Genomic DNA, 71,822 nt, shown 5'->3' with positions numbered 1-71,822 from the left:
TTCTCTCATGTTATCAAATACGCAGTTTGACACATTTTCTTTGCAAATCTCAAAGATTCATATAAAATACCCTAAACATTTGCCCCACTGCTCTCTAGTTGTCTATTTCTAATTGAATATGCCCTGAGATTTCCCCCTGTCTCTCTAATTATAAAATACCAAGAAAATCTCAGATTTACACCTTTTCTCAGATTCTTGAACCTGGATATAAAATGTTTGCAAATATTGCCCATTTCCTCTTTACTCATTTATCAAATATTGATGTGAAACACTCAGATTTTACCTCCTATCAACAACTGATATAAAATCCCTCTGATTTTCCACTTTCCTCTCTATAATTTGCAAAATGGATCCAAAATTTCTCAGATTGGGAACTCTTTCATTTCTGAACGTTGCTCTCAAAGCTCAGGTTTTGCCTCTTTCTATGTCATTATCAAATGTAAGTTAAAAATCCTCTCAGGTTTGGGGCTGTTCCCCGTGTTTCTAAATCCCAGCAACTTCTTCCTTCAAGGGAACCTGTTGCCCTGAGTCCTTCTCCATCCTGGATGTTGTAGGGGGTTAAATTGCCCAGAGATCATCTTTCCCGACTCCTTTGCGAATCATTTGTTCCCTCCTTTACCTCTGTTAAAATGTTTGCCGAAGAAAGAGACCAGGCAGATATTTAATACCCATCAACGCCAGAGGCCTCCCCCTGTTTGGGGATCAGTGGTTCCCAACCGGTAACAGAAGAGTTGGCTGGACCCTTTTCTTTTCTCCAGCTGGCACGGGATGAGGAGGTCACTCTGAGTGCAGTGTGAGTTGAGAAGTATCCCAAGCCCCATGGCAAAAGGCCTCTGTGAGGGGTTGCTTCCCGCAGTGCTAAGATGCAGCCACCTCTGGGGTGGATCCATGGTGGCCATTATTTGCTAGTGACAGGCATGGACATTTCTTACCTATTTTGTCCCTCCATGCCTTCCATACTCCAGTTCCAGAGACATCCCCCAGGTCTCCCTCTGCCTGTGTGACTGGCCAGCAGGGGGCAGTGGTCACTTTCTATCCACTTCTCAGGCACTGTGAGGTAACAGTGTTGCTGGGTGGGGGTGGGGCTGGGGAGATAGCAGCTGAAGGGGATTGTGGTGGGGAGGCCTCGGGGGGGCGGGGCAGGGGGGACCCTAGTGAGGTTGGTGGGTTCTGGAGATTTGGGGTTTCAGGGGGTGGTTGTGATGTGCCCAGCCCTGAGGCTGTGGGTCCTGGAGGTGGGTATCGCTGGGGGCCTGGTGGCTGCAGAACAGCCGGGGTGGGCGTCTCTTGGGGAGGCGGGACAGGGGTTAGAGGGAGCCTGGTGCTGTGCCAGGGCTCTGTCTGGGCTTCCCGCAGACTCCTGGGATCGCTGCCGTGCCCAGTGCACAGAGTGTGTGGGGAGAATCCCGGCGCTAGGCCAGGGGTGCCCTGTAAAGCATCAGGATCCCGCAGGAGGGGAGGAGGGGGTGCCAGGCAAAGGGCAGGGCAGATCCTGCTGGAGGGTGGGGGGGATCCTAGGCAGGCAGTGAGGGACTGAGTTCCCAGTGGGGGTCCCTTTTGGGGGGTCTCTGGCTGTTGTGGTCTCTTGGTGGGGGGAACCCTTTGGGATTCCCAACCTGTCAGTGACGGTCTGGTGGGGGTTGTCTGGCCGGTGGGGCTCTGAGGGGTATCTGAGGTCCCTGGCCAGGGACTCTGGGGGCTGCGTCCCAGGGAGTATCTGGGGGGGTTGCCTAGGGCTCTGGGGGCTGCTCCTGACCTTCCTGCTTCTCCCTGATTAGCTTATGCCAGAATCCTGGCTCCAAGCACTGCCCGACATTCCCCAGCCAGGCCCAGTCACCGTGGTAACTTTCTTGCCACTTATCAAACACTGTGAAGTGAAATCACAGATTTTTGCTTTTCTCCCCTCTTGAAAACTGCAGGAACTTCCAATTCCGTTCTCCTAGATTGTCCAGTCCTTGTCCTGGATCTGGGGAGAGATGGAGGTGGGAGGGGGGTCAGCACTGCCGCACAATGGTCTCTTCCCCAGCGTTCTGGACTCATTCTTTCTGAACTCTGGTTTCACTGAGACCATTGTTAATCCAGAGTCACTGTATGGAAAGACAAGGAGTGACTCCGGATGGACAGTGGTGCAAATGAGATCAGCAATTCTCCCTGTGAGGAGGGGTTCTCATTAGCTGCTCTCCCCAGAGAGCTAAAGGAGGGAAGCTGCTCAAACGCTCTGTCCCTCTCTGCTCAGGATACTGGGGTTCAGCTTCCTGGGTCAGACGCTGCAGCCTCCATTGTGATCTGGGAGACCAGGCTTAGCAGCTTCTGCTCCCCCAGTGGGGTTCTGTGCTGGGAAGTGACCTGAATTAAAGCTGCTTCTCTGCCCGGCCCAGGGGATGACTTTCTCCAGCTGGTCCTAGCACCCTAGGGCAGCCCTAGGCCCTTTTAATACTAAATTCTGAGCCAGAGTCTCTAGGTAACTGACAGACCTCAGGGAAAGTGCTGGGGACTGGCAAGAAAGTGACTCTGCACAAACAGCCCCTCCTCATTTCTCCTCCCAGTACCAATTGCCAGGAGAAAATCCAGCCATGGGAGAGCAAAGCCCCCAGGAATGGGACTGTCCCAGCCAGAGGGGCAGAGAGAGAGGACAGGGGAAGGAGAGACTGAAAGGGGCAGTGTGAGAAATGAGTTGGGGGAGAGATTTCCAGCTCTCTAGTCCACCCAGACACATGTATTGCTGCATCCCTGGGCAGAACCACTTTCCAGTGGACAAAACAAGGATCAGACAGAGGAAAAGCCAGTTCCTGACTCCATATTCCCCCTGCTGGGGTGTGGCTGCCGTGGGGTCAGTGTCCGAGGGAATCCCCCACAGTGACTCCTTTGGTTTCTAGCCTTGTGTTCAGAGACTTTGTTAGGGGGTGAGGGGAGGGAGAAGGGAGGTTAAAAATGTGTCTGGGCCTAGCCTGGCAGGAGGGGCCAGGTCTACATTGTAATAAACAGATTGAGCATTTCCCAGCATGGCAGGATCTAGGGTGTCTGTCTGCAGGGAAAGGGCCTGGAGGAATTCTGATGTGAAGTTAACTAAAACTGGTTCTGAAACGCCCACAACTGCCCTTCTCCCCCAGACAGGCTGCAGAATGACGTCCATGTTTTGCTCCAGCTCATCCCAGCCTGGCGTGGGACAGGGAAGAGAAATGGCTGCAGTGGAGCCAACTCAGGTAGAGATTATCGGGGGGTTGCTGGTGTGTTCCTGCTGGAGGAGAGGGAGAGCAAATACACCGGAGATGGGAAGGTTTGCACAGTCTGGTTTGGAGGTTGGAGCGGGGCAGGAAATACACAGGGTGGGGAAAGGAGGAGGCCAGGGTGTAGCAAACCTGCTGGGAGTTATTTAATAAGTGCCCTAGATTCTAGGAACAGACCCAGGAGGTTGGGAGGTGGAAATGCCCTGATTTGTGAAGAAAGAAAATAGCTCACCTACATGGAGCTAGTCAAACTGACCAGACTCCCAGTGCTGGAGCCTGAGCTCACTAACCAGCGGCTGCTGTGAGATATGAAGGGGGCACCCATGAGTCAGGCTTATTGGAGCTGCCTCTCCCTTCATATCCCGCTTCTCACAATGAGGAGGTTATTGGGCTTCCTACCAGGGAGCTCTCCCTGGACCCTGCTAGGGGCTCCATCTCCTGTATCAGTCGGTGGCCAGTAGGTGTGTGATGGATCTGCTGGGAGAGACAAGGGGCTCTCTTCGTCCCCTCACCCTGGTATTTGCTGGATACGCTGAGGGGGGTGGGGGTTGGACTCTGTTGAGTGGGATCCACCCAGAGCTTCCATTTGATTCGCTCCTCTCTGCCACAAATAGTGGGGCTGTGAGAGGGGAAAGAGGTCCTGAGTGTTGGACTCTTGCTCTTTCAGGGGCCGGTGACCTTCGAGGAGGTGGCTGTGCATTTCACCAGGGGAGAGGGGGCTCTGCTGGACCCCGCTCAGAGAGCCCTCTACTGGGATGTCATGCAGCAGAACTATGAGACTGTGACCTCGCTGGGTAAGGGTTCCTGTCCCCTCGGTTCTTCGAAGGGGAAATGAAGAGTTAAGGTTCACGCCAGCCCCCCAATGCCACCTCTACTCTGTCCTGTTTCTGCATCACCCCAATATGCCAGTGACACACACACACTACCAGAGACCCTCCCATGCTGCAGAACACTTTGGGAACAGAGCACAGGAGCCGTATCGCACAGTGTCAAATAGCTCCTCTTTACTCAAGTAAAACTGGGGCTTAGGTCCAGCATAACCAACAGAAGCTTCCTACCCCCGGCCTTCTCTCAAACCCTGAGCCTTCTCTACCCAAACCAGAATGTGCTTGGGGTGTAACAAGCAGGCGGCTGGAGTCAGAGCTGCCAGTCCAGGGTTACTTATCACACAGACACTCGGCGCGTCCTTGAATGCTGGCTGGGAGTATCCAGACAGGGGATCTCCAGCAGCAGAACACTGAATCTCACCCAGGATTACAGATGACACAACTCCTCACTGCTCTGGATTGCACCCAGCATGTGAAAATGGCCTAGGTTGGTAGTGACATTTCTTGAGACATGCAGAGTCTTGCTCCCATATCACCAGGTGTAATAACAATAACAGGAAAGGCCGAATATGGAAAACTGATTGTTCAGCTCGCTTTTGACCTGCATCATATTTTGCAATATATTCCAAATAAGGAAATTAACGTGCAACGTATGTGTCGTTGTTTGGGGTTTTAAGCTTTAAAAGGCTTCTGTGATTTTTAGCTCAGGGGGACAGTATTCCAATAGCTGTCGCCCCCTGCGCACTTTTAACCAAGAAAAGAACCTCAGGCTGAGCTGATTCAAAATCAATCGTGTGGTCTTTTTCCACAACAACTTTAAGTGGTCCCTGTGATGGAATGTAAATGTCTTCTTCACACCTTCCCCCTGCAGGAGAATGGCTGTTTGACCAGCTGTTTTCCTTGCTGTCTCTGAGGAACTGCTCTGTGGGTGTTCCCCAGAATTGTAACTTTTTCAGTAATATCATACTCTAAAATCTCATAACTTTACATACAGTGTTACTACACATTTTAACAGAAGGGTAATATTCAGTAGATTATGCATTTTCAAATGATACCTCACAAGCCATACTGCGTACAAAATTGATTATAATTTTCTAGAAGAGTGAGCACAGGGGTATAGACTGACACAGTGTCTGTGTGTGTGTTCCCAGCAGATATGTGGGTATTTCAATCCCTCATAAGCACAGTGTTCGGCATCTTCAAGGACCTGGGGAACTGGTCCTGGGAATTCTCTGGTTTACCAAGTGTGACGCTGTATGGAATTGAGACACTTTGGTATTAATAATAAAAATAATAATATAATCTGATAAATTTGCAATGAATCGTGCTAGATATGCCATGCCAGGTGTCAGTGAAAATGTTATGATTTGCCAAGTATGATAATTTTGTTTCTACGTTTGTATCACCTTTGTATTGTGAGTTATAGATCTGTGGGGTATATCTGTATTTCCAGACTTGTGCAGTATTTCTGGGTGACACCCCCCAGACATATTGGCATCAACACTGCTTAGCCTGTTTGATGGCCCATTCAGGGTCATCAGCTGTACAATGAGCCCATGGAAAGGACCAAGGGGATACACCTATTGAGTCAGCAAGACATGCCGGGGTATGCCTGTCTACTGAGAACTTCAAGGCTTTTCCATGCCACGTCCTGTGAATCTTGTGTTTGGGACACAGGAAGTACAGGCCACATGGCAAAAGGAATATAAAGGGCAGCTGCATCATCTCCATTTTGTCTTCAATCCCCCTTCCTACCTCTGGAGCAACTTCTCTACAAACTGAACCCTGGAACAAAGGACTGAATGACCCATCCAAGCTATGGATGTGTTCCAGACGGACTTTCAAGCCAGCAACTCACCAATACTGCTAAGAACCTGATATATCCATTTTGGAATGTGTCTGACTGCGTTCCCATTTAACTTCTTTCTGTCTTTCTTTCCTTTAAACCTTTAGTTTAGATGCTAAAGGATTGTCTGGAAGGATGGAATTTCGGGTAATATCCAAACCTATACTGACCTGGTGATGTGGCTGAGCCTTTGGGGTCAGAGGAACACTTTGTTTATGTGAGCAGAGTTTCTAAAAAACCTCTCACTGTACTGGACCTAGTTGCTGATTGGGAGCCAGAGAACTGGGATGCAATAATGGGGGCCGTGTGATTTCTTTTTTCAGCTTCTCGATAACCCTAGTGGGGGATCAGAAGCACAGTTTGTGACTGGTCGGTGAGTTTAACTTCAGTGTTAACCATCAGTTTTGGGAGCATCTGGTCTCCCTTTTTCAGCCTGCCCTGATCTTGGCATTTTCAGTGAGAACTGCCCCTGGCCCACCAGGTCACACTAAACACTGAAGTTAAATGAATAGAATGTTTTTTTTATGACCAAGTCTTATGAAATCAACTGAACTCCTTTGTTTTCTTTCATCTGAGCAGGGTTTCTAGTTTTCCAGCGTGATGTGATCTCCCAGCTGGAACAAGGGGAAGAGCCATGGGTCCCAGACCTCCAGGGTTCAGAGGAAAGAGAGATCCTGAGATCTCCCTGCACAGGTGAGGAAACATTAAACCACCTCAGAATCTGTAAGTGCCTGAAGGAAACATCTGGGATGCCCAACAAAGCCCTTGGGGAGGTCTCTCAGTTCATTATTGTCCCTTGCAGGGGTCATATCCTCAGGGTAAATATAGTTCATGGCTTCCTATAGATCCTAGCAGACACCAGGCAGTAGCTTCCTCCCTTCCCCCTGCGTATTTGGATGGGATGTGAAGGCTGAATTCATCCCCCTCCTCTCTCCTATTTGGGGGAAGAATTTGGGGGAGTTCAGCTCCTGATTTTTATTTGACCTGTCTTCAGCAATTGTTTTTGTTTGGTCTTCCCCTTTCCATCCCTGTTTGAGGTTTCTGTCTCTGTCACAGCAGGTGATGCAATGGCATGTGAGAAAGAGGAGCAGAATTCTCAGCCTGAAAATGTTGAGCCAGTGGGTAAAAACAGAGCATTATCGCAAAGATCGAAAAGGAATGTGTCCAGGAGTCATGAGCAGGGAAAATCCTGGGAGATTAGAACAGACCAAAAACAGATCAAGAAAACCAGCCAGGGAAGAAAGTGGATAAATTTATTTCTTCCTGGGGAACTCAGAAGATCCTCATGGAAACCACAACACAGCAGGAAATCCTCAGGCGAAAGAGAAAAAATACATGCAGTGAGCGTGGAAAAACCTTCTCTCACAGCGCAGCCCTTTCTGTACATCAGAGAATCCACACAGGGGACAGGCCCTATGAATGCACTGAGTGTGGGAAAACCTTCAATCGCAGTTCGCACCTTATTAGGCATCAAACAATCCACGGAGGAGAGAGCCCCTAGGAATGCCGTGAGTGTGGAAAATGCTTCACTAGCAGCTCAAACCTTAGATTTAATTTACCCTGGTTCCTCAACTGTTGCTACAGCTCTACTACCCACCACTCCAAAGACTGAGAGAAATGGAGAGTTCCAACCATTGTCCTTTTAGTATCTTATTGTTCCTCTCTCTGTTTTTTGTGCTGGCCTTTCTATTCTATCACTTTCTGCCTTTGTTTAGTTGGTAACAGTTGGTTTCCATCACTCACGTTTGTGTGTTTAAATCTCTCTCCGTTGTGAAATAAATTTTTTGCTTGTTCGATAACTGTACTCAGGTGCTGTGTGAGATACAGTAGCAATGGTCCACAGTAAAACTAGTAACCTGGGATACTTGGGGAAGAGAGGATCTGGGATTTCACCAGGTATCTGGAGATCCGGGCTGGACCCCAGAGGGGGACACATTGAAGGAACTCAAGGGTTAATGTGGCTGCTGTAGCTCAGAGGAGGGTCCTTGAGTTCCAGCAGGCTGGTGAGTTTGGTCACTAACATCCAGCTGCCAAATGCAAAACTCCCTCTTCCTTGTGGCAGGTGGCAACAAGGCGACTTACAGTCCTCAGCACCCTGAGAAGGGTCACAATGTGTCTCTATGTTGATCCACCTGTCAAATCCACACAGGGAAAGCTCCCGATAGCACAAAACTCTGCCCTATGAAATCATGGAACATGTGCTCTTTGCTCTGTGAAAGCATGTAAAGAATCCAAGCGCTGGAGGACAGGGTTTGGGTCCAGAGCGACCTAGACATATTGGAGGATTGGGCCAAAAGAAATCTGAGGAGGTTCAACAAGGAGAAGTGCAGAGTCCTGCACTTAGGACGGAAGAATCCTATGCACTGCCACAGACTGGGGACTGACTGAGTGAGGGGGGTTTGATAGCAGCCTTCAACTACCTGAAAGAGCAGCAGTGTGGGCTTTCTCCTTGCCACTTTTGCTGGGCTGGGCAGGCAGCCTGGAGGCCTTTCTAGAAGAGAATTGGGAACTGAGTTAGAAAATCCAATGTGAAAACCAGAACCTCAGGTTTAGACTCATTTATTTATAATATTAAATCTTCAATTCTAGTGTCACAGTCAATACAATTGCTTCAGCCTGATAGTTGCCCAAAGGGAAACTTAACGTCTCTCCAAGGGGAGTGGAGAGAAAGCACTTTTCAGAGTCCAAGAGAGACAAGGCGGGTGAGGGTAAGAGCTTGCAGAGGACCAACCTCTGTTGGTGAAAGAGACAAGCTGTGGAGCTAACCCCGCACACTTCTTCAGTTCTGTGTAGCCTGGAAGTTCGTCTCTTCCATAACCAGCAGTTAGAACATAAGTTGTTCAGGTCGCTGTTGTAGCTCAGCTCCAGCAGGTGGGGTGAGGTCTGGTCACAACATCCAGCTGCCAAATGCAAATCTCCTCCTCTTCCAGTGGCTGGTGGCAAAACTCAGTCCTCAGCACCTGAGGAAGGGTCACAGGGTGGTCTCAACGTGTCTCACCCTGTTGTGTTCTTCCAGCTGGGAAAGCATGGAATCCAAACTCGATAGCACAAAACTTGGAACATGTGCTCTTTGCTCTGTCTGCTCTGTAGTCATGAAAGCATGTAAAGAATCCGCTGGGACACAGGAGTTTGGGCCCCTAGACAAATTGGAGGTTGGGGTGAGGCCCAAAAGGAGTTCTGAGGAACTGCAGAAGTGCAGAGTCCTGCACTTGGATGGAAGAATCCCAGGCACTGCCACAGCCTGGGGACTGAGTGAGGTTGATAGCAGCCTTCAGCAGTACCTGAAAGCAGCAGTGTGGGCTTTCTCCTGGCCACTTTTGCTGGGCTGGGAAGGCATCCTGGAGGCCTTTCTAGAAGAGAATTGGGAACAGGGTTAGAAAATCCAGTGTGAAAACCAGAGACCTCAGGTTTAGACTCATTTATTTATAATATAAAATCTTCAATTGTAGTGTCACAGTCAATACAATTGCTTCAGCCTGATAGTTGCCCAAAGGGAAACTTCTCTCCAAAGGGAGTGGAGAGAAAGCACTTTTCAGAGTCCAAGAGAGACAAGGTGGTGAGGGTAAGAGCTTGCAAAGGACCAACCTCTGTTGGTGAAAGAGACAAGATGAGAGCTAAGACCCACACACTTCTTCAGTTCTGTGTAGCCTGAAGGGACGTCTCTTCCATAACCGGCAGTTAGAACATAAGAACAGCCACACTGAGTCAGACCAGTTCATCTAGCCCCTCTCCCAAAAGTGGCCAATGCCCGGCGCCCCAGAGGACCCCTGGGACCAACATGGATACAACACCACCACAAACAAGGTTAAAAGTCAATGCACATGGGAGAAGGATCTTGTGTTTCATTCCTTATGTCCTAGTCCCATCATGTGGCCATTTCCTTTTCTTCCTTTCTGTTAAAAACTTTGGTGTTTTGCACAGAAATGTTATTTCCCCAGGAGCGACCCAGGAGTGGGGGCTGCATTCCTGTGCCAAACAGTCACTGGAAGGGGGCAGACAAAGACCTTTAGGACGAGGCGTCCGTCACTGTCAAAAGATCATCTCCCTCCTGCAGGTCACTGGCAGCCTGAATTTGTTCCTTATCCTCCCAGAGTCTGGGGGCTGGAATCAGCACTACCCAGCCCCTCCGTATGTAGCAGGAACAAACACAAACCTGGTCTTTAAAACAAGCTGTCCCCTTCCTTCTCAGGGAAGATTTTTCTGTGATTGAAGTTGAGCTTCAGTTCCCCTCTCCTAGGGGTGGGGCAGGTGTGGGGCCAGCTCCCAATGAGATCTGTTTTCACCTTTGCCCCCTTTCAGTCACTCTGGGATGGTAACTCTGCTCCCAGCTGTCAGGCAGCTTCCAGCCCAACCACCCTGCTCACTACCTCCATGGTCATATGTCACCCCATTGCAGAGCCTGCAGGAAAGCTACTCCTGCCAGGTGCATTGGTGGTATAGTGGTGTGCATAGATGCCTTCCAAGCAATTCATCTGGGTTTGATTCCCAGCCAATGCAATAATGGCTTTTCTCTTTTGTTGTTTCCTCATCTGGAAGTGGTTTAATTTAAGTCACATTGTGTTACAATCACATTATCTATAGAATGTGACAATAAATGTGTCGAAGTCCAGCAGGTCATACAGGATGGAGGCACACAAGGGGCTGGAATGTGTCATCTGAGAAAGACAGAACACTTGGAAACCTGCATCTCCCATCCCCTGGCCTTGCGTGTTATGATTCCAGCTTTGTGAGCTGTTTGTAGGATGTTCCGGCATGATGGGGAAATGAAGTTTTGAGTCAGTTTTTGCTCCTGCAGCTTCCTTTGCTGTTATAATTATGACATGAACAACAGGGAGGCAAAATAAACATAACCCCCAAATTGCAATACAGGTGGGGAAAGAGACGATCATGGTTAAGCCAAACACGTCAAAATAAAAATTAATACAAAAAAGGTGAGGAGGGAAGAGATCAGGTATGTGGAGATCCCCTTGATATTTCAACGCAAATTGTTAGAATCTAAGTTCAGACTTGACACTGGAAAACCTGCAACTTCCTGTCTCTCTGAACACCTGTGATGAGCAAGATGGAGTTGGGACACCTGTTCTGCTTCAATCATTTACTGTCTCTCTGTTCTCTCCTTCTTCTCCCCCCAATTCCTCGTCTCCAATGTCTCTGCCTTTCTCCTCCTGCTCCCTCTCCCCTGCCCTTTCCAGGAACTCACACTCTACAGCATTTAGGACAAGCCAGAGCTCCCATGTTCTGCACATGAGCCTGTGTCAGAGAACGTGGGACCCCGGTCAGAACCAGTCACCAGATCAATATGACCCTTTATGGGCGACTTCTCTGCCTACTCTGCAATTTACATCTCCCCTCTTCCCCCCCCTCCCCCCGCAAGCAGGGTGGGGTACAGCTCTGACTGAGAGGCCTAACAGGAGAAATTTCAGCCCAAAGACAAATTTGTGTGAAATGTTGAGAAATGAAGAGCCCCCCAAATCCCCAGAACTCTAGTGTCACCCCCATGGCACCAGCACAGGGAACCCAGTGAGATGGGGTTACAGAATACAAGGGGGGAGGCAGCAGGGAGAGAGGTGACAGGGAGTCTCTCTTTTTCTTTCTCTCGTCACTTTCTGTTCTTCTCTTTCCTTCCAGGAACTGCAGTCACAGCAGGGAGGGGTTTGTCTCCGTGTCTGTCACGGAGGTGGTGGAAGTGATGGATTCTGTGACTTCCTGCCACCTCTGTGACTTCTGCAGTGGCCACAGTGGCTGACTCCAGGGCCACTCAATCAACTGGCTCCAGGGACCGCCCAAGCAGTGGCCAATGCGGCTGGCCCTGGGGACCACTTGACCAGTGGTCCCGAGGGCAGCAGGAGCAGCCACAGCTTGGTGGCCTCTGGCAGCACTTCTGGGGTGGCCAGAGCAGCAGCTGCCCCCCTGGGGCTCCCCCCTGCCCTAGCAGCAGCTGGAGTGGCAGCGACTCTCAGGGCTTCTCCCCTGGTAGCTGGTGCTCATTATCCATCAAATAAATCAACACGCTTCCCCCTGCAAGTGGATTTAGCCCGGGACCCTCAGAGTCAGCAGCTGTTACGCCCCCACTGAGCTCTCTGGCCAGGTGTCCTAGTGCCGGGAGCCTCCGATGTAGATCCTAAAATAGCGTTTTTGCACCAGGGGCGGCTGAAATTTTGGACCAGACATTGTAGCTCCTCTGTTATTTTACTGAATTGCTTCAAAACAGCAAGTGTAGAAAGTCTCCTAAGTGCCAGGCTCTCTGCCATGGAAACAGCTGCCCCTGCTCTGCAGGAGTCTGTGCGTTCCACCCAGCAACGCACACACCTGCTCCGCACTGAAGGGGGGTCAGACAGTGACGGTAACGCAAATCTTCAGACTAGTAACCCAGGTCCCTTTCTTTAACCCAGGACATGCCAGTCACCTGTTAGCCATGGCGTTATCTTCACCTTCAAATACCTCTCAGGACATTTAACAGAGGGAGTGAAACCCCCTCCCCCAAATGGCTCCCTGTTGAGGCATTGTACCGTACCTGCCCCTGGAGACTGTCTGGTTTTATACTCTTAGAGCTTTTTCTCTTCAAACCCCTTATCCCAATCTCTGGGCCAACCTCCGCATTTCAGAGTTTAGAATTTACTCTCATCACCCTCCTATGGCACTTTCCATGTGAATTGAGCAAAGCAAGTGGGGGAAGCTCCGTGGCTAATGAAAACCAACGGTCTGGGTGAGGCCTGAACTCACACCCACAGCTGTATTTCCCCCTGCATGAGCCACTATAGGTGCTTCTTAGACAAACTTGGGCTGTAGGTGGTTATGTGTGTCTGTGCTTCACCACTTTGGCTGCTCTGTGAAAAGCTGATGGTTCAAACAGAAGCTGGTGGGTTTTTGTTTTGTTTTAAGCAATTAGAGTATAGTACATTTTAACAGGCAGAAAATGTCCTATTCTGGTCTAGCCCTATTTAACTCCTTCTGCCCATCTTCTTCCTTCCCCCTCAGTGTCTTTCTTTCCCCATTGGGAACATGCAGAGATGAACTCCAGTCAGTCTGTATCTCCTAAGGAATGTGGGTGAAGGATTCCAGCTGAATTAACGCCGCTCACCTGGGTTAGAAACATTTGTTTCTTTCGAGCAGATAGTGGGAAATGGGACATTAATTCAGAGCCAGGAGGCAAGGCAGAGGCTTCATGATCTTGATCTCCATGAAGGGAGAGAGGATCCCCAGGAAGGAACAGAGCTTCCTTTAGACTCAAGCTGGGGTCTCCTGGAAGTTGGAAAAGACCCTTGGTCACTGAGGATCTCATGGGATCGTGCTGCTCCAGAGGCTCCAGAGTCCTGGGTGCGGGGAGGGTGTCACTGCACAGTCTGAAATGGAAGGGAGGACCCTGGAAGGGAAGGGGAGGAACAGAAAATGGAGAGGAATGAAACAGAATAAACGCCTCTTGTCTCTCCCATCCCCAACCCAGCAAGAACTGTTATCAGTGGGGAAACTCCCCACCATGAATGGCAGAGACCACAGAGACATTTGCCTCATGCTGAGAAGTAAGGTGACCAGACACCAAGTGTGAAAAATCAGAGATTTTCACCAGATGCATTGGTGGTATAGTGGTGAGCATAGCTGCCTTCCACGCAGTTGACTTGGGTTCAATTCCCAGCCACTGCAATGATATGATTATTCCTTCCCTGGGAATTGGTTTAGTTTCAGTCACGTTGTATCAGTTTATCAATGGAATGAGAGAATCAGTGTCCCCAATCCCAATAGGTCATTAAACACCCAGTGGAGGAAGAAAGGGGTGGGACTATATAATGAGCAGTTGGAGTCATCCTGGTATTACAATGCTTGGTTTACTTTTTAAAAAAAATTTCCTTTACTTCCCTCTCCCTTTTAGACTCAGAGCCTTTAAGGTCAGAAGGAACCAGTGTGATCATCTAGTCTGACCTGCTGCACCTTGCAGGCCAAAAGACCCCACCCACCCACTCCTGTAATAGACCCGGGAGGGGAGGCAGCTCCATGCTCTGCCCCTACCCCAGGCAGCACAAGGAGGCCCTCTGCTCCCCTCCCCCCACAACGGGTGTGCACCCACATGACACTGATTGCATCTAGACCGCATTTCCCTGGTTTGCTTGTGAGAATGTCCTGCAGGACTGTGTCAAAAGCCTTAGTATTCCCAAGATAGATCCCATCTACTGTTTACCCACCTCCACTAGGCCCGGAACCCTGCCAAAGAAGGAAAGGGGCTGGGGCTGGGATGATTTGTTCTTGACAAATCCATGCTCACTTGTCCTAAGAACCAAATTCTCCTGTAGGTGCTGCTGACAAACTGTTTAAGAATGTATTGCAGTATCTCTCCAGCTATGGAAGTGAGGCTGGCTAGTCTGCACGTCCCAGGGGTCTCTTTGTTCCCCTTTGAAAGATAGGTCCTGTCTTGTTCATGGATGGGAAGATGTTCTTTTTCAGGGATCTCAGATGAGAAGTGGGGCACAACACCTGGTTTGTTAAGGCCACAAAAATGGAGGCAGGAACCTCTTCTCTCCTGCTGGCAAAGAACCCCAGGTACCTAAAAGACAGGGACTCACACCCCTGAATGGGCTTTAGAAAAGGCAGTGGTTAAAAAGTTTGGCCCGACCATTTCTTGTTTCCGCAGACTAGACATTTTAGCAAACTTTAGAATTCCTTGGTGTTAAACACCGTGAAACTCCCCTTTCTCCTTCACAGAGGGCTTTATCGCCCCTTATCTCACTCAGGCTCACGACTGCCCAGAGCTCGAGAACTGTCCCTGTTCCCATTGGGCAGATGGGGAGGAGCCTGAGGTATAGAGAAGGGAAGTGACCTGTCACCAGATGGATCAGACTGAACAGGTTTCACATCTCGAGGAGGCTCTTACCTTCTAAATAGGGACAGCTGTTTTCTAGTAAAATCACTAAAAGGGAAGGAGAAAACTCGAAAGAGGTTCCTCCTGGCGCTCACGTCCGTGAACCCGAATACTCTCTCAGTCCTCAAAAAAAGACCTGGAGAAGGAGACTTGCTGCAGCAAAGCCACAGGGGTCTCTGAGGTTTCCCTGGCCCCTCGCCCCTGTCCTGCCTGGCTGATGTCAGCATCTCTCTGTGAGGTCACCACCTCCCCACCACCTTGGACCAATAGGCTGAGGTCCTGCAAAAGGCCTTTGTGATGTCACTGCCACACCCCTCCCTTGCTGTGCCAATGTCCTGCCCCTGGCCAGGCACTTTGCAGGTTTGAGCTACTCCCTGAGGATCACCCCACTCAAGAAGCATTCATTCTAGGCAGCAAGCTGGCTAGACACGGAAACATCAGATGCTGCTCCCAATGCTACACTCAGTTTTTCAGAAATGAGTCGACTTTATGGCCAGAAGAGACCATTAGAGCATCTAATCTGACCCCCTGCATATCACAGGCCTCCTGTATGACACAAGAGCTATTTTGGGGGCAAACACATTCCAGAAAGGCATCTAGTCTTCATGAAATGACATCAAGAGATGGAGAATCCATCACTTTCCTTGGTAGCTTGTTCCTGTGGTGAATCATCCTGACTGTTGAATTTTTGTGCCTTAGTTGTAATATGAATTTGTCTCTTTTCACCTTCCAGCCATTGGGTCTTGTTATGCCTTTCTCTGCTATTTTAAAGAGTCCTTTAATACCCAATATTTTCTCTCCATTAAGGCACTTCAACACTTCAATGAAGTCACCTTTCAATCTTCTTTTGATCAGCTAAACAGGTTGAGCTCTTTCAATAGCTCACTAGAAGGCATTTTTCTCCAGCCCTCAGAACATTTGGTGGCTCTTTGTTGCCCCAGCTCCAATTTCACAACATCTTTTTCAAATGAGGACACCAAAACTGGAGGCAGTATTCCAGTATCAGTCTCACTGATGCCGTGTCACCTCCTGTGACGTTATTGACATAATCTGTAACCGTATAGATCACCATTGTGACCACTGTTGTATATTTGCATCCAATATTGTAGAAAGGTTGTCATGTAAGGGGTCTATGGAGAGGTTCTGATTGGCTGATTATAATTATGCTATCTCTAGATGTGTGTCATTTTTGTAGTTGAGGTTATGAATTCCTGCCCATTCCCCCACTGGCTGGAGCATGGCTAGAGTGTGTCTGTGGTTAATGATGTTGCTGTAGATTGTTCATTTCCTGCCTTGGCAATTCAGATAGTGCCTTTTCCCAACATATCTCCAGCACATCATTAGTTCCAATAACAGGGGCAGCTTTTCTCTGGGGCACTGAGATTTTTTTGGGAGATGGTGGCTCCTTTCTTTCCTCACCTTGGAGTAAACTCAGCTTTTTATTCCATGGTTCATGTTTTATGGAATAACAACAGCAGCATGAAGAAAGAGGAGAGGGAATATCTCACTGCCAGGGCTGAAGGTGGCCACGTCTCCTCTGTTTGACTGTTACCATTGCAGGAGAGAAGGTGTCACTGGAATCGAATGCCCTGGCTCAGACAAGAGACACAGGGAGGTTTTGCTGTTCATGGATCCATGCAAAGGACATTGTGTCTCTGTGTGAAAATAGGGAGGGAAATGAAACACCCACCTGGTGGTGCCCAAGGCGGAAGGGACCCGTATCGGATTAGAACAGGACACGTTCTCAAGCAGCATGTTTCTTTCTCTGCCCATCTGTCAGATTTGATGATTATCGATGGAAATATTTTGCCATTGGGTCCTGTGTTTACACAGACATTGACATTTACCAACAAACACGTAATTCTCCCAGTCCTGCCTAGCCTGCCGGGGGGGGAGTGTAGAAGGACAGAGTCACTCTGCCCAGAGCCCATGCCAGGCCTGGGCTCTCCATGCTGCCCACTTCCCACAACGCTGGGATCCTTCCCTGACCTCCCCCAGACCTCTGCCCCCCACCCCCACTGCTGGGCTCCCCTCCCCACACTGTCCAACTCCCCTGCTTCCAGGATCCCTCCCCACTGCCCTCCTCCCCTCTGAGCAAAAACTCGACATTATTCCAGGGCCGCCCACAGGATTCAGGGGGCCTGGGGCAAAGCAATTTTGGGGGCCCTTCCAGACAAAAAAGTTGCAATACTGTAGAATACTGGATTCCCGTGGGCAGCGGCGTAGCCAGGGTCTGACATGAGGGGAAGCGAACTCATAAAAAAAGGCACCACCCAACATATCAAATTACTAATTACACCCGCTCCCTCCCACTTCCTGCCCCCTTCAGAACCCCCAACACCCCCCCACTCCTTGTCCCCTGACTGCCCCCTCCTGGGACCCCGGTCCCTGACTGCCCCCCTAGAACCCTACCTGTCCCCTGACTGCCCCGACCCTTATCCACAGTTCCTGGCCAATGGGAGCTGCAGAGTTGGTGCTCGGGGCAGGGGCAGCACGTGGAGACACTCCCCCACCCCAGGGGATGCTGGGACATGCCAGCCACTTCTGGGAGCGGCACGGAGGGGCGGAGGCAGAGTGGGCAGGGAGCCACCTTAGAGCTGCTGGCACATCTCTGCACACCCGTTGTGGGGGGAGGGGAGCAGAGGGCCTCCATGTGCTGCCTGGGGTAGGGGCAGAGCACGGAGCTGCCTCCCCTCCCGGGTCTATTACAGGAGTGGGTGGGTGGGTCTTTTGGCCTGCAAGGTGCAGCAGGTCAGACTAGATGATCACACTGGTCCCTTCTGACCTTAAAGGCTCTGAGTCTAAAAGGGAGAGGGAAGTAAAGGAAATAAAGCGGCGGCTGGGATTTAAAGGGCTCTGGGCTCCCGGCGGCTGCCAGCAGCTCAGAGCCCTTTGAATCCCAGCCCCTGGCCGCTGATTGCCCCCTCCCCAGACCTCTGCCCCAACTGCCCCCCAGGACCCCCACCCCCTATCTAAGCACCACTGGTCCTTGTCCCCGTTACCCACTCCCGAGACAACTGCCCCTAACTGCCCCTTGGGACCCCAGCCCCTATCTAAGCCTCCCTTCTCCTTGTCCCCAACTGCCCCCTCCTGAGACCCCCACCAACTTCCCCCCAGGACCCCACCCCCTACCTGTCCCCTGATAAACCTCCTAGACTCCCATGCCTATCCTACTGCTGCCTGTCCCCTGACTGCCCCTCCGAACCTCTGCCCCATCCAACCCCCCCTGCTCCTTGTCCCTTGACTGGCCCCTGGAACCCCCTACCCCTTCTCCAACCTTGTAATCTTGTGGCACTGACGCGTTGTAGCTTCATTTTATATCGGCTTACAGGGCGGGAGCGGGGGGGGGCACCACCATTTTGGGCCCCACCAAAAATTATACAAACCTGCCACCTATGCATACAAACAGCTCACGCAGCTGGAATCATAACATACAAGGCCAGGGGAGGGGAGATGCAGGTTTCCAAGGGTTCTGTCTTTCTCAAATGATACATTCCAGCCCCTTGTGTGCCTCCATCCTGTATGACCTGCTGGACTTTGCCCCATTTATTGTCTCATTCTATAGATAATGTGATTGTAACACAATGTGACTGAAATTAAACCACTTCCAGATGAGGAAACAACAGAAGAGAAAAGCCATTATTGCATTGGCTGGGAATCAAACCCAGATGAATTGTTTGGAAGACACCTACACACACCACTATACCAATGCATCTGGCTGGAGTAGCTTTCCTGCAGGCTCTGTGTGCTGGCAAGGGGGGTGACACATGACCATGGAGGTAGTGAGCAGGGTGGTTGGGCTGGAAGCTGCCTGACAGCTGGGAGCAGAGTTACCATCCCAGAGTGACTGAAAGGGGGCAATGGTGAAAACAGATCTCACTGGGAGCTGGCCCCACACCTGCCCTGCCCCTAGGAGAGGGGAACTGAAGCTCAACTTCAATCACAGAAAAATCTTCCCTGAGAAGGAAGGGGACAGCTTGTTTTAAAGACCAGGTTTGTGTTTGTTCCTGCTACATACGGAGGGGCTGGGTAGTGCTGATTCCAGCCCCCAGACTCTGGGAGGATAAGGAACAAATTCAGGCTGCCAGTGACCTGCAGGAGGGAGATGATCTTTTGACAGTGACGGACGCCTCGTCCTAAAGGCCTTTGTCTGCCCCCTTCCAGTGACTGTTTGGCACAGGAATGCAGCCCCCACTCCTGGGTCTCTCCTGGGGAAATAATGTTTCTGTGCAAAACACCAAAGCTTTTAACAGAAAGGAAGAAAAGGAAATGGCCACATGATGGGACTAGGACCGAAGGAATGACACACACATGGGCGAATTATATACCCACGTGGTGCCGGGCACCAGCAATATTCAGAGCCCTGGGGCCCAGCTCCACCAAAGTTTGGGGCCGGGTCTCCCCTCCGGCCCCACCTGCCAACCCCCGGGCTTCCCCCGCGTGTACCCCGGGGCCCCTTGCTGGCCCCCTGCATGTCCCTGGGCCCCGGAGGGAGCAGAGCATCCCTGCCTCTTCCATGCAGCTCCATGCTGCCTCCCTGCAGCAACTACTGCCACAGGGTCCTAGTGCCCCCCCTTCCCAACTCACTGCCAGGGCAGACTGACTCTGAGCCTGCCCTTCCACCTCAGACCCTTCCCTTTTCCAGCGGGACCCTCCACCATCACAGCCCCCCCACCCCTGCAGTCACCACTCCTGCCCCATGCTGGGCAAGGAGACAGCCCCATCCCCCACCCCCAGTGAGGCTATAGTCAGGGGCAACAGCAGGGGAGGAGGTGCATGCAGCACCCCCCGGCACCCATAATGGGGGAGGCGAGGGAGATTCCTGGACCTGAGAAGGGCCCTAGGAGCACCTGCAGTGACAGTGGTGGGAGTGAGTGTGCTGCTGGGGGGGGGGAATGAGGGGTTCCTCCCCCAGAGCTTGCTGCTGCCAGCAGGGAAAGGGCTGGGGGGAGTCCTCCTTTCTGGCCCTTGTCCCGGAGCAGCCTGCTCCTCATCTCTGCTGCAACCTGCGCCATCTTTCCTGACTCGTACATGGTTCTCACGTTCCATGTGCCGATGGTAACTTTCACCACCCAGCATCTTCGAGTTGAAGACCCTCAGGGTCCCCACGCCCAACCCTCCTCCTTTACCCTGACTTGGGACAGGCAGATGGCCCCAAAGGACCTCTCTGGTGGAGTTAGGAGCAGCCTGCCTGCACCCCAAACTCATCCTCAGCCCTGTCCCACCCCAGAGCCCACACCCCCAGTCAGAGCTTTCACCCCCCACCACATCCTCAACCCTCTGCCCAAGCCCTGAGCCCCTCCCACACCCCAAACCTCCCATCCCGTCCCAGCCAGAGCCTTCATTCCCCCCCACACCCCAACCATCTGCCCCAGCCCTGAGCTCCTCCCACACCCCTAACCGCCCATCCCCAGTCCCAGCCAGAGTCCTCCACCCCCCGCCCACCCCCACCGTCGGCCCCCGCCCGGAGGCCCCCCCAACACCCCAAACCCCTCATCTCCAGCCCCAGATAGAGCCCTCACACACCCCTGCACCCCAACCCTCTGCCCTAGTCCTGAGCCCTCCCACACCCCAAACACCTTATCCCCATCCCAGACACAGCCCTCATCCCCCTGCACCCTAACCGTCTGCCCCAACCCTGAGCCCCCTCCTTCATCATGAACCCCTCATCCCCAGCCCCAGATAGAGCCCTCACACACCTCTGCCCTAGTCCTGAGCCCTCCCACACCCCAAACACCTTATCCTCATCCCAGACACAGCCCTCATCCCCCTGCACCCTAACCCTCTGCCCCAGCCCTGAGCCCCTCCCACACCCCAAACCTCCCATCCCGTCCCAGCCAGAGCCTTCATTCCCCCCCCACACCCCAACCCTCTGCCCCAGCCCTGAGCTCCTCCCACACCCCAAACCTCCCATCCCCAGTTCGAGCCAGAGTCCTCATCCCCCCACACACCCCAACCTTCTGCCCCAGCCCTGAGCCCCCTCCAACACCACAAACCCCTCATCTCCAGCCCCAGATAGAGCCCTCACACACCTCTGCCCTAGTCCTGAGCCCTCCCACACCCCAAACACCTTATCCTCATCCCAGACACAGCCCTCATCCCCCTGCACCCTAACCCTCTGCCCCAGCCCTGAGCCTCTCCAACACCCCAACCCCCCCAGCCTCAGACAGAGCCCGCACCCCCCACACCCCAACCCGCTGCTCTAGCACTGAGCCTCTCCCACCCCCCCAACCCAACATTCCCACCCCCCGCCAGCTCATTCCCAGCCACACCCCAAACTCCCTCCCAGAACCTTGGGCAGGTGGGGGGGGGGGCGGAGTTTGGGCAGGTTCTGGGCACCACCAAAATTTCTACAAACCTACCACCCATGGAAACACAAGATGCTTCTCCCATGTGCATTGACTTTTCACCTTGTTTGTGGTGGTGCTGTATCCATGTTGGGCCCAGGGGTCCTCTGGGGCGCCGGGCATTAGCCACTTTCGGGAGAGTGGGCTAGATGAACTGGTCTGACTCAGTGTGGCTGTTCTTATGTTCTAACTGCTGGTTATGGAAGAGACGACCTTCCAGGCTACACAGAACTGAAGAAGGGTGCTGGGTTATCTCCACAGCTTGTCTCTTTCACCAACAGAGGTTGGTCCTCTGCAAGCTCTTACCCTCACCCGCCTTGTCTCTCTTGGACTCTGAAAAGTGCTTTCTCTCCACTCCCTTTGGAGAGAAGTTAAGTTTCCCTTTGGGCAACTATCAGGCTGAAGCAATTGTATTGACTGTGACACTAGAATTGAAGATTTAATATTATAAATAAATGAGTCTAAACCTGAGGTTCTGGTTTTCACATTGGTTTTTCTAACTCAGTTCCCAATTCTCTTCTAGAAATGCCTCCAGGCTGCCTTCCCAGCCCAGCAAAAGTGGCAAGGAGAAAGCCCACACTGCTGCTCTTTCAGGTAGTTGAAGGCTGCTATCAAACCCCCCTCACTCACTCAGTCCCCAGGCTGTGGCAGTGCCTGGGATTCTTCCATCCTAAGTGCAGGACTCTGCACTTCTCCTTGTTGAACCTCCTCAGATTTCTTTGGGCCCAATCCTCCAATTTGTCTAGGTCACTCTGGACCCAAACCCTGTCCTCCAGCGCTTGGATTCTTTACATGCTTTCACAGAGCAAAGAGCACATGTTCCATGATTTCATAGGGCAGAGTTTTGTGCTATCGGGAGCTTTCCCTGTGTGGATTTGACAGGTGGATCAACACAGAGACACATTGTGACCCTTCTCAGGGTGCTGAGGACTGTGAGTCTCCTTGTTGCCACCTGCCACAAGGAAGAGGGAGTTTTGCATTTGGCAGCTGGATGTTAGTGACCAAACTCACCAGCCTGCTGGAACTCAAGGAGCCTCCTCTGAGCTACAGCAGCCACCTTAACCTTTGAGTTCCTTCAATGTGTCCCCCCCCCCCCTGGGGTCCAGCCTGGATCACCAGATACCTGGTGAAATCCCAGATCCTCTCTTCCCCAAGTATCCCAGCTTACTAGTTTTACTGTGGACCATTGCTACTGTATCTCACACAGCACCTGAGTACAGTTATTGAACAAGCAAAAAATTTATTTCACAACGGATAGAGATTTAAACAAACAAATGTGAGTGATGGAAACCAACTGTTACCAACTAAACAAAGGCAGAAAGTGATAGAATAGAAAGGCCAGCACAAAAAACAGAGAGAGGAACAATAAGATACTAAAAGGACAATGGTTGGAACTCTCCATTTCTCTCAGTCTTTGGATTGATGGGTACTAGAGCTGTAGCAACAGTTGAGGAACCAGGGTAAATTAAATCTAAGGTTTGAGCTGCTAGTGAAGCATTTCCCACACTCACGGCATTCCTAGGGGCTCTCTCCTCCGTGGACTGTTTGATGCCTAATAAGGTGCGAACTGCGATTGAAGGTTTTCCCGCACTCAGTGCATTCATAGGGCCTGTCCCCTGTGTGGATTCTCTGATGTACAGAAAGGGCTGAGCTGTGAGAGAAGGTTTTTCCACACTCACTGCATGTATTTTTTCTCTTTTGCCTGAGGATATCCTGCTGTGTTGTGGTTTCTATGAGGATCTTCTGAGTTCCCCAAGAAGAAATAAATTTATCCACTTTCTTCCCTGGCTGGTTTCCTTGATCTGTTTTTGGTCTGTACTGAATCTCCCAGGATTTTCCCTGCTCATGACTCCTGGATACATTCCTTTTCGATCTTTGCGATAATGCTCTGTTTTTACCCACTGGCTCAAGATTTTCAGGCTGAGAATTCTGCTCCTCTTTCTCACATGCTATTGCATCACCTGCTGTGATAGAGACAGAAACCTCAAACAGGGATGGAAAGGGGAAGACCAAACAAAAACAAGTGCTGAGGACAGGTCAAATAAAAATCAGGTGCTGAACTCCCCCAAACTCTTCCCCCAAATAGGAGAGAGGAGGGGGATGAATTCAGCCTTCACCTCCCATCCAAATATGCAGCGGGAAGGGAGGAAGCTACTGCCTGGTGTCTGCTAGGATTTATAGGAAGCCATGAACTATATTTACCCTGAGGATATGACCCCTGCTAGGGACAATAATGAACTGAGAGACCTCCCAAGGGCTTTGTTGGGCATCCCAGATGTTTCCTTCAGGCACTTACAGATTCTGAGGTGGTTTAATGTTTCCTCACCTGTGCAGGGAGCTCTCAGGATCTCTCTTTCCTCTGAACCCTGGAGGTCTGGGACCCATGGCTCTTCCCCTTGTTCCAGCTGGGAGATCACATCAGGCTGGAAAACTAGAAAGCCTGCTCAGATGAAAGAAAACAAAGGAGTTCAGTTGATTTCATAAGACTTGGTCATAAAAAAAAACATTCTATTCATTTAACTTCAGTGCTTAGTGTGACCTGGTGGGCCAGGGGCAGTTCTCACTGCAAATGCCAAGATTAGGGCAGGCTGAAAAAGGGAGAGCAGATGCTCCCAAAACTGCTGGTTAACACTGAAGTTAAACTCACCGACCAGTCACACACTGTGCTTCTGATCACCCACGCGGGTAATTGAGAAGCTGAAAAAAGAAATCACACGGCCCCCTTTATTGCATCCCTGTTCTCTGACTCCCAATCAGCAGCTAGGTCCAGTACAGTGAGAGGTTATTTAAAAACTCTGCTCACATAAACAAAGTGTTCCTCTGACCCCAAAGGGTCAGCCACATCACCAGGTCACTATAGGTTTGGATATTACCCAAAATTCCATCCTTCCAGCCAATCCTTTAACATCTAAACTAAAGGTTTAATTGAAAGAAAGACAGAAAGAAGTTAAATGGGAAAGCAGTCAGATACATTCCAAAATGGATATATCAGGTTCTTAGCAGTATTGGTGAGTTGCTGGCTTGAAAGTCCGTCTGGAACACATCCACAGTTTGGATGGGTCATTCAGTCCTTTGTTCAAGGCTTCAGTTTGTAGAGAAGTTGCTCCAGAGGTAGGAAGGGGGATTGAAGACAATATGGAGATGATGCAGCTGCCCTTTATATTCCTTTTGCCATGTGGCCTGTACTTCCTGTGTTCCAAACACAAGATTCACAGCACATGGCATGGAAAAGCCTTGGAGTTCTCAGTAGACAGGCATACCCCGGCATGTCTTGCTGACTCAATAGGTGTATCCCCTTGGCCCTTTCCATGGGCTCATTGTACAGCTGATGATCGTCAATGGGCCATCAAACAGGCTAGGCAGTGTTGATGCCAATATGTCTGGGGGTGTCACCCAGAAACACTGCACAAGTCTGGAAATACAGATATACCCTACATATCTATAACTCACAATACAAAGGTGATACAAACATAGAAATAATATTATCATACTTGGCAAATCATAACATTTTTACTGACACCTTACATGGCATATCTAGCACGATTCATTATTATTTTATTATTAATACCAAAGTGTCTCACAATTCCATACAGCGTCACACTTGGTAAACCAGTGAATTCCCAGGACCAGTTCCCCAGGTCCTTGAAGATGCCGAACACTGTGCTTATGAGGGATTGAAATACCCACATATCTGCTGGGAACACACACACAGACACTGTGTCTGTCTATACCCCTGTGTTCACTCTTCTAGAAAATTATGATCAATTTTGTACACAGTATGGCTTGTGAGGTATCATTTGAAAACGCATAATCTACTGAATATTATCCTCCTGTTAAAATGTGTAGTAACACTGTATGTAAAGTTATGAGATTTTACAGTATGAGATTACTGAAAATGTTACAATTCTGGGGAACACCCACAGACCAGTTCCTCAGAGACATCAAGGCAAACAGCTGGTCAAACAGCCATTCTCCTGTAGGGGGAAGGTGTGAAGAAGACATTTACATTCCATCATAGGGACCTCTTGAAGCTGTTGTGGAAAACAACCACACGTTTGATTTTGAATCAGCTCAGCCTGAGGCTCTTTTCTTGGTTAAAAGTGCGCAGGGGGCGACAGCTATTGGAATACTGTCCCCTGAGCTAAAAATCACACAAGCCTTTTAAAGCTTAAAACCCCAAACAATGACACATATGTTGCACGTTAATTACCGTATTTGGAATATATTGCAAAATATGATGCAAGCAATGTTGGAAATAATTAAGAAAAGGATAGATACGACAGAATATATCATATATCATATTTGTAAAAACAGCAAATAAATCCATGATACACCCACATCTTGAATACTGCATGCAGATGTTGTCGCCCCATCTCAAAAAAAGATATATTGGAATTGGAAAAGGTTCAGAAAAGGGCAACAAAAATGATTAGGGGTATGGAACAGTTATGCCAGACCTAACCCCCAGTTTCACTTGAGCAAACAGGAGCTATTTGACACTGTGCGATACGGCTCCTGTGCTCTGTTCCCAAAGTGTTCTGCAGCAGGGGAGGGTCTGTGGTAGTGTGTGTGTGTCACTGGCATATTGGGGTGATGCTGAAACAGGACAGAGTAGAGGTGGCATTGTGGGGCTGGCATGAACCTTTTCTCTTCATTTCCCCTTCCAAGATCCGAGGGGACAGGAACCCTTACCCAGCGAGGTCACAGTCTCATAGTTCTGCTGCATGACATCCCAGTAGAGGGCTCTCTGAGCGGGGTCCAGCAGAGCCCACTCTTCCCTGGTGAAATGCACAGCCACCTCCTCGAAGGTCACCGGCCCCTGAAAGAGCAAGAGTCCCACACTCAGGACCTCTTTCCCCACTCACAGCCCCACTATTTGTGGCAGAGAGGAGCCAATCAAATGGAAGCTCTGGGTGGATCCCACTCAACAGAGTCCCACCCTGACCCCGCTCAGCGTATCCAGCAAATACCAGGGTGACGGGACGAAGCGAGAGCCCCTTGTCTCTCCCAGCAGATCCATCACACCCCTACTGGCCACCGACCGATACAGGAGATGGAGCCCCTAGCAGGGTCCAGGGAGAGCTCCCTGGTAGGAAGCCCAATAGCCTCCTCATTGTGAAAAGCGGGATATGAAGGGAGAGGCAGCTCCAATAAGCCTGACTCATGGGTGCCCCCTTCATATCTCACAGCAGCCGCTGGTTAGTGAGGTCAGGCTCCAGCACTGGGAGTCTGGGAGTCTGGTCAGTTTGACTAGCTCCATGTAGGTGGGCTATTTTCTTTCTTCACAAATTAGGACATTTCCACCTCCGAACTTCCTGGGTCTGTACCTAGAATCTAGGCCACTTATTAAATAACTCCCAGCAGGTTTGCCACACCCTGGCCTCCTCCTTTCTCCACCCTGTGCATCTCCTGCCCCGCTCCAACCTCCAAACCAGACTGTGCAAACCTTTCCATCTCCGGTGTATTTGCTCTCCCTCTCCTCCAGCACGAACCCACCAGCAACCCCTGATAATCTCTACCTGAGTTGGCTCCACTGCTGCCATTTCTCTTCCCTGTCCCACGGCAGGCTGGGATGCGCTGGAGCAAAACATGGACGCCATTCTGCAGCCTGTCTGGGGGAGAAGGGCAGTTGTGGGTGTTTCAGAACCGGTTTTAGTTAATTTCACATCAGAATTCCCCCAGGCCCTTTCCCTGCAGACAGACACCCTAGGTTCTGCCATGCTGGGAAATGCTCAATCTGTTTATTACAATGTAGACCTGGCCCCTCCTGCCATGCTAAGCCCAGACACATTTTTAACCTCCCTTCTCCCTCCCCTCACCCCACCGGCCAGAGAACCCCACCAGATCTTCATTGCCAGGTTGGGAATCCCAAAGTGTTTTCCCCCTCCCCCCAAGAGACCCCAACAGCCAGAGACCCCCCCAAAGGGATCCCCACTGGGAACTCAGTCCCTCACTGCCTGCCTAGGACCCCTCCCCCGCCCTCCAGCAGGATCTGCCCTGCCCTTTGCCTGACACCCCCTCCTCCCCCCTGCGGGATCCCCTGGTGCTTTACAGGGGCACCCCCTGGCCTAGCGCCGGGGATTCTCCCACACACACTCTGTGCAATGGGCACGGCAGCGATCCCAGGAGTCTGTGGGGGAAGCCCAGACAGAGCCCCTGGCACAGCACCAGGCTCCCTCTAACCCCCTGTCCCGCCTCCCCAAGAGACGCCCACCCCGGCTGTTCTGCAGCCACCAGGCCCCCAGCGATACCCACCTCCAGGACCCACAGCCTCAGGGCTGGGCACATCACAACCACCCTCTGAAACCCCAAATCTCCAGAACCCACCAACCTCACTAGGGTACCCCCTGCCCAGCCACCCAGAGGCCTCTCCCCACCACAATCCCCCTTCAGCTGCTATCTCCCCACACAGCCCCACCCCCACCCAGCAACACTGTTACCTCACAGAGCCTGAGAAGTGGATAGAAAGTGACCACCGCCCCCTGCTGGCCAGTCACAGGCAGAGGGAGCCCTGGGGGATGTCTCTTGAACTGGAGTATGGAAGGCCTGGAGGGACAAAATAGATAAGAAATGTCCATGGCCTGTCACTAGCAAATAATGGCCACCATGGATCCACCCCAGAGGTGGCTGCATCTTAGCACTGCGGGAAGCAACCCCTCACCAAGGCCATTTGCCATGGGGTTTGGGATACTTCTCAACTCACACTGCACTCAGAGTGACCTCATCATCCCGTGCCAGCTGGAGAAAAGGGTCCAGCCAACTCTTCTGTAACTGGCTGGGAACCACTGACCCCCCAAACAGGGGGAGGCCTCTGGCTTTGATGTGTATTAAATATCTGGCTGGTCTCTTTCTTTGGCAAACATTTTAACAGAGGTAAAGGAGGGACCAAATGATTCACAAAGGAGTCGGGAAAGATGATCTCTGGGCAATTTCACCCCCTGCAACCTCCAGGATGGAGAAGAACTCAGGGCAACAGGTTCCCTCGAAGGAAGAAGTTGCTGGGATTTAGAAACACGGGGAACAGCCCCAAACCCGATAGGATTTTTAACTGACATTTGATAATGACACAGAAAGAGGCAAAACCTGAGCTTTGAGAGCAACGTTCAGAAATGAAAGAGTTCCCAATCTGAGAGATTTTGGATCCATTTTGCAAATTAGAGAGACGAAAGTGGAAAATCAGAGGGATTTTATATCAGTTGTTGATAGGAGGTAAAATATGAGTGTTTCACATCAATATTTGATAAATGAATAAAGAGGAAATGGGCAACATTTGCAAACATTTTATATCCAGGTTCAAGAATCTGAGAAAAGGTGTAAATCTGAGATTTTCTTGGTATTTTATAATTAGAGAGACAGGGGGAAATCTCAGGGCATATTCAATTAGAAATAGACAACTAGAGAGAAGTGGGGCAAACGTTTAGGTTATTTTATATGAACCTTTGAGATTTGCAAAGCAAATGTGTCACAAACTGCGTATTTGATAACATGAGAGAAAAACACCAAGATCTGAGGGGATTTTATATTGCTGTTAACGAACTAGTGGAAAAGGGGGACTGTTGGACTGGATTTTATACGACTGTCCAATACATAAACACAAAGTAATGGTTCCCCCCACCCCCACCATTGCCATGGGCAGCAGGGAGCCCTTTGAGGAGCTGATTAAAAGGGCAAGGGAGGGGGAGCTGGAAGGTCCCTGGATAAAGGAAGGGGGCAGCAGTGGGGGATGGACAGGTGACTGGCAACTGATGGTTGGGGGCAACTGTGCTGGTAGTTAGGGGGCAACAACTGGGATTGGGAAACTGGGGTCTGGGCAGTCCCCATGGGACACGTGCACCTCCCTTCCCTGCCCTGGCAGAGACCCGGCATCTCATAGAAGATCAGGGCTGGAAGGGACCTCAGGAGGTATCTAGTCCAACCCCCTGCTCAAAGCAGGACCAATCCCCAACTAAATCCCCAAATGGCCCCCGCAAGGAGTCAGCTCCCAGCCCTGGGTTTAGCAGGCCAGTGCTCCAACCACTGAGCCATCCCACCCCCACTCCAGGGGCAGCCATGTGCTGGGGAATGACTCAGGGCAACAATTTCCCACCTACACAAGGACAAATCGCTGCAGATCAAATGGGTGGGAAAATGCCCCTCACTAGAGAAGATTTTAAACTGACGTTTGAGACTCATGGGGAGAAGGGGGGAAATCGGGGGAGATGGGAGAGCTGATCATTGGAGGGGATGGGGGGGAAATCGCCCCAGATTTTATAGCCCGTGTGAGACACTGAGCGAGAAAAGGGGCAGAACTAGAGAGAATTTGTATCGGGGTGAGAGGCAAGTGGCACAAACAGGGACAGGATCCAATTAACCCCCCTCACCCCTTCACCCGCCCGCCACTCCCCCCCCCGGGAATTTCCTGGCTGCACAGAGAGAGTTCAACACCCCCCCCCGCGTCCCACTGACCTTCCCCCCCCCTACAACTCCAGCTTCTCCTCCTGCCTGACACCCCCCATCTCCCCCCACACCACAGGGGATCCCCCCCGCCAGGCCCCAGTCTCTGCCCCCCAAATCCCACTGGGGCTGAGGCAGCTCTGAGGCTTCTCCCAGGTTCCCCGGGGCAGAGTCACTTTCCTGCCCAGCCCCAGTGCCCCCCCCCCGGGGTCTCTCACTCCCTGGGGGCTCCGGCCCAGGGGACTGGTCGGGGCAGAGCCCGGGGCTGCCCAGGGGGCCGGTCCCAGCTAGAGAAAGCCCTCCCCCCCCCCGGCCGGGGTAGGAATGTGCTGCTGGCGGGAAAAGTGCTGAGGAGATGGAACGCTGAGGGCTGGTTTTGGTGGGAAAAACCGGTTTGGACTGGTTTGAGCCTGTCCCCTGATGGTAAACAAGTCCCCTCTCAGAGATGGAGACCAGGGGTCAATAGTTCATATGCTCCAGATTGGATCTTATTTTAAAGCCAGTGATTTACTTCATAAACATCTTATTAACCAACTAATTGAACCTATTGAACAGTTCATACTACTCACACCTAACAATGAGATCAAAAAAAGAACACAGACAAACCTTGTCAGTAGCGGCTAATGTCCTAACTGGGAAGCACGTGAGCTTGTTGCAGAGCTGCTGCTCAGGGACAGGAACCTCCTGGCACCCAGCCTCCAAAATCACTCAGGCTGCACTTTCTGCACGACTAGGTGCTGGCTGAGGGGGGCGTGGGAATTGGTGGCCTCTGCTGCAGGTGATGGGAATCTCAGGTATTTAAAGCCATGGCCTAGAGGAGGGAAGTGCCTAACTCCAGAGTCTGCAGCTGCCTAGGGCCAGGGCTGAGGATTTAGAGTCCCTAGTGCTGCCGTTGCAAGGTTCAAGCAGGCTCAGCCCTGGCATTGCCACCCCTCCTGCGGCTAGTAGCTGCAGCTGGCTAAGGCTGGCCTCTGGGAACTGGCCCCATGGCTGTAGCCAGAGAAGCTGCAGGTGGCTCTGTGACTCCTGGGGCCATTAAGCTAGAGCAGCTAAAGACACTGGAGTTCACCTCAAGGAACAGAGGTCACCAGTAGGACAGGAATGTCAGGGGGAGCAGGGAAAGAGGGAGCAGGTCAGGCTGGCAGAGGGAGCTTCCAGCTGGGTGGGAGCATGTCCAAAGTAGAAAGGAAACAAGCATGGGGAGAGGTGGTGGTGACCAGGTAGCAGACTAGCATGTAGATGGGAGCAGAGGGAGAGAGGCTGGTGGCTTCAGATTCCCAAGGGCTAAGTCCTGACTTTGGGGAGATGGTGTTTGCAGCTGGCTGGCTCACATGGCAGGATGGGGGCTGAGGGGGGGATCTGTCAGAACTGATCAGGTGTCTGCTGGCTTTAGAACTCTGACCTGAGACTAGGACCACATGCCGTGACTGGTGACATGGGGGTACTGGAGGCATGGCTAGAGAAGGTCTGAATGAGGAAGGAGGTAAATCTGTGAGGAGTTTCCTTGATCACTATGAAAGTTCTGCTCACTGTGGACACTGGTAAATCCACATGGGTGTACAGCTCAATGAGAAAACCCGGGGGCTGAGGGAGATGTGTACGGCAATGCATATAGTCATGTAGGGGTGTGTAATCAAAATGAAAAATGTCTCTGAGGTTCAGTAGCGGGTATGCTATGGCACCAACGGCACTGCCCCACCAGGCCCACACTCGGAGCCCACAGTGACTACATAGGGGCCTACAAATATGTTTGGTACCAGGACCCACAGAAGGTTAATCCGGCCCTGACGGCCTGAGCACTATTTCAGCCCCACATTTTTGGGTGGACCTCCCACAGTGGGAGCTGCCGCGCCCTCCCCTGCAACGCGCGCACACACACACACACTCCTCCTGGTGTTGGGAGGGGAACAGGAGAAAGAACAAAATAAGCAAGAGAAGAAGAGAAAGGAGGGAGGGATGGATGGAGGAAAAGGTGAAACAAAAAGGACAAACCCTAATGTCCCTGGTGATTCTAAGGGACAAAATCCCAGGTGCACAATAAAATTCTGCCTCCTTAAGCTCGTGTTTTCCATGCCTAGAATTCAACTGTCACCCCATGGATCAGACTGAACAGGTTTCAAACCTCCAGGAGGCTCTTACCTTCTAAACAGGGACGGCTGCTTTCTAGTAAAATCACTAAAAGGGAAGGAGAAAACTCGAAAGAGGTTCCTCCTGGGGCTCACGTCCGTGAACCCAAATACTCTCTCAGTCCTCAGAGAGAGACCTGGAGAAGGAGACTTGCTGAAGCAAAGCCACAGGGGTCTCTGAGGTTTCCCTGGCCCCTCGCCCCTGTCCTGCCTGGCTGATGTCAGCATCTCTCTGTGAGGTCACCACCTCCCCACCACCTTGGACCAATAGTCTGAGGTCCTGCAAAAGGCCTTTGTGATGTCACTGCCACACCCCTCCCTTGCTGGGCCAATGTCCTGCCCCTGGCCAGGCACTTTGCAGGTTTGAGCTACTCTCTGTGGACCACCCCACTCAAGGAGCGTTCGTTCTGGGCTGCAAGCCGGCTAGACAGGGAAACATCACACGCTGCTCCCAATGCTACACTCAGTTTTTCAGAAATGAGTCGACTTTATGGCCAGAAGAGACCATTAGAGCATCTAATTTGACCCCCTGCATATCACAGGCCTCCTGTAGGATACAAGAGCTACTTTTGGGGCAAACACATTCCAGAAAGGCATCTAGTCTCCATGAAATGACATCAAGAGATGGAGAATCCACCACTTTCCTTGGTAGCTTGTTCCTGTGATGAATCATCCTCGCTGTTGAATATTTGTGCCTTAGTTGCAATATGAATTTGTCTCTTTTCACCTTCCAGCCATTGGATCTTGTTATGCCTTTCTCTGCTCGATTCAAGAGCCCTTTAATACCCACTATTTTCTCTCCAATATGGCACTTCAACACTTCAATGAAGCCACCTTTCAATCTTCTTTTGATAAGCTAAACAGGTTGAGCTCTTTCAATAGCTCACTAGAAGGCATTTTTCTCCAGCCCTCAGGACATTTGGTGGCTCTTTGCTGCCCCAGCTCCAGTTTCACAACATCTTTTTAAACTGAGGACACCAAAACTGGAGGCAATATTCCACTATCAGTCTCGCTGATGCCATGTCACCTCCTGTGATGTTATTGACATAATCTGTAACTGTATAGATCACCGTTGCGACCACTGTGCTATATTTGCAGCCAATATTGTAGAAAGGTTGTCATGTAAGGGGTCTATGGAGAGGTTCTGATCGGCTGATTATAATGATGCTATCTCTAGATGTGTATCATTTTTGTAGTTGACGTTATAAGTATTGGCTCTGTTCTGTCCATATTTCAAACTTGTGCTCTGCTTCCGGGGAACACCCCAGACAAGTTGGAGTCAGTTCTGCCTAGCCTGCTTGATGGCCCATTAAGGACCATCAACTATACAATTGACCCACTGAGAGAAGGCAGATACGCCTTGTGACTCGACTCAGCAAGGTATGCAGGGACCTGCCTATGGACAGAACTCTAATATTTTTCTATGCTACGTGCTGGATAGAGTGTCCTTGGGACAAAGAAAGCAAAGACCACATGGCAAGAGACTATAAAAGGCTGATGCCTTGTCTCCATCTTGTCTTCAATCCTGCTTCATACCTCTGGAGGGACTTTGCTACAAACTGAAGCTCTAGACAAAGGACTGAATGACCCACCCCAGCTGCGGATTGACTCCAGAGACTTGATTTGAACTTGCAGTTTATTCCATCATTGCTACAAGCCTGAACCAAGAACTTTCCCATTACTGTATGTGAAGGGTTCAAATCCATGTGCATTTTATATAACAACCTGGTCTATGGATTGTGCCAGCTCTTTTCCAGACCCGAAGTCCAGACTATGGTCTAGCCCACTATGACTCTTTTGATGGTTTAAATTACACTCACAGGCACTGAGGATAGAGTTACTGAAAGTTTGGGAGTTAGGAGCTGATAGGTCAGTGGTCCAGTCCCCTCACAGATGACCCCAACCCTCTGGGACAGGGGCAGGTCTGAGCTCTCACACCAAATGCTCATTGTGGTTGCCAGAATCTATGGGCGGCTCATTTAGTTTACACTGAGGGTTGAGTCCTGCTTCGTGCACCATGTGTGAGAATGAAAATCCTAAACCGCCCTTTGAAATAACGAATGCAGCAGGATGTGTTATTGTCCCTGCCCCAAAGCAGACAGACTGATGGAGAAATGCCATTGAGACTAGGGTAATACTCCACTGCCATTCTACCTTTTTTACTTGCTACACTCCCTCCCAGCCTTGTGGGGTCTCAGAGCCCGTTATTGAGCCTGAGCCGAGATGTCTACACTGCAAATTTACCACCCCACAGCCCAAGCCCCGGGAGCCTGAGCTGGTATGGGGCGGCCCTGGGTGTTACATTGCAGTGTGGACATAAGCCTATTGTGTTTCATTTCTTAGGTTCTGCTGCCATCGTGTGGCCATTTCCTTCCCCTCCTTTCTGTCCAAAGTGCAGAGCCCAGTTCCTCCAGGGGGAGAAGGACATCTTCCTTCTTCCTTTCCTCAACAGGCTGGGGTCTGGCTGGGGAACAGCCGTTTCTGAGGATTAATTTCATATTAATGGTGTTGATCTATAGATTTTACAGCCAGACTAGATCACTAGGTACCTCTGCTCTGACCTGATTCAGAACAGAGTCCAGAGATTTTTACCCAGTGACTCCTACATCCACCCCAAGATCTTCTGGCTGAACGAGGAGGGTTCATTCAGAAAGTCATCGTGTTTGGGTGTAAAGGTGTGAAATGATGGGGAAATTGGCCCCTCTTTCAAGTTTAAATGTTGTGACTTCTACACCTAGACCGGGGGTGGCCAACCTGAGCCTGAATTTCCCAGTGTAACTGCCAAACCTGCACCTTTGTATGAGTCAATTGTGAACCTTCCCATCATTGTCCTTTGCTCTTAACCCTGAGGCTATTGCCCCATCATGGGGCCATTTCCCGCCTCTCTTTCATACAGAAGCACAATTTTCTTTGCACAGACACAGGAACAGCAAGATCTTTCTCTGTCCCTTGTGCAAAGCAGGGGGCCAAATTCCATGGAAACAATGGACAAGCAGGGGGCTCTGGGCACATCCAGCCCTGGCCGTGAGATGTTCCCTCCCCTCTTTCTTTATGCCCCTGTTGCTATTTCATGGACTGTCTGGGATGGGGAAAAAGCTGAGTTCACTCCAGGTGGAGGGGAAAAGAACCCTGAAAATCTCAGGACCCAACCCTGCTACCAGGATCACTGAGGTGCTGGGAATGGGACTGTGTGAATTGTCAAGGTGGGGAATGAATAACAATCTACAACTAGATCCACCTCATTAACCACCTACACAGGCTAATCCTGCTGCCAATAAAAGGGAAACTGGGAGCCATTCTTTGCTGTTCAGCCATGGAAACAGTGACCCAATTGCACCGCAGTGAATGTGCTGGGGAAAGCTGGAGTTTACAGGCAGGTGGAAATGCCTAGCAGATCCTAGAAACACCTGGAGATCCCCACACCACTTCTGCCACTAGGGTGAGGTGTTGAGCTGCTCACAGCATCCCCCACCATGACCTTGCAGCAGGGGATTGCCGCACCCCCTACCCAATGCAGGGGAGATGGCTGAGTGTATCTCTGCACCCTGAGATCAGGGCAGCCACACTCTGTGCCCCACACATAGAATCTGGCCCTGCTGAAAAGTGACCCCTATGAACAAGTCACCTCCAGGAAAGCAGGATTGGTCCTCAGAGAGGGGAATGGGCTTTTTGTGAAGCTTATAGGTCACTGGATGCTCTGGAAACAGGAGGGCTCTGAGTGTAACCCATAGCAAACACAACCTGCTAGGGGATGTAGCTCAGTGGTTGAGCACATGCTTTGCATGTATGAGGCCCTGGGGTCAATCCCCAGCATCTTCATGGTCATTTTTTCATCCTGCTGCTTTGCTCATGCCCAGAGGGGATGTGGCCCACCAGTCTCCCTGCACCAGTTTCAGTCCTGCTCAGTGAGGGGCAAGTGACAATTGCATGGAAGGTCTGGGGGGGTTCTGCTCCTAAGTCACCTCGGTACATTTAAGATTCCCACCCACTGTGCTGCTTGGGACAATGGTAGATGAGAAGGGTGAATCCTCCAGCACTGGAGGGAAAGGTCCCATCTGCACAGACTGAGAGGCAAGGAAACAGAGGGGCAGTCAGTGCTCAGGGAGGAGAGGGGTCAATGATTTACTCCCAGCAGGGGACACTGTCTTTTTGAGTATCAGAGGGGTAGCCGTGTTAGTCTGGATCTGTAAAAGGCGACAGAGTCCTGTGGCACCTTCTAGACCAGGGGTCTCAAATTCAAATGACCCCGAGGGCCGCATGAGGACTAGTGCATTGGCCTGAGGGCCGCATCACTGACACGCCCCCTTGCTGCCCCTGGCCCCACCCCCAATCCACCCCTTCCATGAGGCCCTGCCCCTGCCCTGTCTCTGTCTCAGGACTAGGGCAGAAGGGCAGGGGAAGGGCAGCCTGCCCTGGCCCTAGTGAAGGGGGGCTCTAGGACCCTGCGGCAGCAGGTGATGCCGGAAGCTGGCATAGCAGAGGAGTGGAGTCAGCGTGAGCTCCCGGGCAGGCTCCTGGGCGGTGAGGGGGCAGCAAGTGGGGGCCGGGAGACACTGGGGAGGTGCGTGGGGTGGCAGGTGGGGCCAGGAGAGACCCGGCCCCAAACATTGGGAGCAGCGCGGGAGCTTAGGCACAGAAAATAACTCGGGAGGGGCGGGGTGAGGGGAGTTTGGCGGTGACAGGAAGTAACTGGGGAGCTCTAGGGCCGCCCAGAGGATTCCGGGGCCCGGGTCTCGGCGGGGGCCCTTCCGTTCCAGGACCCGCCGCCAAAGTGCCCGAAGACCTGCGGCGGGGGTCCCCGCCGCGGGTCTTTGGGGCAGTTAGGCGGTGGGTCCCGAACGGAAGGGGCCCCCGCCGCCAAGACCGGCTGCGCTCGGCGGCGGCGGGTCCGTCTTCCCCACCCCGGCCCCGGCGGGTCTCGCTTCCCTTCCCCCCCCCCCGGCCCGGCCCCGCGGCTCCCGCTTCCCCCTTACCCGAGCGCGTCTCGCGAGGCCTGAGCCGTCCGCTCAGAGCCGTGGTGAGGGGCGGGGCTGGGAGCTCCACGCCGATCGCAGCGCTCAGCCCAGAGCTCCCAGCCCCACCCCCTTCCCACGCGGCTCGGATCGGGGCCGGGCTCAGGCGCTTGGACGGAGACTCGGCGCTCTATGCGCCGAGGCTCCAGGAGAGGGGCGGAGGCGGGAGCCTCCGCTTTTCTCTTGGGGGCCCCTGCGGAGCCCGGGGCCCATTGCCCCCTTTCCCCCCCCCCTCTGGGCGGCCCTGGGGAGCTCCGCGGGCCGCAGGGAAGAGCTCCGCGGGCCGCATGTTTGAGACCCCTGTTCTAGACTAACAGACGTATTGGAGCATGAGCTTTCGTGGGTGAATCCCCACTTTGTCAGATGAATGGAGTGGGAATTCTGTGCCTGGCTAGCCAACTACAAAAGCAGTTTCTCCTCCCTTGGTGATCACACCTCAACTGCTAGAAGAGGGTCTCATCCTCCCTGATTGAACTAACCTTGTTATCTCTTGACTGATTCTTGCCTGCATATTTATACCTGCCCCTGCAAATTTCCACTACATTCATCTGACAAAGTGGGATTCACCCATGGAAGCTTATGCTCCAATACATCTGTTAGTCTGTAAGGTGCCACTGGACTCTGTCTTTTTGAGGCGAGTGCTGCTGGCTTGGGATGGTGCTGACGATGGATAGAAAAAAGGCTGGAGTCAATGGCAGATGGGACCACAGAAGGTCCTGGGTGCTCAGATGCCCCCAGTTATTGCACCCAGGCCTGTCCTAGACAGAGAAAAGACACCGAGGGACCCAGCCCCCCTACAGTGATCCCATGGACAAGAACCTGGTTAGGAGTGGGGTGAAGGTTCCCTCTGGGCAAAGGGGAGCTGAAAACCCTCCGTGTCCTGGAATTTAAGCAATGAAAGCTTCAAACCCTGCATGGGTGTGGGCTGAGGTGCATCAGCAGAAGATTGGGCTGGACAGAGGTGGCAGGTTTGTATAATTTTTGGTGGTGCCCAGAATGGGACCAAGTCCTGCCCCACCTGCCACACACACCTGCCTAAGGCTCTGGGAAGGAGTTTGGTTGTGGGAGGGAGAGGGGTTGGGCTCTGGGAGAGTTTGGGTGCAGGGTCTGGGCTCAGTCAGGGGGTTGTGGTGAAGGAGGCAGTGTGGGGGGCAGGCTCTTGGAGGGAGGTTGGGTGCAGGTGTGGGGTCTGGGCTGGGGCAGGGGGTTGGGGTTGCAGGAGAGGGTGAGGGGTGCAGCATTTACCTCGGGCATCTCCCGAAAGCAACCCGCAGCCCCTAAGCTGGAGGGCCGGGGGCGTCTCTGCGCACTGCTACCCACAGACTTCACCCCCGCAGCTCCCATTGCCACAGTTGGCAGAGTTGGCAGTTGGGGCGGGGGCAGCATGTGGAGACCCTCCATGCCAACAGTTGTTCTTCTCACAGCTGGCTGATGGGGGGCAGCAGGGGATCTCCCAAATCTGGGGGAATCTCTCTGTGCCCCACTGTTAGCTCTCCATCCTATCTCCCTAACCACGCACACCACTCCTCCCCATTATCAGTGTTTTAGAGAGACCCTCCTCCCTTTATGGGATACAGACTCTCTGTGACAGAGACTGACTGGGGCTCCTCTCTGCATGGCCCCAGTGGGGAAGGAAAGAGACTGGAGGGGGGGGAGAAGATGGGCAGAAGGAGTCTAATGGGGCAAAGCCAGAATAGAGGAGATTTTCTTCCTGTTAAAATGTACTGGAGTCTCATCGCTGAAAAGCCACATCTTGAGTTAAGTTTGAACCAGCAGCCTTTCAATTACCAGGCAAAGGTGTGAACCACAGAGACTGATAACTGCCTGCTTCCCGAATGTGTTTAAAAAACATCTTCAGGGATGCAACTGGTTAGTGGAGAGGGGCCATCTGTTGGGGTTATGAGTTCAAGCTTTCTCTCAAGCCCTTGTTTCTCTTACCTGTGTAGTTTGTTTTGCCAGTTCATATAGAAAGTGCTATACTAGAAAAAGGAGAGTAAGTTCTAAAATGTAGAGGTGGGTGCATACTTTAGAAACATCCCCCCTGTGCTGCCATTAGTTCCAGCAGATTGTTCACTGGAAGGGCAAATTGATTTCTTTGCTGCTGAGAAAGATGCCAGGACAGGTCTGTGGGCACCAGAGCTCTCTGCTTCTTCCAGCTCCTTCCCTGCTCCAGTCACTGCTGTAGGAGGATCCTATATGCACTGAGCCTAAACATTTTCCTGGGCCTTCTTAGCATAGTTGCCAGCATGTCAGTCTCATACTCAGTGGGTCCTGAGCTCACACCTCAGAAAAGAGAATGGTTTTCTGCTCCCTGCTTCAGATTTTCTAAAGGAAATCAGACAAAAGAAGCTATAGGAGAGTGGCTCCTAGACACTCTAACACACACAGATTTTTCTAAGGCATTAACTTTTCCTTCTCTGTGGAGTTTGTATTCTCCATAGAGCAAAATAAAACAAAAACATGCAAGTCTAAGACTAATACAGTATGAAACTCAATACAGATAAAATCTCACCCTCAGAGATCTTCCAATAAGCTTCTTTTGCAGACTAGACTTATTTCTTGTCTGGGCCCAATCTTTTCACCTGGTATAGTCCTTGTTCCAGCTCAGGTGGTAGCTAGGGATTTCTCATGACTGCAGCCACCTTTCTTCTGTTCCACCCCCTTATACAGCTTTGGTACAAGGCAGGAATCTTTTGTCTCTCTCCTGGGGAAAAGCCCCAGGTTTAAGATGGATTCCTGTACCAGGTGACATGGTCACATGCCCTGTGAGACCCCAAGCCTTCATTGTTCCTGGCCTGACTCAGATGGTGCAGGACAGAGCCATCTCCAGTCAATTGTCCTGGTTAATGGGAGCCATCAAGAGTCCAAACCACTATTAATGGCCCACACTTTGCATCATTACAACAGGACCTCAGAGTTATAGTTCATATTTCTAGCTTCAGATACAGGAATGATCGGTTGATACAAATAGGCTGAACACACACAGTAGATAATAAGCTTTGTAATGATACTGCACAAGAGACCTTTTGCATGAAGCATGTTCCAGTTACATTATGTTCACACTCATTAGCATATTTTCATAAAATCATCAACATCACAGCAGGGAAAGGGTTTTACTGCGGCACCTGGGAGCAGTTGAGTTTCATGTTCAGGCTCTGCTATGAGTTCCTCCAGGTTTCCCATAAGCACACAGGGCCCTTAGTGGGTACTCTCGATACAGAAATGGCCCAGATACAATGAAGTGATGGGAATTGCATTTTCCTTTTTAATTTTTGAATTTCCAATGACATTTCTGTTTGTGATTTTGTTTTGCTTCGTATAACTGTGTTTTCTCAGGGACTTGATATTTACCAGGCTAACTAACAGCTAATAACGGGAGACTTCCAAGCAGGGCGTGGGTGAGCAGAAAAGAACTGTAAGAGACGCTGGTTTTCGACCTTGTGTTAGATAAGAATAGAATGCAGATTGTAGCAGAAATTGCTGAGAGAAGTAAGCTATCAGAAAGGAATATGTACAAACAAAATGCAATTGTTGCTCCTTACTGTATGTCGCAAAAGGTATAAATGCTTGCCTTAATTGTTTATCTAACCGAGACCTACCTCGGGAGGGGAAACTCTGCCTGTCTGTACTCTCCCGAATAACTGCAGTTGCTCGAAATAAACGGCATAATATAATAACATTTAACATCTCTGTGGTGGGAAGAACATCTCAACAGCCCAACACTGTGGCATTTGATTTAAAAAAGGAGAACTATACAAAAACGAGGGGGGTTAGTTAAACAGAATTTAAAAGGTACAGTGACTAAAGTGAAATTCCTGTAAGCTGCATGGACACTTTAATGACACCATAATAGAGGCCCAACTTAAATGTATACCCCAATTTAAGAAACACAGTAAAAGAACTAAAAAAGAGCCACCGGGGCTTAACAACCATGTAAAAGAAGCAGTGAGAGACAAAAAGTCTTCCTTTAAAAAGTGGAAGTCAAATCCTAGAAAGGAGCATAAACATTGCCAAATTGTAGGTGACAAATCTGAGAAACTGTCACAGACTGAAGTGTCACTAGAGGAGGTTTTGGAATTAATTGATAAACTCAACATTAACAAGTCACCGGGACCAGATGGCATTCACCCAAGAGTTCTGAAAGAACTCAAATGTGAAGTTATGGAACTATTAACTATGGTTTGTAACCTGTCCTTTGAATCGGCTTCGTACCCAATGACTGGAAGTTAGCTAATGTAACGCCACTATTTTAAAAGGGCTCTAGAGGTGATCCCGCAATTACAGACCAGTAAGTCTAACATCGGTACCGGGCAAATTAGTTGAAACGATAGTAAAGAATAAAATTGTCAGACACATAGAAGAACATAAATTGTTGGGCAAAAGTCAACACAGTTTCCGTAAAGGGAAGTCATGTCTTACTAATCTATTAGAGTTCTTTGAGAGGGTCAACAAACATGTGGACAAGGGGATCCGTGGACATAGTGTACTTAGATTTCCAGAAAGCCTTTGACAAGGTCCTCACCAAAGGCTCTTACATAAATTAAGCTGTCATGGGATAAAAGGGAAGGTCCTTTCAAGGATTGAGAACGGGTTAAAAGACAGGGAACAAAGGGTAGGAATTAATGGTAAATTCTCAGAATGGAGAGGGGTAACTAGTGGTGTTCCCAAGGGTCAGTCCTAGGACCAATCCTATTCACCTTATTCATAAACGATCTGGAGAAAGGGGTAAAAGTGAGGTGGCAAAGTTTGCAGATGATACTAAACTGCTCAAGATAGTTAAGACCAAAGCAGACTGTGAAGAACTTAATAAAGATCTCACAAAACTAAGTGATTGGGCAACAAAATGGCACATGAAATTTAATGTGGATAAATGTAAAGTAATGCATATTGGAAAAAATAACTCCAATTATACATAAAATATGATCGGGACTAATTTAGTTACAATAAATCAGGAAAAAGATCTTGGAGTCATCATGGATAGTTCTCTGAAGATGCCCACGCAGTGTGCAGAGGCGGTCAAAAAAGCAAACAGGATGTTAGGAATCATTAAAAAGGGGATAGAGAATAAGACTGACTATATTATTACCCTTATATAACTCCATGGTATGCCCACATCTTGAATTCTATGTACAGATGTGGTCTCCTCATCTCAAAAAGATATACTGGCATTAGAAAAGGTTCAGAGAAGGGCAATTAAAATGATTAGGGTTTGGAACGGGTCCCATATGAGGAGAAATTAAAGAGGCTAGGGCTTTTCAGCTTGGAAAAGAGGAGACTAAGAGGGAATATGATAGAGGTATATAAAATCATGAGTGATGTGGAGAAAGTAGATAAGGAAAAGTTATTTACTTACTCCCATAATATAGGTTCACTCCCTGGGCTGCTTCTGCTCTACAACTATAATTGTCTTTTACACCAAAATCACTAACTTGAGCACCCAATTCCATGTACAGTCCTAGTGGATGTAAGGCACAGGTAACTTTTGCCTCAGGGTAGCTTGTTGGCATCAACCCTCTCTCCCACACCTGGAGCTGATGAAATTCCTGGCTGGAGGGACACACACTCTTACAAGTCAAAAGGGAAGGAGCTGATAGAAAAGATCACAGGACTGACCCCAAAGAAGGGTGAGCTGCAAAAGGCAGAAGCAGGCAACTCATCTGGCAGAGCCGAGAGACCACAGTGAAGATGGTGCAAAGATCACTATATTGGAATTAGCAAATCTGATTTTTTTTAAAACAATTTTTTGGGAAGCCCTAATAAAGGCATTTCTTACAGTTCTCTCCGATTTGGATTTTCTGATATCTAATAAGGAATGACATCTGATTGAAGCTTTTCCCAAATGCAGAGCATGTGTAGGGTCTCTCTCCACTGTGGATTCTACGATGTCTGACAAAGTCTGAGTGCTCAATGAAACTTTTCCCGCACTCAGAGCATGTGTAGGGCGTCTCTCATGTGTGGATTCTATGATGTGTGACAAGGCTTGAGCGCTGACTGAAGCATTTCCCGCACTCAGAGCATGTGTAGGGCGTCTCTCCTGTGTGGATTCTCTGGTGTGTGATAAGGTTTGAGCGCCAACTGAAGCTTTTCCCGCACTCAGCGCACGTGAAGGGCGTCTCCCCTGTGTGGATTCTCTGATGCGTGATAAGGATTGAGCGCAGACTGAAGCTTTTCCCGCACTCAGCGCACGTGTAGGGCGTCTCTCCTGTGTGGATTCTCTGATGCGTGATAAGGTTTGAGCGCCAACTGAAGCTTTTCCCGCACTCAGCGCACGTGTAGGGCATCTCCCCTGTGTGGATTATCTGATGCGTGACAAGGTTTGAGCGCCGACTGAAGCTTTTCCCGCACTCAGAGCACGTGTAGGGCGTCTCCCCTGTGTGGATTCTCTGATGTGTGATAAGGCTTGAGCGCCGACTGAAGCTTTTCCCGCACTCAGCGCACGTGTAGGGCGTCTCCCCTGTGTGGATTCTCTGATGTGTGATAAGGCTTGAGAGCTGATTGAAGCTTTTCCCGCACTCAGCGCACATGTAGGGCGTCTCCCCTGTGTGGATTCTCTGATGTGTGATAAGGTTTGAGTGCCGACTGAAGCTTTTCCCGCACTCAGCGCACGTGTAGGGCGTCTCCCCTGTGTGGATTCTCTGATGTCTGATAAGGTGTGAGCGCTGACTGAAGCTTTCCCCACACTCGTGGCATTTGTAGTGCGTCTCTTCCAAGTTGATTCTCTCATGTGTAATAAGGGCTGAGTAGCTACTGAAGTTCTCCTCTGGCCTCTGCTGAGTCTCAGAGGCTTTTACTGTTTCTCGGAGTGCACAACTCCTGGAAACATTCCCTTTGGGTTTTTCTGATAACGTCCCATGTGGTGCTCCTTGCTCAGCATCTTCCTGCTGGGGTTTCTGCTCCTCATTCTCACGCACCATCCTATCACCTGATGGGAGACAGAGAGAATCCAGGCATAGGTCACTCCCTGTGCCTGAGAGAAAGGAAATCTCAGAGACAGGAATTTTAAAAGGGATGAACAAACCAAAATATGTGCAGGAGAGATCAAACCTATCAGGAGCTGATTTTCCCAGAAGAGAGAGGAAGGGATCAGTTTTGGTCTGCATTTCACCAGAACATGGAGGGGGGAAAGTGGGATCAGGCAGGGATCTGCTGCCAGTTGTTAGTCAGGATAGGTGGGAAGCCATGAGTGACATCTGCCTAATTATTCCACATCTGCAGGGAACAATCCTGAACTTGGAGAGCTCACAAGGTCTTTGTAGGGCATCCCAAATGTTTCCTGTATTCATGGACAGTTTTTGACTTGCTTTAACCAAGTCCTCACCTGTGCAGGCAGCTCTTGGAAGCACTTCTTTCTCAGAACCCTGGAGGTCCTGGACCCACGGCTCTTCCCCTCGTTCCAGCTGGGAGACCACATCAGGTGTGGAATTTAGAAACCCTATGCCAGACAAAGAAAACAAGGGAGGTCGGTGGAATTTGTGGGATACTTGTTACAAAGAATATTCCATGGTTTTAAGCTCAGATCATTTTTAAGCAGTAACATCTGTGGCAAAGTTCCTCCTCTCCCCTAGTAGGTCCTGCGCTTATTGGCGGATTTCCTCCCCTCAGTGGTCTTCCCCTTGGATGAAACCCACAGTCTGGATCAACTCCTCCTATGTCTGTTTAGGAGTAGCGAGACTTGGGGGGAACCCGATCCCACCCTCTACTCCGGGTTCCAGCCCAGGGCCCTGTGAATTGCAGCAGTCTCTATAGTGCTACTTGTAACCGCTGCTTGACTGCTACAGCTCCCTGGACTACTTCCCCATAGCCTCCTTCAAACACCTTCTTTATCCTCACCATAGGATCCTCCTGGTGTCTGATACTGCTAGATTGTATGGTGTTTCCTCAATCCTCCAGTAGTACCCCCTCTCAGTTCTTAGTTCCTTGTGTCTCTTGCTCCCAGCTCCTCATACGCACTTCCTTCCTCTGGCTCCTCCTCCTTGACTGGAGTGAGCTCCCCTTTTTATACCAGGTGCCTTGATTAGCCTGTCCTGATTGGCTGCAGGTGCTCCAATCAATGTAGCTCTCTCCGGTACCTTCTAGAAAGTTCTTAATTGGCCCCAGGTGCCTTGATTAGCCTGGAGCGACTGCCATTTTGGTTCCTATGGTACTAGGGATTTGCTTAGCCTGGAGCTAACATACCTGCTCCTCAATACTTTCTTGTAGCCATCCGGCCTTGCTCCATCACATATCCCCCCCTCTGCTCAACACCATAGGGTTGTGCAACTTGGGACGCCAGGCAGTGTGCTCGTGAAAGACCATCAGCGTTGCCGTGGTGACATCCAGCCCTATGCCGTATACAGAACTGGAATGGTTGTAGGGATAAGAACCACCTGGTGACCCTTGCATTCTTTTCCTTATTTCTCTGCATCCACTGGAGGGGTGCGTGGTCTGTCACAAGAGTAAATCGCCGGCCCAAGAGGTAATAACGCAGCGTCTCCATGGCCCATTTGACAGCGAGGCATTCTCTCTCGACTACTGCATACTTCTGTTCTCGTGGGAGCAGCTTTCTGCTTAGGTAGAGAATCGGGTGTTCTTCATCTCCAATCATTTGTGACAGAACTGCCCCAACCCCACCTCAGAAGCATCTGTCTGTAAAATAAATTCCTTGGTAAAGTCTGGGGCTATGAGTATGGGGTCATTACAGAGGGCCGTCTGAAGGTCTACAAACGCCTCTCTGCAGCGTCGGTCCACTTTATCATGTCTGGACCTCGAGCCTTCACCAGGTCCGTTAGAGGACTTGCCCTGCTGGCGAAGTGGGAATAAACCGACGGTAGTAGCCTACCACGCCTAGGAATGCACGGACCTGCTTCTTTCGGGTTGGCTGGGCCAGTTTTGAATCGCTTCTAGTTTATTAGTTTGGGGCTTCACTATACCCCTTCCTACAATATATCCCAGGTACCTAGCCTCTGCTAGTCCTATGGCGCACTTAGCAGGATTAGCGGTGAGGCCAGCCCGCCTTAAGGTGCGTAGCACTGCCTCAACCTTCTCCAAGTGGGTTCCCAGTCTGGCATATGGATGATGACATCATCTAGGTATGCAGCTGCATAACTAGTATGGGGGCGCAGCAGCTTATCCATGAGGCGCTGGAATGTGGCTGGGGCCCCATGTAACCCAAAAGGGAGAACAGTGTACTGGAATAGCCCGTCTGGGGTGGAGAACGCTGTCTTTTCTTTAGCTTCTTTGGTCAGGGGAATCTGCCAATACCCTTTTGTCAGATGCAATGTAGTCAAGAAACGGGCACTACCCAGTCGGTCAACCAGTTCATCGATGCGTGGTATGGGGTATGCATCAAACTGGGATACTTCATTCAGTCGGCGAAAGTCATTACAGAATCTCATGGTACCATCAGGTTTGGGCACTAGAACAATTGGACTGCACCACTGACTGTAGGATTCTTCAATAATGCCTAATTCTAACATTTTCTTTACTTCGGCCTTGATTTCTTCTCTTTTGGCTGCTGGGATTCGGTAGGGTCTCAGTGTTATTTTGGCTCCAGGGATCGTGCGGATATGGTGATAGGTCTCAGTTGTCCGCCCGGTTTTGTAGAAAACATCTCGGTTACGATTAATCATATCGGTTGCCTCGATCTTTTGGATTGGCGTCAAGTCGGGTGATATCTTTACTTGCTCATGTACGTTATCCTCCTGGGGAAGAGTCTCCGGTGACTAAGCATGCCTCTCGATCATGCCAAGGTTTTAGAAGATTGATGTGGTAAATTTGCTCGTTTTCTGCGGCATGGCTGCCGTACCTTATAGTTTACCTCTCCCACGGCTTCAATTACTTCATAGGGTCCCTGCCACTGGGCCAACAGCTTGCTTTCTGCTGTGGGCACAAGGACCATTACTCGATCCCCGGTTGGAACCGTCAAGCTTTGCTTGGTGGTTATAATGGGTCCGTTGGGTCTCCTGTGCTTTTTCCAAGTGTTCTCGCACAATGGGTGTAACCTGGGCTATCCGATCCTCATCTGTAGTACACGCTCAACTATGTTCCTTCCGGATTTGGCTCCTCTTCCCAGGCTTCTCAGGCTATATCCAATATGCCTCGGGGGTGGCGCCCATATAGTAGTTCGAATGGAGAGAAGCCTGTGGAGGCTTGTGGAACTTCCCGGATGGCAAACATGAGGTAAGGCAATAGGGTATCCCAGTCTTTCCCATCCCGGCTCACCACTTTCCTGATCATGGCCTTGAGGGTCCTATTGAACCTTTCCACCAGGCCGTCTGTTTGTGGGTGGTATACAGAGGTCCGTAGGGCTTGTACATGGAGCAATGAACAGAGATCTTTCATCAATTTAGACACGAAAGGTGTCCCTTGATCAGTCAGCATCTCCTTGGGTAGCCCGACCCGGGAAAAGATCTGTACTAACTCCTTAGCTATTGTCTTGGAAGCTGTGTTGCGTAGGAGGACAGCTTCCGGGTATCGGGTTGCATAGTCTAGTACAACCAGCACATGTTGGTGGCCCTGAGTTGTCTTCTCTAGGGGCCCAATCAGATCCATGGCTATGCGTTCAAATGGTATCTCTATTATTGAAAGAGGTATCAAAGGGGCCCGCAAGTGTGGGCGAGGGCTATGTAGCTGACACTCTGGACAAGAGGTGCAGTATCGCCTGACATCTTCATGTATTCCTGGCCAGAAGAACCTCCGCAGGATCCTGGCCTGGGTCTTCTCTACCCCTAAGTGTCCTCCAAACAGGTGACTGTGGGCGAGGCTCAATATAGCTTTTTGATGTTTTCGGGGCACCAGAAGTTGATGTATCTCCTGCTCCTGCATTTGCACCACACGGTACAGGAGATCTTTCTTCACTATAAAGTAGGGTCCTGGACCTCGGACCTTCCTCCACTGGTATCCCATCTATCTCAGCCACCTCTTTACTGACGTTATCATATCTGGGGTCCTCTGCCTGGTCCCGTCCGAACGTCTCTCTCCCAGGACTACCCTGCCTGAGCTCCCAGGGGCCGGCTTCTGCTTCTTCCAATGGCCTGTCGCCCTCATGGCTGGGGCCAGCCTCCGGCTCACCTTCCGTGTTGGTAGTTTCACTGTTGGCTGCTCGTGCCCGTCTGCCTACTAGCGCAGTCTTCTGGCCTTGGGTCAGGATCTGGGTTCCCAAAGCCTTCGCGGCCTTCCTTTCTTTTTTTGTCTTCCGGGCCTTTGGGGGGCTGAGAATAGATCCTGAGAAAACTCAGAAAACATTGGGGGTTGACATTCCCCCAGTGATGAGTCGCTGTCAACAGGGTCTCCACTTCCCTGCAGCCTCTCAGGGGGAAGTAAATTATCAAACCCTGGATAGTCTCTCCCAATAACTACAGGATATGGGAGTTTAGGTACAACGCCCACTGTCACCTCAATGGGGTTCCCCTGAACCTCTATCTCCACTGGGATGATGGCGTATTGGCTCACGGCCCCATGCACACATGTCACTGCTACACGTTTATTTGCAGCAGCTGGCTACTTTTTACCAGCTTACCCGATATAAGGGTGATAGCACTTCCTGAGTCCATCAGTGCTGTAGTCTTTGTTCCATTTATCTTCACTGGCCTGGTATAGTTATGTGGGGCTAACGCAACGCCCGCCAGGTGGATAAGGGAGCATGGGACCTCCCAATCCCCCAAGTTGCATTGCATAGGCTCTTTGGTGCTGGGACATTGTGCAGCTATGTGTCCCCACTCCCCACATGCATAACATCTATAACGATTTCTAGTCAGTCTCCGATCCTGTGGGCTAGGGGTTTTAGTCACAGAGTTCCCTCCACTCAGGCCAATCCCTTCCTTCTGGAGTCTCTGTTGGTTTTCAGCCCCCCTCTTCCTCCACCTAGGACTCCCGAGGGGTTTGGCTGTCTTTCCTTGCGTAGTTGGGTCAATTCCCTGGCTGTCATGCGTCTTTCTACCAGCGTGGTCATCTCATCATAAATGCAGGGATCGTTCTGGCTTACCCATTTGCGAAGATCTGGTGGCAGTGCCCTCGTGTACCGGTCGATGACCAGAACCTCTAGTATCTCTTCCAGACTCCGGGATTCTGTTTGCAACCACTTTCGTGTGAGATGGACGAGGTCATATAATTGGGATCGTGGGGTTTTGTCTTCCCGGTACCACCACTCATGATACCGCTGGGCCTGTACTGCGGATGTTACCCCAGATCTGGCCAAGATCTCTGCCTTCAGCTGGGAGTAGTCTGCTGCAGCTTCTTCAGGCAGATCATGGTAGGCCTTCTGGGCCTCCCCACACAGGAACGGGGCAAGGATGCTAGCCCACTGATCTCGAGGCCAGGCCTCCCGTAGAGCTGTCCTCTCAAAGGCCAGAAGGTATGCCTCTACCTCATCTTCCCTCGTCATTTTCTGCAGCCAATGGTTAGCCCGTATGAGCCGTGTCCCATCATGCCCACGGTTCATTTCTGCAAGGGTCTTTACCTGGCTTACCAGTTCCTGCAACATAGCTCGGTTTTGAACAGCTTGGTCCATCAGCAGGCGGTTAGTTTCTTGCTGCAGCAGCACTGCTTCTTCCTGGGCAGCTGCCTGGACACGGGTAGCCTCCTGCTGGGCCGCCGTGGCTTGTATCAGTGCCCGTACTACATCATCCATTGTGGTAACAAATTGTAAACCCCCTTCCCTTTTTGTGTGTGTTTTTAAATCACCCTCCTTCTTCCGCCGCTGTGCACACCAAAAATCCCACCCCTGACACCAGTTGTGGCAAAGTTCCTCCTCTCCTCTAGTAGGTCCTGCGCTTATTGGCAGATTTCCTCCTCAGTGGTCTTCCCTTGGATGAAACCCACAGTCTGGATCAACTCCTCCTATGTCTGTTTAGGAGTAGCGAGACTTGGGGAACCCGATCCCACCTCTACTCCGGGTTCCAGCCCAGGGCCCTGTGAATTGCAGCAGTCTCTATAGTGCTACTTGTAACCCCTGTTTGACTGCTACAGCTCCTGGACTACTTCCCCATAGCCTCCTTCAAACACCTTCTTTATCCTCACCATAGGATCCTCCTGGTGTCTGATACTGCTAGATTGTATGGTGTTTCCTCAATCCTCCAGTAGTACACCCTCTCAGTTCTTAGTTCCTTGTGTCTCTGACTCCCAGTTCCTCATACGCACTTCCGTCCTCTGGCTCCTCCTCCTCAGACTGGAGAGCTCCCCTTTTTATACCAGGTGCCTTGATTAGCCTGTCCTGATTGGCTGCAGGTGCTCCAATCAATGTAGCTCTCTCCAGTACCTTCTAGAAAGTTCTTAATTGGTTCCAGGTGCCTTGATTAGCCTGTTCTGATTGGCTGCAGGTGCTCCAATCAATGTAGCTCTCCGGTGCCTTCTAGAAAGTTCTTAATTGACCCCAGGTGCCTTGATTAGCCTGGAGCGACTGCCATTTTGGTTCCTATGGTACTAGGGATTTGCTTAGCCTGGAGCTAACATACCTGCTCCTCAATACTTTCCTGTAGCCATCCGGCCTTGCTCCATCACACATCCCAAGACCAGCTTCCTTGGCTCCAAGTGGCAGGAGAGGAGTTATTAATCATATGCATTACCTTAGTGCCTAAGGACCAACTAACAGTGTGTCTCCGTTGTGCTAGGCACAGTACAAATGCAGAATAGTAGATGGCCCGTGCTCTGAAGAATTTACAGTCTAAATAGACAAGACAGACACAGCATGGGGGAAGGGGTAGAACCTCTGTTAGAATGGCGATATTCAGGCCTGCCTGCAAAGCCTATATTTTAAGAACTTAGGTGTATTTTTATCACTTAGCTAGTTACAGGAGTATGAAAACAAAGAAACAAAATCACAGTCTGCCTGTGCCTGGGCCTTCTCTCACTAGGATAGGCTGAGGCCTTGTTATTAGGCTAAGGCCTTTGGCTAAGCAGCAGGGGCAGCCATAAGCTGGGAAGCGAAGGGTCACATCCTCACATTCCAAACCAGTCACACTGAAATAAGGTGCTATTGGGCTGTTTGGAAGTCGATCCTGTCTGGATCTTAAGATGGTTAAAGAAACCTTAATTTGATAGCATTCTGTCTGGCAAGAAATCACTTATCAATGGTTGTGAAACCCTCATTTCTGTATTGCTTTATCTTTATGGCCACAACTTTTACATTGTTAATCAGTCTGGTTCTCTAATTGTTTCTCTCTCCTGTATAATTAATGTTGCCAGGTGTAAGTTAATTAGGGTAGTGGTTTATAATTGGTTAGAGCAGAAGTAGGCAACCTATGGCAGCACATGAACTGATTTTCAGTGGTACTCACATTGCCCAGGTCCTGGCCACCGGTCCAGAAGGCTCTGCATTTTTAATTAATTTTAAATGAAGCTTCTTAAACATTTTAAAAACCTTACTGACTTTACATACAATAGTTCAATTATGTATTATAGACTTATAGAAAGAGACTTTCTAAAAACGTTAAAATGTATTATTGGCACATGAAATCTTATATTAGAGCAAATAAATGAAGACTCAGCACACCACTTCTGAAAGGTGGCCGACGCCTGGGTTAGAGAATTAGTCACAATATGTTAGAATTGGTTAGTTAAATTTCAGCACAATGATTGGTTAAGATATAGCTGAGAATATTGCTCTATAAATGGGGTCAAAGTGGAGGGGGGAAGGAAATTGGAATAATAGAATATCAGGGTTGGAAGGGACCTCAGGAGGTCATCTAGTCCCACCCCTGCTCAAAGCAGGACCAATCCCCAACTAAATCATCCCAGCAAAGGCTTTGTCAAGCCTGACCTTAAAAACCTCTAAGGAAGGAGATTCCACCACCTCCGTGGGGAACCCATCCCAGGGCTTCACCACCCTCCTAGTGAAATAGTGTTTCCTAATAGCCAACCTAAACCTCCCCCATTGCAACTTGAAATCATTACTCTTGGTTCTGTCATCTGCTACCACTGAGAACAGTTTAGACCCATCCTCTTTGGAACCCCCCTTCAGGTAGTTGAAAGCAGCTATCAAATCCCCCCCTCATTCTTCTCTTCTGCAGACTAAACAATCCCAGTTCCCTCAGCCTCTCCTCAGAAGTCATGTGTTCCAGTCCCCTAACCATTTTTGTTGCCCCCCGCAGGATGCTTTCCAATTTTTCCACATCCTTCTTATAGTGTTGGGCCCAAAACTGGACACAGTGCTCCAGATGAGGCCCCATGAATGTTGGTTAGGGGGCGAACGGGAACAGGGACACAGGCAAAGCCCGACTGGTGTGAAGGGCTTCGGAATATGTAATCTTATAGGTGTAAAAATTGTACAGACTATACCACCCTGTGACATCATCAACGAAGTGCCCATTTGTGCCTGGGTAGGGGCCCTGCTCTGGGCGGGAGGATGCAGCAAGGACTCAGGATCGGTGGCCGGGGTCGCTGTGCATAGGAGATGGGGAGGTTATGTGAGGAGGGGGGTAATGAGTGGGAGAGGGAGGTCAAGAGTTAAAATATTAATATTTGGGGAAAAAATGTATAATAAAGTGAAACTGAACAGAAACAAAACTGGAATGGAGGCTCTAAAGCAACAAGGCTTCGGTAGGGATTTGGGGTTAAAGGTCTGGGATCCCCCACAGCTCCAGATCCCCAAACCTCTCCTCCCTCCCACGGAACCACCCACCCCACTTCCTGGGTGCCCTTCCCACACTCCTCCCTTCTTCCCATTACTCTCAGCCAGCACCACCTCCCGGCACCTTGAGAACTTCTTGTATTTTGTCCTCGTCTCTCACAGCCTCCTACCTCCCTGCTGCTTCTTAGCTCTAACCCTGCACACACCCGCCTCATGTCCTGGCATATCTACTACCCCCGTCTCCGTCCCTCCCACGGCTCGCTTATCCCTTCAGCCATGGGATCCTGAATGGCAACATTACACGCTCTCCTAAAAGAGCTCATCTGACTGTCACACAAGCCATGCATGAGTCACACACCTATTTACTCAATTTAGAATTCTACAGGCAGCATATTTTCCTCTTAAAATGAGGAAAAGGCATGAAAGCGACAGTTATTAATGTAGTTATGAATGTATTCAATAAGGATACATTCAATGCAATTTTAAAATGACTGACAGCACCAAAAAGGCACATGTCCAAAAATGGTACTAGTGGGTGGGAGATAACGCAAAAAAAGGGGGGGCAAGGAAACTTGTCAAAACTTGTATGAGGAATAAAGGTATAAAGTTATTACTGCTCAGGTTCTTCAGAGACCCCACAGCTTCTAATAACCCAGGGGACAGGACTCCTTACCCAGCGAGGTCACTGTCTCATAGTTCTCCAGCATGACATCCCTGTAGAGGGCTCTCTGAACAGGGTCCAGTAGTGCCCATTCCCTTGGTGAAATACACAGCCACCTCCTCGAAGGTCACCGGCCCCTGCAAGAGCAAGAGTCCAACACTCAGTAACTGCTGCCCCACTCACAGCCCCACTATTCACGGAACAGCAGCACCAGGTAAATGGAAGCTCCGGGAGGCACATGTTAACAGAGTCCCACCCCACCTTGCCTAGAACAGACAGGCGGCATCAGAGGGTAGAAAGAGAGAAACTTTGTGTCTCCCAGCTGACAGACGGAGGCAGGGTCTTCACATTTATCTACTAGCCAGAGCTTGATATAGGAGATGGGGCTGGCTTTGGACCCTACTAATGGCTCCCTGGTAGGAAACACTCTCCAAATAAAATATAAGAAAGAAAAGGGAAGTCAGTAGTAAAGAATATTAGTTAGAACAGGAGTAGGCAACCTATGGCATGGGTGCTGAAGGCAGCACGCAAGCTGATTTTCCGTGGCACTCACAATGCCCGGGTCCTGGCCACCAGTCCGGGGGGCTCTGCATTTTAATTTAATTTTAAATGAAGTTTCTTAAACATTTTAAAAGCCTTATTTACTTTACATACAACAATAGTTTAGTTATATATTATAGACAGAGAAAGATCTTCTAAAAATGTTAAAATGTATTACTGGCCCACTCAAAACCTTAAATTAGAGTGAATAAATGAAGACTTCTGAAAGGTTGCTCACCCCTGAGTTCGAAGGTCAGAATTGTAGAAAATTGGTAAGGGAAGTGTGACATTATTGATATAAATTGGGACCATATAGAACATGGGTTGCAACCAAGGTCCTGTAGTGGCACCAAATCTGATGTAAAGGGGGTCAATATGAGGTGTCTAAGACCAGGTTATGGGTTGCTGGTTATGATTATGCTGTCTGTATGTATGTATCATTTTGTAGTTGAAGTTATGAATATTAGCTCCATACTGTCTGTATTTCAAGCTCGTGCTGTGCTTCTGGGAGACATCCCAGACAAGTTGGTGTTAGCTCTGCCTAGCTTGCTTGATGGCCCATTAAGGACCATCAGCTACACAACTGACCCATGGAGAGAAGGCAGACACCCCTTGTGACTCAGCAAAGTATGCAGGGACTGGCCCATGTGACCCCAGACTCCATTTTGCTGTAATTTTCCACAGTAAGGACAAAGAGGTTCTTACACCTGGAAAAGCCTATATAAGGCTAATGCCTCATCTCCATCTTTTCTTCAATCCTGCTTCTACCTCTGGAGGGACTTTGCTACATGCTGAAGCTCTACACAAGGGACTGATGACCCATCCCAGCGGGGGATGTTCTCCAGAGACTTGATTTGAACCTGCAGTTTATGCCACCACTGCTACAAGCCTGAACTAAGAACTTTGCCATTACTGGATGTAATTAATTCCATTTAACTAATGCTACCTCTCATCTCTACCTTTTTCCTTTTATGAATAAACCTTTAGATTTTAAAGGATTGGCAACAGCGTGATTTGTGGGTAAGATCTGATGTGTATATTGACCTGGGTCTGGGGCTTGATTCTTTGGAATCGAGAGAACCTTTTTCTTTTATTGGGGTGTTGGTTTTCATAACCATTCCTCCCCGGGACGGGTGGCACTGGTGGTGATACTGGGAGACTGGAGTGTCTAAGGAAATTGCTCGTGTGACTTGTGGTTAGCCAGTGGGGTGAAACCAAGTCCTCTTTGTCTGGCTGGTTTGGTTTGCCTTAGAGGTGGAAAAACCCCAGCCTAGGGCTGTGACTGCCCTGTTTGAGCAAGTGGTCCTGAATTGGCACTCTCAGTTGGGTCCCGCCAGAACCGCCTCACAAGGAAGCTATCAGAAATCAATGACCAATCAATGAAAATAAGAAGGAAGTTTTGAAAAGTATATTAATCCTAACAATGGTAGTGATAAATTACTAGACGGAAATGGCAGAATTATCAAAAATAATGCAGAAGAGGTAAAAGTGTTCAATAAGTGTTCTCTCCTGGATTTGGAGAAAAACAGATGCTGTACTTGTATCATAAGATGTTGACGACGACACTCCTTCCATTCCAACAAGAACTCACAAGAACATTAAACAGCAGCTATTACAGTTAGACATGTTTAAATCAGCAGGTCTGGATAACTTGTATCCAAGAGTTTTGAAAGACCTGGTGGAGGAGCGTGGTGGACTATTAATGTTGATTGTAATTAGGACTTGGAACACAGGGAAAATTCCAGAAGACTGGAATTAAGCTAATGCTGTGCCAATACTAAAAAGTGTAAAAGAGATGACCCAGCTAATTACAAGAGTGTCAGTCTGATATCAATACTGAGCAAAATAATGGAGCAGTCGATACTGGATTTTGTTAATAAAGAATTAAAGGAAGGTAATATAATTAGTACCTGTTAACAAAGGTTTAGAGAAAATAAGGATATCCTTATTAGATGAGATCAAAAGTTTGGTTGCAGTTAATATTCGGCCTTCTGGCTGGGAAAGCATTATCTAAATTGTATCTAGACTTCTGTAAGGCATATGACTTGATTCAGCACAATATTTTGACTAAAAAACTAGAATGATACAAAATAAACACGGCATACATTAAATAGATTAAAAACTGGGATTGTAAATGGGGAACCATGGTCAAGTGGATTTATTTCTAGCGGGTTCCCACAAGGATTGCTTTTTGCCCGTGTGCTATTTAACATTCTTATCAATGACCTAGAACAGAATATAAAATCATCACGGATGAAGTTTGCAGTACCACAAAGATTGCGGGTGATGGTAACTAATGAAGTGGCAGTAGATTCAGGCTCCAGCACTGGGAGTCTGGGAAGTTTTCCCAGCCCTGGCTGGAGGGTTATTTCCTGTTCCACAAAGAGGAGAAGTTCCATTCCCAAATCCCTTGAAATTAGGCCCTATCTGACACTACACCCCCATATTCATCATAGTGGTATGGTTATATGATTAGGACATAATTATGATGCATTTTGTGCCAGATGTGTCATGTGCTGAATATGATTATCCTATTTGTGTGCATGGATCATGTTTGTATTTGAAGTTATGGATATTGACTCTGTATCTGTATTTCAAAGGTGCTTACTCTGGGTAACACCCACAACGAGCCTTTCAGGTACAACAATGAAGAAGCCAGACAGAGCTGATGGCTTATCAACAAAGAGAATGGATCGTGGAAGAGCTTAGCCTTCCTGTGAATGTTTCAGCCAGCCTATGAGTCATGGCTACTATGACTCAGCAGGACATGCTAGGACATGTGACTAGACCACATGACAACAAACTCCATTTTGGTACCTGTATTTTTCCACAAACTGGACTGGGAACTGAGTTTGGAACAAATGGTTCCTGCCATATGGAAAAGCTACATAAGGTGGGGAATGAGGCCAAGAGATGATGTCACACCCCACACAAGAGAACTCCTGGAAACACTTGAGGAACAAAGACTGAACTGGGGGAACTGCTGGTCCCAGGGTAAAGGGATTTCTAGCTTGTGTATGGAAACTTGGGGGACTGCTTGTACCATCAGTCAGGGTGAGAAATTGCTAATTCAAATTCTATCCATCTAATATGTTAGGCTTAGTTTGAGTTTTTGGTTATCTGCTAAGTAATCTGCTTTGATCTGTTTGCTATCACTTAGAAGTGTTGGGATACGTTAGGGTTCAGTAAAACAGCTGGGAAGCTGCTAATGTGCTGACATGCATTGGGGACAAAGGCATAAGCAGGCAGTAATTTTTTGCTTAACAAATAAGTTGCCATATTTTTTCTCTCTCTGTTGCTTGTAAGAATTGACATTGATGCAGCTGCATGAGAAATGTAGTTGCTGGAATGAATGTCCTTTGTGTGAAAGAAAGTAAAAGAAATGTTATCTCCCCATTCCCCTTCCTTTCCCAGCTACATAAACAAGCCCTGGCTTATGGCCCCTTCCTCCCTCCCCGAGAACTGCTCATTGACCCTTCCTCCATACCCTGAGAACTGCTGTTTAGGGAAATTTGTAGCAACACGTTATTGCAAAGAACGGTATTTTCAAGGTAAAAATGCCTCTATGATATGTGTAATACTGTGATAGTGGATAGGGGTGGGTATACTAATTGTTTCTACTACTTAATAAGGGGTTTTGGGGTGTTGTAACGGATGTAGGTGTTTACATACAAATTTAGATAAAAGGCATGTGATGTAACTTATCCAGTACTTACTCGATAGTTGGGTCAAGGGGAACAAGTAACACAATCAAGAAGCCTGTATTCATATCCGCCTCTGGATCAACCGGCTCCTTTTTTGTTCTAACAATAATTACTTAAAATCTACCTTTCTGCCATTAATAAACTTGTTTTATGCTTTATCTTAATCAGTGCATTTTGAATGAAGTGTTTGGGGAAAAGCTGAGCTTGGTTAGCACAGGCTTGTTGTGCACATCTTTCCCATATCGAGGGGAAGGCGAACTATATTAATGAGCTTACATTATACAGATCCCTGTGCACTATAAGATGGTATAATTCTAAATTTATACTACACCAGGTGTGCAAGGTTGGGGAGCTGGGAAATTGGCTGTTGTCGTCTATCTGTCCTTGAGTGGCTCAGGCAAAGCACTCAGGTAGCTCAGTTGGATGCATGGCGCCACCTGCTGTCGTGTTGGGTGATAACAGGCCCTGGAGAGGCTGGCTGAATCTCCAGCAAAGCAGTGTGAAAAGGGCCAGCCCAGCTTGAGGGTTAGAGGGCACAGCGGTTCCCAGAACCATCCCAGACTGCACCCCGGGGTGACAACCCATCACACCCTAAATTACATAAGTTTCAGCAGGTTTGTCACATCCTGTCCCCTCCCTTTCTCCACCCGAGATATTTCCTGCCTCCCACCACCTCTAGCAATTCCCACCCTCCTATGCATTTACTGCTCCTCTCCCTCCAAGCAGAACCCACCACCAGCTCCCTGAGAATCCCTTACCTGAGCCAGCTCCATTGCAGCCATTTCCTTCCCTTTGGGAGGATGAAATGATCTGGAGCAAAACGTGGACGTTAATCTGTAGCCTGCCAGGACGAAGGGCAATGTGAGAGAATGCAGAGGGGCTTTGTCCATTCCACATGCTGATTCCCCTGATTTTTCCCTGTTAATGGACACTCTAGGTTCTGCCACACTGTGAAGCACAGAGTGACCTTATTCCAGTACAGGCCTAGCCCCCTCCCACCATGGTGTAACCCTCTGAGACACGGTGAAACCCTCCCAGTAACATCCTCTGTTATACTTACCAAGTTTGCAGACAATACCAAGCTGGGAGGGGTTGCAAGTGCTTTAGAGGATAGACCAGGGAGGGAGAGCTCAGTGGTTTGAGCATCGGCCTGCTAAAACCAAGGCTGTGAGTTCAATCCTTGAGGGGGCCATTTAGGGATTTGGGGAAAAAATCTGTCTGGGGATTTGTCCTGCTTTGAGCAGGGGATTGGACTAGATACCTCCTATGGTCCAACCCTGATATTCTATGATTAAAATTCAAAATGATCTGGAGAAAAGGCCTGAAGTAAATAGGATGAAATTCAATTAGGACAAATGCAAAGTGCTTCATTTAGGAAGGAACAATCAGGTGCACATGTACAAAATGGGAAATTCCTGCCCAGGAAAGAGCACTGCGGAAAGGGAGCTGGGGCCATAGTGGATCACAAGCTAAGTATAAGTCAACAGTGCAAAAGGCAAACATCATTCTGGGATGTATTTGAGGGAGTACTGTAAGCAAGACACAAGCAGTAATTCTTCCACTCCACCCTGTGTGGATTAGGCCATAACTGGAGTACTGTGTCCATTTGTGGGTGCCACATATGAGGAAAGATGTGGACAAATTGGAGAAAGTTCAGAGAAGAGCAACAAAAATGATTAAAGGTCTAGAAAACATCACCTATGAGGGAAGATTGAAAAAATTGGGTTAGTTTAGTCTGGAGTAGAGAGGTCATGATAATAGTTTTCAAGTACATAAAAGGTTGTTACAGGGATGTGGAAGAAAAATTGTTCTTAACCTCTGAGGATAGGACAAGAAGTAATGGCCTTAAATTGCAGCAAGGGCAATTTAGGATGGAGATTAGGAAAACACTTCCTAACTGTCAGAGTGGTTAAACTCCAGAACAAATAGCGTAGGGAAGTTGTGGAATCTCCATCATTGGGGATTTTTAAGAGGAGGCTGGACAAACACCTCAGGGATGGTCTAGATAATACTGAGTCCTGCCTTGAGTGCAGGGGACTGGACTAGATGACCTTCCAAAGTCACTTCCAGTTCTATGATTCTATGAACCAAAGGCCAGTGAAGAGCAAAATCAAAGGAGTCACTCTGGGGATTCTCCCTGTCACTGTCCCCAAGGTATCAGGTTAACTAAGTTGTTTGATGCTTTAGCCTTTGTAGAGTCTCTCCTGGGAGTGCCCTTTCATGGGCTGGGCCTAGTTTTAGCTTTTGACAAGCGTGACCCCGGGGCTCTGAGACTGGGCCTTCTTGCCTCAGCACATCTTGTTTCTTTCTGTGGCTCCCAGTGAGTCCCAATGAGTAGATACTCCTCATACAGACTGTGGACATAAGAACATAAGAGCTGCCCACTGCATCAGACCAATGGTCCGTCTGGCTCAGTGGCCAATGCCAGGTGCTTCAGAGTAAATGACCAGAACAGGGAATCCTCAAATGATCCACCCCATCACCCATTCCCAGCTTCTGGCAAACAGAGGCTAGAGACACCATCCCTGCCCAGCCTGCCTGTGACACTGGCAGATGAGGTGTTAGCTCTTACAAAAGCCCCCATGTCTTCATTGAACATGGACAAACGCATCGCTGGAATCAGTCTGACTCACCTGTGTTACAGGTATTATTATTATTAGAATGCGCTTACACTTTATTGATTGCTTGTGAGTTGCTGCCTTTGTTAATATCTGACTTGTTACATTGTGAGCCTCCGTGGCTCTGTAAATCACCAGACAGGAGAGAGACTTTACCTAGATGACGTGCTGATTGACAGCTGAATGCATTACACCCTGCCTGGCAGGAAAGGTTCATCAACACCAGATAGACTATTATGCGATGTGAAAGACGACAAAAGACTGTTGTTGTGCTCTTCACTTCCCATTAGCTGACTTTGCAGCTCAGAGCACATGGCAGGAAGGGGATAAAAAGCCCCATACAGAAGGAACTGATTATCTGTATGCTGCTTGGACTCTGGGGGCAAAGTTCTAGGCATAAGGACGAGATCCCCAGCTGATTAGCCGGGTTAGTCCTAAAGAATATATAGAGCTTGCTTATTATAGAAGCTTCTATTACCTTTGAAATTTAAGACTGTAACTCATCTGCATCTATAGGATTACCTGCTTTGACTTTGTAAACAACTCAGGGAAAGAGAGATCAGGAGGGACCTGCTGCCAGTTGTCAGTCAGAATAGGAGGGAAGCCATGAGTGACATCTGCCATAATGATTCCACATCTGCAGGGAACAATCCTGAACTTGGAGAGCTCATAGGGTCTTTGTAGGGCATCCCAAATGTTTCCTGCATTCCCACACAGTTGTTGAGTTGGTTTAACCAATTCTTCACCTGTGCAGGCAGCTCTTGGAAGCACTTCTTTCTCAGAGCCCTGGAGGTCTGGGACCCACGGCTCTTCCCCTCGTTCCAGCTGCAAGATCACATCAGGTTTGGAATTTGGAAACCTTACTGCAGGCAAAGAAAACAAGGAGGTCAGTGGAATTTGTGGGATACTTGTCACAAAGAATATTCTATGGTTTTAACCCCCAGCTCATTTTTAAGCAGTAACATCCCAAGGCCAGCTTCCTTGGCTCCAAGAGGCAGGAGAGTTATTATAATAAATCATATTCATTACCTTAGTGCCTAAGGACCAACTAACAGTGGGTCCCCATTGTGCTAGGACACGTACAATCCCAGACTAGTAGCTGGGCCATGCCCTGAAGAATTTACAATCTACATACGCAAGACAGACCCAGGCTGGGGGACGGGGTAGAACCCACGGGTAGGTGTATTTTTATCACTTAGCTAGTTACAGGGTGTAGATGAGCGGACTCACCTGCGGTGCCTTCTGCTGGTGACTCCTGGGAATTAGCTCATTCCAGCTCTGGAGCGCCTTCTGCAGGCTGGTGATCCACCTGTCCTCTGGCTCCCTGCCCTCCCTGGACCCGGTGTCCCTTTATTTGGGGTGCTACCCACTGGCAGAACCCGACCAATCTGGGTCTCCCCTCCCAGGGGAACCCCCAAGCCACTATCCCCACTTTGCCTCAGTTACTGCCTAGTCTCCATCTAGCCCCCGTTCACTGGGGCAGGCTGCAGTGTCAGCCACTCACCACAGGCAAAGGGGTTTGGACCTGCTGCCTTTGCCTACCCCTAGGCTGCCTCTGCAACCCCCAGTACCTGTTGGCTTTGTGCTAGGCCGCAGCCTGGGGCTTTCCAGGCAGGAGCTCCCCAGCTTCTCTGCCTTTCCCCAGCCCTGCTCCACTCAGGTACCCTGTGTCCAGCTCCCTGCAGCCAGGCCCTTCTTCCTCTACAGGCAGAAGGAGACTCTTGTCTGCCCCGAGTTGTCTGTCTTTCTAGGGCCAGCTGAGTCTGTCTGGGGCATGGCCCCAGCTGCAGCCACTTCCCCCAATCAGCCCAGCCTAAAGGCTGCTTTCTCCAGCCACAGCCCCCTCCCAGGGCTGTTTTTAATCCTTCAGGGCAGGAGAAAGGGACCAGCCTGCTACACAGGGGTATAAAAACAAAGAATCAAAATCACAGTCTGCCTGTGTCTGGGCCTTCTCGCACTAGGATCATCTGAGGCCTTGTTCTTAGGCTAAGGCCTTTGGCTAAGCAGCAGGGGCAGCCATCAGCTGGGAAGCGAAGGGTCACACCCTCACATCCCAAACCAGTCACACTGAAATAAGGTGCTACTGGGCTGTTAGGAAGATGATCCTGTCCTGATAGCGCCCATCACCACCAGATAAAGAAACAGATCTTAAAATGGTTAAAGAAAACCTAGTTTGCCAGCAGCCTGTCTGGCAAGAAATCACTTCTCAATGGTTGTGGTTGTGAAACCCTCATTTCTGTACTGTTTTATCTTTATGGCCACCACTTTTACAATGTTAATCAGTCTGGTTCTCTAATTGTTTCTATCTGCTGTATAATTAATTTTGCTAGGTGTAAGTTAATGAGGGTGGTGGGATACAATTGGTTAGAGAATTATGTTTCAATGTGTTAGGATTGGTTAGTTAAATTTCAGTACAATGATTGGTTAAGCAAAGGTATAGCTGAGCATATTACTATATAAACTGAGTCAAACAGGAGGGGGAACAGGAACAGGGAACGGGGACACAGGCAAGGCTCTGCGGTGTCAGAGCGGGTAAGGGGGATACGCCGCCGAAGACCCCAGGCCCCCTGAATCCTCTGGGCGGCCCTGGGTGACAGTCATTCCCTTGTCTCTGTCGGGTATTCCATTGATGTAGGTTACTCCCAGCCAGTCCTTAATGACCCATTCATATCACCCCATGACAGCTATGTGACAAAACACCTCACGTCTCCTACTCTTTAGAATCATAGCAATACCAATCACAGCAGGAAACTGAGGCATCATACAAGTATCATCAAAAGTCCCACCTCTGTCTCAGACACACACACACTGCTCACAGCCCTGGAGAGAAAGCAACACACAGGAACTGGACGTTAGTCCAGCGAACACAGTGGAGGACAAGCTGCAATCCTCACACCCTGGTCAAACAGGAGAGGCAGGTGGGTCCCTGCCCATAGAGAGGGGTTGGCTGGAGGCCTGATACCTGAGGGGCCATTCCGTGAGCAGACCATGGAGGCAGGTCAAAGGCTTCGCTACCCCAGAACTGTGACATCGCAAAAGCACATTTTGGGGAATTAGGAAATCTAGTGACTCAGGGGTAATGGGAGGGAGAATTAAACTCCCCCAGTGGGAGGAGAAGGCTGGGGAATTACACACTAACATTCAGGAGCAACAGCCTCTAATTCTTCCCGAAAAGGAGAAGGTCAGAAACAAGAACTGGGCCACGCAGCCTCAGGAGGGACAGGCTCAGAGATCCAAGGAGCCTGGAGGGAGACAGCTCGTGGCTGCTGCAGATGGGGAGAGGGGGGACAAGACTCTCTCCAAACTCTCATTCTTCTTGACCCCGACCTGATTTTACGATCTATGACCCAGTCTCACGTCTTGTGGGCAATTTCATACTCGCTAGAGGTAACATGTCATGATCAGAGAATCGCTTATTAGCTTGGACCATGCGTGGAGGGGCAAGAAGGTGAACACAGATAAATGGGTTATTAAGGGCAGGTCGACACTACAGCCGGGATTGACACTCTGAGATCGATCTAGCCGTGGTTGATTTATCGGGTCTAGTAAAGACCTGCCAAATCAACTGCAGATCGACTGCAAGTCGCTCTCCAGTTCTCTGCTCCAGACTCTACCCGTGAAGGTCTCCCGTGTACCCCCCTCAGTGCACACACTGCTATAACTCGACCTAAGCTACGTCCACTCCAGCTATGTCATTCATGTAGCTGGAATTGCGCAGCGCAGGTCGACAGACCGCAGTAGTGTAAACATAGCCTAAGCTTGCTACAGTTCAGGGCCTTATATTAAGCTGAGGCTTTGTGAGAGTGGTTATGCTGAAGCCTGGGATTTACCTGAGGTTTGGGTAGGGATTCAGGGTTAAAGGTCTGGGATCCCCCACAGCTCTAGATCCCCAAACCTCTCCTCCCGCCCACTGACCCACCCAGCCCACGTCCTGGGTGCCCGTCCCCCCCCCGCCCCGCCCCGTCGTCCCATTACTCTCAGCCGTCACCACCTCCCAGCACCTTGGGAGCTTCTTGTGTTCCCTCCTCGTCTCTCACAACCTCCTCCCTCTCTGCTGATTCTTAGCTCTAACCCTGCACACACACACCCCATGTCCTGGCACCCCAGAATTATGTACTCCCCCCCTTCTGCTCCTCTACCACAGCTCTGTTCTCCCTTCACCTGAATGGCAACATTATGTGCTCTCCTATCAAAAGAGGAGCTCATCTGACTGCCACACAAGCCATGAATGAATCACACACCTATTTATTTAATTTAGAATTCTACAGGAGGCATATTTTCCTATTAAAATGAGGACAAGGCATGAACGCTGGAGTTACTATTAGTTGCTAATGTAGCCAAAAGGATACATTCAATGCAATTTTAAAATGACTGACGGCACCAAAAAGGCACATGTCCAAAAATGATACTAGTGGGTGGGAGATAAGGCAAAAAAAGGGGGGGGCAAGGAAACTTGTCAAAACTTGTATGAAGAATAAAGGTATAAAGTTATTACTACTCAGGTTCTTCAGAGACCCCACAGCTTCTAATAACCCAGGGGACAGGACTTCTTACCCAGCGAGGTCACCGTCTCATAGTTCTCCTGCATGACATCCCAGTAGAGGGCTCTCTGAACAGGGTCCAGCAGAGCCCATTCCTCCCTGGTGAAATGCACAGCCACCTCCTCGAAGGTCACCGGCCCCTGAAAGAGAAAGAGTCCAACACTCAGTACCTGCTGCCCCACTCACAACCCCACTATTCACGGAACAGCAGCACCAGGTAAATGGAAGCTCCGGGAGGCACATGTTAACAGAGTCCCACCCCACCTTGCTTAGAGCAGCCAGGTGGCATCAGAGGGTAGAAAGAGAGAACCTTTGTGTCTCCCAGTTGACAGACAGGCAGAGTCTTCACATTTATCATATAGCTACTAGCCAGAGCTTAATATAGGAGATGGAGCTGTCTCTGGACCCTGCTGGTAGCTCCTGGTAGGAATCCCAACACTCTTTAAATAAAATATATGGAAGAAAGGGAAGTCAATAGTAAAGACTATAAGTTAGACGGTCAGAATTGTAGAAAATTGTTAAGGGAAGTTATCAGAAATCAATGATCAACCAATGAAAATAAGAAGGAAGTTTTAAGAAGTACAAAATTAATCCTAACAGTGGTAGTGGTACATTACTAGATGGAAATGGCAGAATTATCAACAATCATGCAGAAGAGGTAAAACTATTCAATAAATATTTCTCTCCTGGATTTGGAGAAAAACAGATGACGTAACTCATATCATAAGATGTTGACGCTGACAGTCTTTCCATTCCAACAATAACTCACGAGGACATTAAACAGCAGCTATTAAAGGTTAGATGTGTTTAAATCAGTGAGTCCAGATAACTAGAGTTCTGAAAGACCTGCTGGAGGAGCGTGGTGGACTGTTAATGTTGATTTTAATTAGGACTTGGAACACTTGGGAAATTCCAGAAGACTGGAATAAAGCTAATGCTGTGCCAATATTTAAAAACTATAAAAGAGATGATGCAGCTAATTACAAGAGTGTTAGTCTGAAATCGATACTGGGCAAGAGAATGGAGCAGCCGATACTGGATTTCATTAATAAAGAATTAAAGGAGGGTAATATGATTAGTACCAATTAAAAGGTGTAGACACAATAGATCCTATCAAACTAACTGGATATCCTTATTGGATGAGATCAAACGTTTGGTTGCAGCTAATAGTACTGATGTAATATACGTAGGCATATCAGTTGGTTCAGCACAATATTTTGACTAGAAAGGTACAAAATACACACGGCATACATTAAATAGATTAAAAACTGGGATTGTAAATAGGGAACCATGGTGGAATGGATTTCTTTCTAGCAGGTTCCCGGAAGGATTGGATCTTAGCCCTGTGCTATTTAACATTCTTATCAATGACCTAGAAGAAAATATAAAATCATCACTGATAAAGTTTGTAGTTGCCACAAAGATTGGGGGTGGGGGAACTAATGCAGTGTCAGTAGGTTCAGGTTTCAGCACCGGGAGTCTGGGAAAGTTTCCCAGCCCTGACTGGAGGGTTATTTCCTGTTCCACAAAGACGGGAAGTTCCATTCCCAACTCCTGTGCCTTAAAATTAGGCCCTATCTCACACTACACCCCCATATTCAACATAGTGGCAGAATTATAATATGATTAGGACATAATTATGAGGCATTTTGTACAAGATGAGTCGCGGTGTCACTGGAAAAGTTTATGATTTGCTGAATATGATTATCCTACTTTTGTGCATGGATCATGTTTGTATCTGAAGTTATGGATATTGACTCTGTATCTGTCTTTCAAATGTGCTTACTCTGGGTAACACCCACAACAAGCCTTTCAGGTAGAACAATGAAGAAGCCAGACAGTGCTGATGGCTAATCAACAAAGACAATGGACTGTGGAATCGCTTAGCCTTCCTGTGAATGTTTCAGCCAGCCTATGAGTCATGGCTACTATGACTCAGCAGGGCACTCTAAGGCATGTGACCAGACCACATGACAATTAACTTCATTTTGGTACCTGTATTTTTCCACAAACTGGACTGGGAACTGAGTTTGGAACAAATGGTTCCCGCCATATGGAAAAGCTACATAAGGTGGGGGGGGTGTCATCATCTCTTGGCCTCATTCTCCACACAAGAGAACTCCTGGAAGCACCTGAGGAACAAAGACTGAACTGGGGGATGTGCTGGTCCCAGGGCAAAGGGATTTCTAGCTTGTGTATGGAAACTTGGGGGACTGCTTGTACCATCAGTCAGGGTGAGAAATTGCTAATTCAAATTCTATCCATCCAATATGTTAAGCTTGGTTTGAGTTTTTGGTTACTTGCTAAGTAATCTGCTTTGATCTGTTTGCTAACACATATCGCTGGGAAATTGGCTGTTCTCTTCTATCTGTCCTTGAGTGGCTCAGGTAAAGCACTCAAGTAGCTTAGTTGGATGCATTGTGCCACCTGCTGTCCTACTGGGTGATAACAAGGCTGAATCTCCAGCAAAGCCGTGTGAGAAGGGCCAGCCCAGCTTGAGGGTTAGAGGGCACAGCAGTTCCCAGAAGCCCCCCAGACTGCACCCCGGGGTGACAACCCATCACACCCTAGAGTACACAAGACTCAGCAGGTTTGTCACATTCTGTCCCCTCCTTTCTCCCTCCAAGCAGAACCCACCACCAGCTCCTGAGAATCCCTTACCTGAGCCAGCTCCATTGCAGCCATTCCCTTCCCCAGAGAGGATGGGATGATCTGGAGCAAACCATGGACGTTATTCTGTAGCCTGCTGGGGTGAAAAGGGCAAGGTGTAAGAATGCAGACGGGGCTTTTCTCCATTCCACAAGCTGATTCCCCCCAGCATTTTCCCCTGCTAATGGACATTCTAGGTTCTGCCACACTGTGAAACACAGAGTGACCGTATCCCAGTACAGGCCTAGCGCCCTCCCACCAGGGTGTAACCCTCTGAGACATGGTGAAACCCTCCCAGCAGTAGAATCGCTGTCTTACACTTATCAAGTTTACGGGTGATACCAAACTGGGAGGGGCAAGTATTTTGGAGGATAGAACTGAAATTCAAAATCATCTGGACAAACTGGAGAAATGGTCTGAAGTAAATAGGATAAAATTCAATAAGGACAAATCCAAAGTGCTTCATTTAGGTAGGAACAGTCAGTTGCACACATACAAAATGGGAAATAACTGCCTAGGAAGGAGCGCTGTGGAAAGGGATCTGGGGGTCATAGTGGATCACAAGTTAAATATGAGTCAACAGTGTTGCAAAAAAAGCAAGTATCATTTTGGGATGTATTAGCAGGAGTATTGTAAACAAGACACGAGAAGTAATTCTTCTGCTCTACTCCGCACTGATTAGGCCTCAACTGGAGTAGTGTGTCCAGTTCTGGGTGTCACATTTCAGGAAAGATGTGGACAAATTGGAGACAGTCCAGAGAAGAGCAACAAACATGATTAAAGATCTAGAAAACAAGACCTATGAGGGAAGATTGAAAAAAACTGGGGAAGACTCAGAGGGGATGATCACAGTTTTCAAGTACATAAAAGGTTGTTACAAACATGCCAGAGAAAAATTGTTCTTCTTAACCTCTGAGGATAGGACAAGAAGCAATGGACTTAAATTACAGCAAGGGCGGTTTAGGATGGAGATTAGGAAAAAAACTTCCAAACTGTCAGAGTGGTTAAGCACTGGAATAAATTGTCTCGGGAGGTTGTGGAATCTCCATCACTGGGGATATTTAAAAGCAGGCTGGACAAACACCTGTCAGGGATTGTCTAGAGAATACTGAGTCCTGCCTTGAGTGCAGGGGACTGGCCTAGATGACCTCTCAAGGTCCCTTCCAGTTCTATAATTCTAAGAACCAAAGGCCAGAGAAGAGCAGAATCAAAGGAGTCACTTTGGGGGATTCTCCCTGTCACTGTCCCCAAGGCAGCTCTCTCAGGGTAACTAAGTTGTTGGATGCTCCAGCCTTTATACAGTCTCTCCTGGCAGTGCCCCCTTCATGGGCTGGGCCTAGTTTTAGCCTTTGGCAAGCGTGACCCCGGGGGCGCTGAGACTGGGCCTTCTTGCCTCAGCACATCTTGCTCCTTTCTGTGGCTCCCCAGCGAGTCCCAATGAGTAGATACTCCTCATACAGACTGTGAGCATAAGAGCTGCCCACTGCGTCAGACCAATGGTCCATCTAGCTCAGTGGCCAAGGCCAGGTGCTTCAGAGGGAATGACCAGAACAGGAATCATCAAGTGATCCACCCCGTCACCCATTCCCAGCTTCTGGCAAACAGAGGCTAGAGACACCATCCCTGCCCAGCCTGCCTGTGACACTGCCAGATGAGGTGTTAGCTCTTGCAAAAGCCCCATGTCTTCACTGAACAGGGACAAACGCATCGCTGGAATCAGTCTGACTCACCTGTGTTAGTATTAGGTATTAGGATTATAAGAATGCGTTTACACTTTATTGAATGCTTGTGAGTTGCTGCCTGGGTGAACATCTGACTAGTTGCATTGGGAGCCTCTGTGGCTCTGTAAATCACCAGACAGGAGAGAGACTTTACCTAAGTGAAGTGCTGATTGGCAACCGAATGCATTACACCCTGCCTGGCAGGAAAGGTCCATCCACACCAGATAGACTATTATGGGACGTTAAAGACGACAAAAGACTGTTGTTGTGCTCTTGACTTCCGAGTAGCTGAGTTTCCAGCTCAGAGCACATGGCAGGAAGGGGATGAAAACCCCCACACAGAAGGAACTGATGATCTGTATGTTGCTTAGACTCTGGGGGGGGCAAAGTTTCTAGGCATAAGCACGAGATCCCCAGCTGCTTAGCCGGGTTAGTCCTAAAGAATATGCAGAGCTTGCTTATTATAGAAGCTTCTATAACCTTTGAAATCTAAGACTGCAACTCGTCTGCATCTATAGGATTACCTGCTTTAACTTTGTAAACAACTCTCCTTTCCTTTTAAATAAGTCTTAATACAGGTTATGACAGGACTGGCTACAAGTGTTGTCTTTGTTGTGAGATCTAAGATTCAATTGACCTCAGTAAGTGACTGGTCCTTTGGCATGAGGTCAGGCTTGACAAAGCCCTGGCTGGGATGATTTAGTTGAGGATTGGTCCTGTTGGTGTCACTAGGCATAGATAACTCAGGAGAATGGCTCTGGGCCTATGTGAACCAAAGTACCTCTATGTGAAGTGCTGCTGTTAGCCTTACTAAACTTTTGTAACCTCTTGTGCTATGTGCTGACTGCTAGCAGCTGCAAGGCCAGTTGGTACTAAATGCAGCCAATACTAGATAAGATAGGCGGAAAGCAGATGCTGTAATTAAAGTTATATGCAGGAGAAAGTAGCCCCCACACAGTGGAAAAGTACAGATAAAGAAAAACAAGGGGGTATAAATGCTGGGACCCCGCCTGCGTGTGGGTGTGTAGGATTTGAGATTGCTATTTCTCCCTTGCACCTTATTTGGGCTCAAATAAACTTGGTTTGCTTCTCCATCCTGGTGTGTTAATTAGTGCGACGCACACCGGGCAACGAACCCCGCTGTTGCCTCCCTCGGGCCGTCTGGGCCGGCAACAGTCCTGCTTTGAGCAGGGGGTTGGACTAGATACCTCCTGAGGTTCCTTCCAACCCTGATATTCTAGGATTCTATGACTGGCAGTAACCTCAACATTGCTGTGATTCGTAGGGTAAGACAGTGGTTCTCAACTAGGGGTCCTGGGCCCGCTGGGGGCCGCTAGCAGGTTTCAGGGCAGGGGCCAAGCAAGGGCAGCATTAGACTCACTGAGGCCCAGGGCAGAAAGCTCCAGTCCCAGCGCATGGGGCTGAAGTCCAGGGCCCTGAGCCCCACCACCCGGGGCTGAAGCCAAAGCCTGAGTAATGTAGCTTTGTGGGGCGCCTGTGGCACGGTGCCCCGAGAGAGGAAGAAAGTGCCCTGAGGACACAGCCAGAGGGCTGAGCCCTGACACACGACTGGCTCAGAGGGTCTCTGCAGTCAGGAAGGGCTCGCAGCGAGGAAGCCTGGCAACTGATGGCTGGAGGGTGAAGAGGTTTGGGGTACGGTGGGGGAAGAAGCGTCTGGGACTGGATAACCTGGGGCTGGGCAGTCTCCATAGGGGACACTTGCTCCTCCTGTGCCCTTTCCACACCCTTTTGCGAGGCGAGAATGACCACCCTGTCCCCACCCCCAGCAGCAGCCGTGTCTCAGGACTCTCCCAGTTGCACCCACTAACTCTCCTCCCATTTGGGGTATAGCTCGGGGAACAAATTACCACCAAGATGAACCCAGCTGGCTGCTGCCTGTTCTGGTGCCACAGGGGCCTCTGGTGGGTGAAACGCAGAAATGTAGCACTTCTCAGGCAGAACGTATCTTCTTCAAGCCAAAAAAAAGGAATTCTGCGCTGGACGTGAATTCTGTGCGTACGCAGCGGTGCAGAATTCCCACATGAGTAACTCACACCTGGCACAAACACAACCTGCTCACTCCCATCTCTTCTCCCTATGTGTCGAGTCCCAGAGCTGCTGCTGTCATTAATGCACACAGGCTTTCACTCCCGTTAGTGCTGGCAAGACCCAATCCAGCGACAGGACTGAACCCTTATTTTCCTATCACATGGGACAGTCTCAGCTAAGGGGGAGGTGAGATGGGGAGGGGGTACAAAGGGGAAAGTTGTTCTACCCATGTTGGTCCCAGGATAGCAAAGAGGTATTTTTAATTGGTTCTAAAAAAATTACCTCCCCCACCTTGTCTCTCCAAGAGATCTGAAAGTGGCAGGAGGAGACAAACAGGAAGACAGAGCTCAGGACTCTAAACCAAACATTTCAAACCCCTGAAAGAAACTACATTTCTCTTCTGCCCCTGGGTATGTTTGTATCCTCTATGAGGGACCACCCCATTCCCCTCACAGCAGCAACGGGAGACTGCAGCCAGCCCCAGATGGTCTTTCACAATCCTGGGATGTTTGTTGTGACAAAGTTTGTGTGTGGTGGGTGCACGGGCTGGGGACACCCGGACTGATCTGCAGATTGGAAAGTCAGGGCAACTCTAGCACAGCTTGGGGGCTGTGGGCAGGGGGAGCAGTTCTGGAGCTGGGCCTCTGTCCTCTCTAGCTCCCATGGCAGATGGCTCTGGCAGCATCAAGTGGGTCCATCACTGCAGGGGAAGGTTGGGGCCGTGTCTGAGATCAGGGTGAGAATTGGAGGGGGGTCTCTGCCCAAGAATGGGGGATGGAATTCACCTCCCCACCCCTCTGCAGAGCTCAGCAACTAGGGATTTATCCAGTGAAGTGAAATTCAGTCTGGGTGACTTTGAGCCAGCCACGGAAAGCTCCTTATGCCTTCGGTTCCACACTGGCCCCAGGAGTCGACTAGTTCTCCCTCCCCAGACTGCCGGGGGCAGCCAGGGATCATTAGTGGGTTATGGGAATTAGAAGATGAAAATTCACTAACAATGATATTTGTGTGTTTATTATTAAATCCCCAGACACCCACCAATCCCCGTCCTCCTTCCGATGAGCTATAAATATCTAAGGGACTCAGCTACTGATCCTGCAGTCAGTTCCAGCCCTTCCCACTTTCT

The 71,822-nt window shown here is 49.6% G+C and overlaps 2 non-coding genes and 1 pseudogene across 2 annotated transcripts; 2 read left to right on the top strand and 1 right to left on the bottom strand.

Annotated features, from left to right (window-relative positions):
* Positions 1-13,469: 13,469 nt before the first annotated feature.
* TRNAG-UCC lies at positions 13,470-13,541 on the top strand. The gene has a single exon. It is a non-coding gene; the product is annotated as a tRNA-Gly (tRNA).
* Positions 13,542-35,404: 21,863 nt separating this feature from the next.
* On the top strand, positions 35,405-35,476 carry TRNAA-UGC. The gene has a single exon. It is a non-coding gene; the product is annotated as a tRNA-Ala (tRNA).
* Positions 35,477-42,500: 7,024 nt separating this feature from the next.
* On the bottom strand, positions 42,501-45,970 carry LOC120381553 (annotated as a pseudogene).
* Positions 45,971-71,822: the final 25,852 nt, after the last annotated feature.

This window comes from Mauremys reevesii, linkage group 14 (genome assembly GCF_016161935.1).
Source record: "Mauremys reevesii isolate NIE-2019 linkage group 14, ASM1616193v1, whole genome shotgun sequence".
Lineage (NCBI taxonomy): Eukaryota > Metazoa > Chordata > Testudines > Geoemydidae > Mauremys > Mauremys reevesii.
The sequence above is the reverse complement of the archived record's forward strand: the minus strand, read 5'-3'. Positions and strand labels throughout refer to the sequence as shown.